Below are 72,089 nucleotides of genomic sequence, written 5' to 3'. Positions count from 1 at the left end.
TCATCTCCTCTCCAAATCAAAGGAATTGATATTTCTCTTGTTCTTCTAGAGATTCAAAGCAGAAATCAATAGAGTTAAGAAAGAATTCCTAGTTTTCTGTTAAAAATTCTAAGTTTATTTCAATTTCCAGTTATGCTACGTTCGGAACATAAATTTTATATATAAATTATGAAAGTCATATTTTATCACACAATTTATATTAACTTTAAAATTAAAATATCTCTTTTATAAATATCTCATGGTAATCTTTTTGCTGTATATATATTAGAATATTTTACATGTCTTTTCTTTATGTTGGCTGATTTCTAATCACAAAATGCCCTATTGAAAATAATGGACAAGACTGCAACGTAAACCTATAATTTGGGTTGGATGGTAGATCATTTCTAACGACAAAATGTCCTATTGAAAATAATGGACCCGATTGCGACGTAAACTTGCAATTTGGGCTGGATGGTAGAATTTGTTTATTATATGAGACTTAAGTCAACCATAAACTTTCCACACTTAGAGCGTATTGTTCGGGTTAGAACTTAAAAACCTTGGGAAAAGGGAGTAACGTAAACTAAGGATCAGAGAAAAAAACTAATCTTTTGAGAAAAATTGTGTGAAAGGGATTGAATTTGAATATGTACCGTCAAATAGGAACCAAAACAGTCAACACGCTTCATGCTTTTCCTTCTTATGAACACGGTGTTAAACCTGCCTATGGGTCGGTTGTCCTAATTTTCCCTCCTCGTATCATAATTTGTAAAGGAAGCTTCAAAATGTACAGTGGCGTCAAGCAACACATTCTGTTTTTGGAGCAACCAGATCAGAGAGATTGAGAGGACCTAGCAAATTCTTATGGCAGATTGCCTACATTGTTATGGAACGTCAACAAGTAGAACTTCAGTGTGATGTAGCAATCGCTGGCATAATTAATAGCTCCACCGTTGGAACTCCAATTGATTATTTATGTTGCATAATCTGTAATAAGCCCATTCTGGGTTTCTTTAGGCCTGAAACTAGTGGTTGTTCATTACTAGGTTGCATGATCCAAAATTCTATTTTGCAATAAATCAAGAACATGTATTTTTCAGTTCTTGCTCCTTATGGGCCAAAATGACAAATTTTTACTCATTTCCTACTCTGATTGGGAAAAAAAATAGAATTGCTCATACTATTGAGAAACCAATGGTCGAGCTTTTGACTCTAAAGTAGATGACTAGCCATAGCTTGCCTTAATTTCAAAATTGGCAAAACCTATTGCTAGTTATATAGTTATGTGCTTTACAGCGATATTGCAACAAATATGACTAGGACAAAAACAAAAATCATATACCCTTACCATCTCCCTATGTTAACATTTGTGAAAGAAACTAAAAATTGTGATTTTTCCCACAATTTTATCAAATTGGAAGTGAGAATTGATTAATCCCACATTAAAAAGAAAGATAATGGAGAGTTGTTGTTCAAATAGAAAATAAAAATACATTGATATCATGTCTACTCTTTGGTCTATAAATTGATGACGCTATGGCAAGAAATAGATAGAGACAGATGGTGATGGTAGTAAACTTAGAGAGAGTTGGATGGTAGGAGAGACAAAAGGAAGCACATTAGACGGATGCGGGGGAGACAAAATTGATAAAATTAGAGAGAGTTGGATGGCGACACCTTAATTTTATCTCAATAATTAAAATTAAAAAGAAAAATTTAAATTAATAAACTAATAATGAAAACTAAAACTAATCTATGCAAATTTATTTTATTAAATGTGAATGACTACCAGGCCTAAGATTATGATATCTCTCAATACTTCTTCTGATTATTGTCTCTCTCTCTTAACTCAGTTTAATGGATTAAGTTGCTAACCTAGAGTCTTAAATTATTTACAAGTCTCTGTCGAGTTTCTCATAAAAATACATTTTCCAATTAATTTACTATATATCTATGCAAATTATATTGAAGAAAGATTCATTAAGTTTGGTTTTTAATTTTGGCTACGTACGACTTATAAGTGCATGTCTACCCTATATGCAAATCTAACCACCTAATTAATTAAGTGTATTCGATCATACGATATTCTATTCAAGGTCTATCTAAATCTCCTTCGTCAAGGTTAAACTTAAGTTTTCAATTCAATCTAATTGGTGGCTAGTCAACTAGAAGCATTAAGAATAGAATAAAATAAACAACTTAAATCCATTAAACATAAGTAAAAGAGAGATAAATAATTCATACCATATATTGAGTTCAATCATAATCTTAGATTAAAAACTTAGTTCCCGATCAAGTTACACATTATCATTGAATAAAATTTAAACATTAAAAACAAAACCAAGAAAATAAGAAAATAAAAGAAAATATAGAAAAACTAAAGAATTGTATTCTTGATCTCCAAATCTCCTTGAATCCTGCAAATTCTTCTTAGCTTCAATGACTCTGTGGCTTAACTCTCAGATGTCAATCTGGTTTTTTTTTTTGTTCTCCTCCTCAAAAGTCTTCTGAGAGGTTATTTTTATAGGTTTTGATGTTAGGGCAAGTTTGGTGAAGAAAGAAGTCAATTTTAGCTGGGATTTCCTCATCAGACTATGTGAGTCGCAGCCTTGTCCAATTAATTAATAGAAATTGTAATTGCTCTAGGATTGCTGCAGTGTGTCAACTGCAACTAGATTTTCGACCATCTTACAAGCCAAACTGGGAAAAGTTGTAAACATGAAAGTTATATCTTTTTCTCTTATCTTTCCAATGGTCCAAGAATCGCTTAATTTGAATCTCTGCAGAAAAAGTTATGGTCAAAATACCAAAATATGTGCATTGAAAGTTTGAACCTTGAAATTGCTCTCCTTTTTCCATTAAAATTCTTCTTTCATCAAACACCTACAAAAGCACAAATAAATTAATAACAACGTATCTTAACTACATTAACACCAAATTAAACATAAAATTAACTAAGATTAGATTGACTTACCTAAAATAACTAATTTAAAAGAATTAAATAAAATCTATTAATTTTTATATATTACGATAAGAACCAAGCTAAATTACTATCAAAATTAAACTCAAATAACTCTATATCATAGAGTTATCACCTACAATAGTTGAAGACATCCCTTGGGAAAGGACTCATGTTTAAAAAACACAACCACTTGAATATTGCTAGTTATACAGATGCAGACTGGGTTAAGAGCATCACGGACAAGAAATCTTCATCAAGATACTTCGCATTTGTTGGGGGCAATTTAGTCACTTGGAGGAGCAAGAAGCAAAAGGTGGTTGCTTTATCTAGTGCAGAGGTCGAGTGTAGAGGTATGGCTAAGGGACTTTGTGAACTACTTTGGCTAAAAGAACTATTGTCAGAGATCAATCACTCATCAAACTCAGCAATGAACATGTTTTGTGACAACAAATCAGCAATAGAGATTGTTCAAAATCCAGTTCAACGTGATTGAACAAAGCACCTTAAAGTAGATTGACACTTTATCAATGAAAAACTTTAAGCAAAAATAATACGTTTCCCCTTTCTGAGGCTAGAAGAATAGTTGGCAAACATCCTCACAAAAGCAGTTCCAAGTAAAGTGTTCCATAACACACTTAACAAGTTGGGCATTAGAGACATCTATGCACCAACTTAAGGGGAGTATTGACTTGAGCTGTAAATAGATGATTTTATGGAGGAATTACTGGGATCATACAATCAATGATCATAGTCTAAAATCATGTTTATAGTCGTTGTTGATTTCCTTCTAAATATAGCCAGCTACTCATGCTATAAAGCAACTATCATGTAATTGTAGAAAATATTCAAGATCTAAGTAAAGAATTAAACTGCTTGATCAATTAATAAAGAACTACATAAAGGGCAATTTATAATAACTAACTAAACCTAAACCTACTTATTGTGCAAGTAAAGTAATTATAATAGCCAACTAAATCTAAACCTACTTGGTGTACAAGTAAAGAAAATAGTAAATAAAGAAGTATTCTAACCCTAGACTTCTTTGGAGTATAAGCAAAGTAAAAAGAAAATAAAAAAATATTCTCCTTAAAATATTCTTAAAAATTAATAATTACAACTCATATTGACACTCCCCCTCAAGTTGGAACATAGATATCAATCATGCCCAACTTGTCAATTATACCAAGGAACACTTTCCCTAAAACTACTTTCATGAGAATATTAGCTAATTGACCTTTAGACTGAACAAATGGTAATTGTATAATTTTTTGATCGAGGTTCTCCTTGATGAAATGTAGATCAATTTCAACATGCTTGGTGTGATCATGTTGTACAGAATTTTGTGCAATTTCAATGGCTGCCTTATTATCACAATAAAGATTCATAGGTTTTGCATATTCAATTCCCAACTCTTTTAGAATACTCCTAATCCACAATAATTCACATACACCATGAGCCATACCTCGAAATTCAGCTTTTGCACTTGATCTTGCCACAACCTTCTACTTTTTGCTTTTCCAAGTGACAAGATTATTTTCCATGAAAGTAAAATAATCAGATGTGGATATTTTGGATGTTTGATCACCTGCCTAGTCAGAATCTATAAATCCTTAAATGTCAGAGATACCATTTTTTAAGAACAACAAATCTTTGCTCGGAGCACTCTTCAAGTATCTTAAGATTCGATATATTGCATTCATATGTTCTTCACTTGTTGCGTGCATAAACTGACTTACGACACTTACAACATAAGCTATATCTTGTCTTCTATGACAAATAAATTAATCTTCCAACCAACCGCTGATAACGACCATTATCTGTTGGAACTTGATCTGAAAAAATTCCAAGCTTATGATTTATCTCTAAAGGCATGTCCGCTGGTTTGCAAGCAAGCATTTTGGTTTCGGTTAAGAGATCTAGCACATCTTTTTGTTGCGAAAGGAAAATCCCATGTTTCGATCTTGCAACCTCAATCCCTAAGAAATATTTAAGTTGCCTCAAATCCTTCATTTCAAATTTAATAGCCAAATATTCCTATAATGCTTTCATTTCATATGGGTCATCTCTGGTCAAGACCATATCATCGACATACACAATTAAAGTTGTTACCTTCCCCTCTTTGTGTTTTATAAACAAAGTATGGTCTGAGTTACTTTTCTTATAACCAAATGCTTTCATTATAGAAGAAAACCTCCTAAACCAAACTCTAGGAGTCTATTTCAGCCCATATAGTGACTTTTTCAATTTACAAACTTTCTTTCTACACAAAGAACTGTGTTTAATTCCTAGTGGTAACTCCATGTAGACTTCTTCCTCTAAGTCTCCATTGAGGAAATCATTTTTAACATCAAATTGTTGTAAAGGACAATCTCGATTTGTTACTATAGATATGAGAATGCGAATTGTTTTGATCTTGGTTACTAGTGCAAAAGTCTCTTGATAATCCACCCTACACCTTTGCGTATACCCCTTTGCAACTAACCTTGCTTTATATCTATCAATGCGACCATTTGCTTTGAGTTTCACTGTAAATACCCATCTATGTCGAATCGTCCTTTTTCCTTCGAGTAAGGGAACTAGTTCCCAAGTAGCATTCTTTTGCAAAGCCTCCATTTCTTCTTTCATCGCCTTGATCCATTTCAAATCTTTTAATGCATCCTACAAACTACTAGGAATAGATACAGTGGATAATTGATTAATAGTGAGTGCATATGATTCAGACAATCTATGGGAGGACACATAGTTGTTAATTGGGTATTTGATCTTGGTTTTGAGATCAAGTTCATATTGTTTCTTTGAGATGCCCTTATTCGATCTTTGTGAATATTTAGGAACTATCCTTTTTATAGGAACATGTGTTTCATAGGACTCATTTGATATGGGATTCGAGATTTCATAGGATTCATCAAATATGGGATTTGAGATTATCTTATCAGATATGGGATTTGGGATTACCTAAAGGAGAACATTCTGGGTTGATTCTTTAGTTAATGGTATAGGTGTAGGCATGGGCATTTTTGAAGACTCTGTAACGGAAGCACCTGATTTACTTGTAGGAAGAACTAACTCACTCTCAATTTCAGGAATACTATCACAACATTGTTGAACACTTTTCTTAAAACATTCAATCACTTTCTCTAATTCCATAAACTTCTTTCCTCTACCACCTCGTTGTAACACATTCTCTTCATTAGAGCTCTCCCCTTGAAGAGAATGTCTAAAGACCCCCCCCTGAATTATAAGGCTCTAATTTACGAAAAGAAACATCTAAAGTTATATGTAATTTACAAGTTTGAAGGTCATAACACCTATACCCTTTCTGAAAATTAGAATAACCAACAGAAACACATTGTTTTGCACATGGATCAAGTTTATGTCACAAGTTTTTAGGAATGTGAACATATGTAGTGCAACCAAAAACTTGTGGTTCAAGGTTAGGGAGATGAGGAACTAAAAGTAAAGATTGCATTTTTTGTTAGGGGGTTTGAAAGTCTATTACTCAAGAAGGTATTCGGTTAATAAGGTAGGTAATGGATTTTACAACTTCTCCCCAATAAAACCGAGGCATGTTCATGCCAAAGAGAGGGGCACGAACCACTTCCAATATTTGTCTATTCTTCCTCTCTACCAATTCATTTTGCTGCAGATTATATGTACAAAAAGTTTGATGACGAATCCCAGATGGCTCAAAAATTTGTTAAAAGATCTATCATACTCAATACCATTATCTGTTTGTAAAGCACGAATTTGCTTTCGGTACTGAGTGCCCACCATAGTATAAAATTTTTTAAATACTGTGCATACATCACTTTTATTTTGAAGTAGAGATACTCAAGTCATTCTAGTACATTCATCAATAAATGTAACAAAGTAATGAGCTTTACGGATAGAGGAAATTTTTGTAGGACCCCAAACATCAAAGTGAATAACCGCAAAAGGTTATGAACTTTTATTCAAACTTGATGGATCAGAAATACGATGGCTTTTAGCTAGTTTGCTAATATCACAATGAAAATCCAAATCATTCAGACTTGAAAATAGATGTGGTCATAACTTCCAAAGATAACCAAAAGAAAGATATCCCAATCTTCGGTGCCATAACCATATAGTCACTCAAGCCTTTTCTATGCTATTAGTTAGATTCGCCTTGCTAAATTTTGGTCTCCCACTTTCTCTTAACTCCAAATAGTAGAGTTTGCCCGCCTAACACCATAACCAAGAACCCTTCGAGTCAGAATGTCCTGAAAAATACATAATGAGGGCCAAAAGGTTATAGTGCAATCAAGAGCAAAGGTAATTTGGCTAACAGACAAAAGATTACATTCAGGGAATGGAACAATAAAAACTGTATCCAATGTAAGAGTATTGGATAATATGATAGATCCCATTCCAATGACAGGACATGCACTACCATTCAGGGGTAGAGCTAGAGCATTTTCAAAGGGGGGGCCAAACAGAAATGGACATTAAACAGTTAAAGAGAACTTTATATATAATTCAATTATCACTCATCTAAAAAATTAAATAATATTCAAAAGACATTGAACATGCAAAAAATGCACATAACAATAATGATGGCGTCATTTATATACATGATTGAATAAAACTATAAAAGGATTCTCTCTCACTCTTTGCACGCAAGAGTGGGAGAGAAAGCAATTTTTCAAACTCAAATGAATTACCTTTTTACTTATGTGCCCTAGCTCTCCTCTTATTTTTTATTTGCTTTTTAAATTGCTAATTAACATAGTGGGTTACTAGATTGAGCTATTGAGATATAATATGCTATTATAGACTATTAGGTTGGACTGTTAAGATATAATATGTTATGATAGGTTTAGATTTATATTAAAATTTAATAGGTTAGAATTAGTAGACTCACTTTTATTTTTTATTTTTTGTAAATTTGATAAGCTTAACATATTAGTTTAGAATTTATTTGTTGGGTTTAACTAGCAATATGCTAACTATAATGACTCTAATTTTATCAAACAGTTTGGGGAAAAAAATAATTATTAAATAAAAAATTATTTTGAAAGCAATTAAAAATAAATATAATAAATAAAATTGTATTGAAAGAAATACAATTTTTTCATTCCATCAATTTGTATGTATATCCTTGTTACTTAAAGTATGCAACATACTTGCTAGAATGCACTGATTATTCTGAATAAAAAATGATATATTGATGAAATTCTAAATAACAGTGCAACATATACTTGAGAATTACATAATAATTTATTTATTTTTAAAAATTAAAATCATAGAAAATAAAATCCACATAACAGAGAAAAGAAGAACATGACAAGTAGAAAATGGAATTCATATATAACATAACAAAAAAGAAAGAAAAACAATATGATTGATGATTCGTAAAAATTTGTATAAGAAAATCTGTAAAGATTTAAAACATATGAGTAAATAGAATAGAAACAAGTAACTGAATAATTATATATAATAATATAAAGTAAAAAAATAAAAAACTTTAAAATTGAGTCAAGCATATGAAATTATTTTGTTATTCTTTATTTGTATTAATTATTAAATAAAAAATTATTTTAGGAGGCCATTAGGAAAATTTATAAAAAAATGAAAAAATTTATATAACATGTAAAATAGTTTTACGATTTTGGTGGAGGGAAAGGGGGCATGGCCCCTTATCCCATAAGGAGGCTCTACCTCTACTACCATTAGCTGTGGAGATAACAGATTGAGAAAAAGGGAGGACTGATTGTAACTGACTAAATTCCTTAGTCATATGGTCAGATGCACCTATATCAATGATCGAAGTATTATTCTTAGAAGTTGCAGAGAATATAGATGCCTTACCACCCATACTTGAGTAGGTAATGTTTGCCGTAGGCTTCGATTGTTTTTCTTTCGTTTATGTCACCATGGCTTTCCTTGCAATATTCTTTCAAGGTTTCTTTGTGAAGTCCCACTGCTCAGGATAGCTAATGATTTCATAACATCGCTATTTCGAATGACCTATTTCACCATAATGAGTACATACCAGAATGTGAAATTTTTTGGTTGATTGATTGCTTCAATTCTTCGAGGAGCTAGACGATGGTCCTTGGCGAGTTCGGTTGGCTAGCATAGCTATGCTCTCAAGATTCAGATGAGAGCCTCCCATTGTCCATCTTTGTTGATATTCTCTCTTGACATATGCATACGTGCTTTCCAAATTAAGTTTTGGATCTTTTCGTAAGATTTCTCCATAGACCTGATCAAATTTTGCATCAAGTCCACTTAGAAAAATATGGACTCGAAGCCTAGCCATCACGGAATGCAATTGAAATACACTTCAATTGTTTCTTCCTGTGACATATTCCTGTGATCAATTTTCTGAAAATAGCCACAAGTTCATAATAGTATATTGATAATGGTCGACCATTTTGTTTGGTAGAGAAAGATCTTGGGTTCAATTCAAAAATACAAGTCTCATCTGATCCATCATAGAAGGTTTTTGATACAGCTTCCCATATCTCCTTGGCTATAGGAAGACGAATAAATCATTGCATCAGTGATGAACTCATTGAATCAAAAAGCTAGCTTTTCACTTGGTGATCTTCAGTAATCCATGTTCCAAGATTCGGATCTTCAAGTGTAGGTTTTTTTGCTTCTCCAGTGAGATTTTCAGCTTTGTTGCGAGTGCCAATGCGCGTCTCCATTAGTTGAAACCATAATGAGTAATTTGTCTCATCCAGTGTAATATCGGTAGGGCACACATAATTGTCTTGGTGGACAATAATTGGTAGTGTTAGGTTGCCGGGTACAGTTGGAACTATGGAATTGCTTGGTTCGATTGAAACAATGGAATTGGTTTCTATCATGTAGTTTTAGATGAATAGAAGAAAGACAAAAAAATGTGATGGTGATTTTTGAATACGAGATTCGCGCTAGAGAGTTCTTTTTGGATTAGAACTACTCGATATTATATAGAAAATATTCAAGATCTAAGCAAAGAATTAAACTGCTTGATCAAAAAAATAAAGAATTACATAAAGGCTATTTATAATAGCTAACTAAACCTAAACCTACTTGGTGTGCAAGTAAAGTAATTATAATAGCCAACTAAATCTAAACTTACTTGGTGTACAAGTAAAGAAAATAGTAAATAAGAAAGTATTTTAACCCTAGACTTCCTTGGAGTACAAGCAAAGTAAAAAGAAAATAAGGAAATATTTTCCCTAAAATATTCTTAAAAATTAATAATTTCAGCTCATGCTGACAGTAATCAAAATTATATGAAAAAAAGAGAGAAATATATCATTTTATCAATACTCAGAGGAGGGGCTTTTCTTGTCATTCTTGCCTGTGTAATTGTTCACCAAGGCCCATCTTGTAAGTCCAAAAATCCCTTTGTCTTTTCCTAGACTTCGGCCAATAAAATTGAATTCTTCCTCGTATCTTTGAAGTTGGCTGTAGCATCAAATAAATAAATAAATTGAGAACCCATGAAAATTGACTTTCATCTAACTGTGGAAGTCATTTGTCATGAGTTCCCAATTTGTACTAACTGTGAAGTCTAAATATGAAAGTTATTTTTCATGAGTTTATTTCCAATTTAAGTTTTCAAATGTATGTTTAGATAATTGCAGAACACAAATTTCAACTCGAGTGAATTTATAAACAATTTTTTTTCTTTCGGTATATAGCTTGATTCTCAAGTTGATATATGCTGAAAGAAAGTACAGACCTATCTATTATGTCTTTGATTTGGAAAATAGAAAGAGAACGATATGCATTAAATTTCTTCAAGAAAAGAGTACCAGAGTGATAACCCTTAACATCTATCCATGTTATTATTGTCAACAAAGTCATTAATTAGTCAAGCTGGAATAGTGTGGATTCTGAGAAATTAGAGGGTCTGTTGATAAATGTTAATAGCATTTCCTCAGTAGTCGTTTTCGCTGTATTACAATGGTTACATTTTTTCTTGTCAGTAATAGTTGATTTCTAAACACGAAATGTCTTATTGAAAACAATTGAATTGACAAGAGGGTAGCTTAACTTGTTTTCTAGGTGGTAGAATTTGAGGATATAAGTCATAAGTGCTCTATTGAAGACAATTAAATTGATAAGACTGCAGCTTGACTGGCTTTCTTGATGGTAGGATTTGATGATATAAGTCATAAGTCAATCAAAATACTTCCATTTTAAGTAGTCAATAATACTGGAAAATTTTCCTCTAAGTCTTACATGATTAATTATAGCGTACTGTTAGAGTTAGAAAAGTTTAGTGGTTTTATATTTCAGTGTGGAAAATAAGTAAACGACAATTAATAACCAAATCAGAATATTTTTTCCCCTTTTCTAATTAACTTTTAGTTGGAAATTGAGTAATGCAGTTTATTAATTTCTTGTTGAAAAGTGAGCACTAGATTTTGAAGGTGCTATTATGAATAAAGAAGTTAGAAATGGATTGTATTGTCTTATATAACAATTGAATCTCAAAATAAGTTTCACTGAGATGAGATGCTCAGTTTATCGAGATTGGAGGCAGATTTCAAGATTTGATCTCCGAATGAAGCATGTACCTGGATTTGATTAGCACAAAGAAAGTTTATATCGAAAGAATTTCTTGCAACTACTAAACTGAATGTATAATTGATTTCTTTTTTTCTTTTTTAGAAGCAGTAATTACAGATTATATTTCAAAAAGAGAAGGGATGGAAAATACCATGCAAACCGAGCCAAAAGAACCCACCACAATACAAAAAGAGCAACCTGCAGTGAGTGAACCAGAAAAAAAGGGCCAAGCCAAAAGCCTGTACATAAGCCTATGCAAGGTATCCTGTACAAAATAGTTCTGACAGATTATATCCTTATGATACAGGGAACCGACCTGAGGCCACCCAGAGAGCACAAGTGCTAGCAATGTAGAATAGATCTTAATCAACCATAATTTTGAAGTTTGGCCATACCAATTGACAAATTGAAGAATATTAACCTTAATGGAAATAGATTAATTTCAAGGGTCATTACCATGTAGGGCAAACGCAATGAGGTCGTCGTCGTGCCCCGGAGAAGTATACTTCAATTACTAAAATTATGATTGGTTGTTGCAAATAGTGTGCCTTGACTTTAAGAAGCAACAAATCAAATTAAACTAAGTGATGGATTCATGAGGGTAGAAGGACATGTGACGTGTTTCATTTTTGGGACATTTACACGAGGAAGTTCAAGGAAAGAGAGAAAGTTTCAAAACCCGGACCTCAAAATTTGTTTTAAAAAAGTGAACAATTAATATGAATCAAGCAAAGAGCATGCCTTTTTTTTCATAAGAATCAAGTTAAATGTATAACGTTTAATTGAAGTAAATTATTGTTGAAAATATGTATTTAATTTCTATTTGAGAGTGATTAGGATGAAGCAACTTCTTTCTTCTGGATAGGATTCCATCATTTCCAACTCTGATTGGAAAAAGAAAAACACAAGAGTAGTGGGACGATGCTACACAGAGATCATATACCCTTACTATCTTTCCACGTTAATTGTCAAAAAAGACATTAGTCAAGGTGGCAGGTGGCTTTGAGATAGATAAAATCTGTTTATAAATATATCTCATATCTTTTCAGTACTCTTTTGCTGTTTTAAAATGGTTTACATTTTCTACTTTTGTCAGTATTTGGTTGATTTCTAGCTGTGAAATGTCTTATTGAAAATAATGGAATTGACAAGAGTGCAACTTAAACTTGCTTTTTGAGCTAGATGGAATTGACATTTTTCTACAGGAAAAATGTTGCCTTCAAGTCGTAGCGTATTGTTCGGGTTAGAAAACATCATTGGTTTCCTAACTTCAGCATTAAAATGACAACTAATAATCGACTCAGAAAATTATTTATTCTAACTTTTAATTAAAAAATGAGTCAAATATTTCTACAGTATTGATCCTGAATTTTGTTCCGGTTTTTCCTAATTGAAAAGTAAGCATTGAACTAATTTTAAAGTTTCTTTTATGCAAAGAATTAAGATGTCAGAAACGGATTGTATTGTCTTACCACACTTAATTAACTCACTTTCCACAATGTTTAAATTTTGCTCAAAGATTTGATCCCTAAAGAAGCACTTATCTGGAATTTGTTGACAAAATGAGGCTTACCCAAAAGCATTGCTTCCAAGAACTCCATCTAGAAGTGATAATCATTCCGTGAATCTTGCACAAATTGAGTGGTCTTCAATTTTGGCCATGTCAATTGACAATTGGATTCCCCTTCTCTTGGGTCTTTTCTTTTCTTTTACTTTTTTTTTTAATGGTTAACTCCATATCTTAGACGTTCTACCATATTAACATTTGTGAAAGAAACTGAAAGATGTGATTTTTCCCACAATTTTATCAATTGGAAGTGATTAATCCCACACTAAATAATGGAGAGTTGTTGTCCAAATAGAAAATAAAAATGTATTTAGGGTGCATTTGTTTTGTGGTAAAATATTTGTCAAAATATGTTTTGAGGACTTATACTCATTTGAACGATTCAAAATTATTCTAAATGTAAAATATTTTATAGGTCAATTGAAAAAATACCCATTAATCACGGAAAAAATTTTCAACAGTTTGTCCAAACAATAAAAAATATTTTACACTGAATTTTTTTTTTCAAAGTGTTATTTTTCATTTACTAAGCAAACTCTAAGTTTTTGATTTAATGATAATCATATGTATAATCTTTTATTTTAAAATTTAAATTTAAATTTTTAGATAAAAAATAATAAAGAGTTATCAGTCGATTACATAACAAATAGATACATCATACATGGGAACTGCAAAGCGCATTACAAGAAAAACTATTAGCTTGAAAAATATCAACCTTAACGACAATCGAGTTCGTCAAGCATGATCGGTGGAAGTATTCTTACCGAGTCATAATTTAAGAGGACTTCATTTATAGCCAAAAAAGATAAGAAAAACTGGTAGCTTGAAATGACCATCGAGTTAAGGGTCACTGCAATAAGTTGGACCTGCATGGCTCGGTGGAAGTATTCTTACCAAGTCAGTGTTTGAGAAGACTTAATTAATTATAGCCACCGAAAAAGTCTTTGTTAGAAGTAATTATGGACCTTGAACATTGTTCTTTATGAAATCTCTCAAACATGCCAAGCGGTAAATCTTCTCCAACTGTGCAGGGGCGGTGGATGCATGTGGAAATAAGTCCCACGATAATTCTGGTCACCTTGTATATATTGAAAGGAAACATCATCTTTCTCATTTATAATTCAAAAGTTTTCCTTTCACAAGTTCCACTTCCACTTAACTTCATGGGAAACACTCGGTTCATTTTGGCTCTTATATTGGTGGTGCTGCTGCCTAATTTCGAGGTTTCATTCTCTATGAAATCAACAACCAACATCAAAACAGATCAGCTGGCTCTTCTTGCAATAAAAGCCCACGTCAACAGTGATCTGCTGGCTACCAACTGGTCAACTGCTACCTCTATTTGCAATTGGGTTGGTGTTACTTGCGGATCTCGACACCACAGAGTCATTGCTTTGGATCTATTTGGCATGAATCTCTCTGGCACCATACCGCCAGACATGGGAAATCTGTCTTTCGTTGCTTTCCTTGACATGGGAAACAACAGTTTTCATGGTTCGTTGCCTATCGAGTTGGCTAATTTGCGTCGGTTGAAATATTTAATTTTGTCTAACAATAATTTCAACGGGAGAATCCCATCCTGGTTTGGTTCCTTTTCTAAACTTCAAAACTTGAGTTTGAATGGTAATAACTTTGTGGGAGTTATTCCATCTTCTTTGTGCTTTTTGTCAAAACTAGAGATCTTGAGGTTGGATGATAACAATCTGCAAGGACATATGCCCATGGGAATCGGAAATCTCTCTAACTTGAGATTTTTATATTTACAGGGTAATCAACTTTCAGGCTCCATACCTTCCTCAGTCTTCAACATATCTTCATTGCTAGAGATTGTTCTCAGGAACAACCAACTTACTGGTTCCATACCTTCCATCTCACTCAACATGTCCTCCCTCCAAGTAATTGATTTTACATTTAATAACCTCACTGGTCATATCTCATCAAATACGTTTGATGGTTTACCTAAATTAAAAGGGCTCCACTTGAGTTTTAACCAACTTTCTGGTCCTATTTCAATGAGTATATTCAAGTGCCACGAGTTAGAATATTTATCCTTATCTCATAATCATTTGGAGGGAACTATACCGAAAGAAATAGGAAATTTGACTATGCTTAAGGGTCTGTATCTTGGACACAACAACCTCAAAGGTAAGGGAACTATAAATATTGGGATGCATTTTTAGCATATTTCTAATCCGTTCTTTCTCACGATAGCAAAGCTTTTTTCTTTTTTCTCTTTTTGGGCCTACAAGATTTTAGTTTTTTTTTTTGAGTTCTTTTTGCAATCTAATCATTCTTTTAATTCCTTATTACTTTTTCTATTAAATTCACTGCGATCATTTGAAGTTTATATATATTATTATCCTTATTCTTTTAGATGTAAAGTATAAGTTTTGATGTTCGTCAAGACTGGTTTTCCACTACCAATTTTGCTAGATTAAGAAACCACACATTAATGAACATCATACATTATTTTACAGTGAAACCAAAAAATGTATATTTCTTTATTGCAAGATACTAATTGCTCTATTTATATCGCATCAACTAATAATTGTGACAAATAGTTTATAGTTTACCTCTTTTTGGACTTATGATATATCTGGATTTTCCACATCAAGCTTTTCTATATTTTTCTGGTTTTTGGTAATAGTGTCACACTCTTTATTTAATCTCATTGTTTTTTATTTAAATTAATTTTTACCATTGATCTTCATCTTTTTTAATTCCTTTTCTTTCATAATCAAGAATTTTATTTCTATTACATTCATTAATCATTCAACCAAAAATTCAATTATATTTGAATTTTTTCAACTTTTTCTATCATACTTTCGTTATATTAAATATAAGTTGAAATAAAAAATAATAAATTAGCCACAACGTGCATGATTATATTGCTTTGTATTATCTAAATTCTAAACTTTCTTGGTAATTTTGATTGTTCCATTTGACAAACAAGTAGGCTTTATAAGCTGTTGCGAAATTTGAAAATAATTAAGAGATCAATTTCATTATGCAGGTGAAATTCCACAACAGATTGGTAATCTAACACTTTTGAAAGTGCTTACTTCTTCCTATAATAAATTGACAGGTAATAAGTTACATTTTTTCTTATATATGTTTAGTTTCTTTGTATAGCTGTAGATATTGTAAATACGTAAATAATATTATTTACAAATCCTAATTGTTTAGCTCTTTGTTATATATATCTATATTATAAATTATAAAAATAGGACTGTGTGTAAAACTTTTATGATTAATTTTGTTATTTACTTATGGATCATTGGAACAAATCCAAATGACTCTTTTTGATTTTGTGGCAGGTAAAATTCCACTTGAGATAGGCAACCTACCAACATTGGAAATTTTGAATTTGGGATCTAACAGCATCTCCGGACATATCCCTCCTCATATCTTTAATAGCTCAACTGTGACGGTCATTGCACTCGATTTCAATTATCTCTCAAATGGTCTTCCAGGGAGCACAGGACTATGGCTTCCAAAACTTGAATGGCTTCTACTTGGTATAAATGAGTTCAATGGAACAATACCTTCGTCCGTCTCCAATGCCTCTAAGCTAAAAATGTTTGACTTGTCACATAATTCATTTTCTGGATATATTCCCAATAACCTCGGAAATCTAAGAGATCTACAAGTGCTCAACTTACAGGATAATTATCTAGCTCACTCACCTTCATCCCCAGAATTGAGCTTTCTCTCTTCTTTAGCACATTGCAAAGATTTGAGAATGTTGAATTTTTATGATAATCCATTCATTGATGGTGAACTTCCTATCTCGATAGGAAATCTATCTATTTCTCTAGAAGAATTAGATGCTTCGCATTGCAACATTCGAGGCAACATTCCAAGAGAGATTGGCAACCTAATCAATTTGATCAGCTTGTATATAGCTAACAATTCACTGATTGGAACTATTCCCACCACAATCGAAAGATTAGAAAAGTTGCAAGGTCTTTCTCTTCAAGGCAATACGTTAGAAGGATCCATTCCGTTTGAGTTATGTCATCTGCAGAGTTTAGGTTACTTGTATCTCACAGGTAACAAATTGTCTGGACCAATACCAGAATGCTTAGGTGATCTCGTTTCTCTTAGGCATCTATATTTGGGCTCTAATGAGTTTACAAACTCAATACCCTCAACCTTCACAAGGCTTATAGATATCTTGCAACTAAATTTGTCTTCCAATTTTCTTAGCGGGGCTCTCCCAGTTGATATTGGAAAGTGGAAGGTTGTTATTAGTATTGATTTTTCCAAAAATCAATTATTAAGTGAAATTCCGAGTAGTATTGGTGATCTTGAAGACCTAACTTATCTCTCATTATCCGGGAACAGATTGTATGGGTCTATACCTGAGTTATTTGGTGGGCTGATAGGATTGGAATTCTTGGATCTATCAAGGAATAATTTCTATGGAATTATTCCAAAGTCCTTGCAAAAACTCTTGCATCTCAAGTATTTGAATGTCTCATACAATAGACTGCACGGAGAAATTCCTAACAGAGGACCCTTTGCCAACTACTCAATTCAATCATTTATAGGGAATGAAGCGTTGTGTGGTGCACCTCGATTGCAACTCCCACCATGCACAAGTAATTATGCTAAACATTCAAGGAAAGCTACTAAGCTTATAGAATTTATTCTATTGCCAGTTGGCTCAACACTATTAATTCTAGCCTTAATTGCCTTTTACTTCCAAAGCCGAAGAAAGCATTCAAAGCAGAAAATTGGTCGAGAAAATTCGATTGGTTTAGCAAATTGGAGAAGAATTTCATACCAAGAGCTTCATCAAGCCACAAATGGTTTTTGTGAAAGCAAATTACTTGGTGTGGGGAGTTTTGGCTTTGTATACCAAGGTACTTTTTCAGATGGACTGAACATTGCTATAAAAGTCTTTAATTTGGAGGTAGAAGGATCATTCAAGAGCTTTGACGTTGAGTGTGAGGTCTTGCGCAACATTCGCCACCGAAATTTAGTCAAAATCATCAGTAGTTGCTGCAATGTTGATTTTAAAGCCTTGGTGCTTGAGTTCATGCCTAACGGAAGCCTCGAGAAGTGGTTGTATTCTCATAACTATTTTCTTGATATGCTGCATAGGTTGAACATTATGATTGATGTGGCATCTGCATTAGAATACCTCCATCATGGTCAGATAATTCCTGTGGCCCATTGTGATTTAAAACCCAGCAATGTTCTATTAGATGAAGATATGGTTGCACATTTGGGCGATTTTGGCATTGCAAAGCTATTAGGTGAAGAGGATTCAACGGTACAAACCATAACACTAGCAACAATTGGGTATATGGCACCAGGTAATGCTTAAACTTTAGACTTTTTTTAATCCATTATGATAATTTATGTAAAATCATTGCATACTTTGATGATTGCTTTATGACTTGCATGTAGAATATGGAACACAAGGAATTGTTTCTATAAAAGGTGACGTGTATAGTTTTGGTATTCTTGTAATTGAAACCTTAACAAGAAAAAAGCCTACAGATGAAATGTTTATTGGAGAAATGAGCTTAAAACATTGGGTGAATGAGTCCATACCATCTGCATTAACTCAAGTTGTCGATGCCAATTTGCTAATCGGTAAAAGGGAGCGAGAACATTTTGCAATAAAGGATTGTGCATCGTCTGTTTTGCAATTGGCATTAGAATGCTTAGAAGAGTTGCCAGAAGAGAGGATTGACATGAAAAACGTTGTTGCAAAGCTGAAGAAGATCAAGATCAAGTTTTTGAAAGATTCAAACAGACAAGCTTGATGAAAATACCATCATGTTGCTGACGTTTCCATTTGACTCCTTTGAATTCCAAATCAAGAAAATAAGTGAGCGCAAGTTCAATGGTGTCAATGTCAAGGTGCCTTTATTTTACCCAGTAAATGGTTGTTTCCTGTTTCTTTATTTTGGAGGCAAGTGTTATGGTTGTTTTTGGATGTTGTCTTTAATTGTTGAATTTTTAAAATTGTTTTTAATTTTATGTTATGGTATGATAACCAAGCCCAAATAAATTTTATTCCTCGATTATATAGATCTATTTTTTGCATGAATAACTTTTAGCTTAATTATTAATTTATTTTATTTTATAATATATATTAAAAGTTATTTGATGTAATTATAATTTTTACATGTAAATGCAATGTAACGACCCCTCCTCAATCGCTATCGGTGTCCGAGACCTCCGGGAGATCCCGCCAAGTCCCAAACAAGCCTGAAAGAAATTTCTCCATAACTTATTGTACACCTTTACTAATCCATATTAATATTTGAACCATATATATTTTTATAACTTAAAATTTCACAAGAAGCATAGCCATTAAATTTTGACTTTAAGTCATGATATCACAATTAAATACATTGAGTTCAAGAATATAAAATTTATGTTTTTATCAAAACTAATATTTGTTTACATAGTAAAACCAAAGTACTACAACTCAATCTCTAACAGCGGAGCGACTCGGGATAAAAAGCTATGAGATGCCTTTACCTATTTGCGATGAGCCGAACGCGCTGATGATTATTCGTTAGGTCGATCCTTGTCTGCAAAAGAGGAAAAAAAGGGGTGTGAGTCTCACAGACTCAGTGATCATCTGCTTCGTGAGTAGGGCGTAGATGGGAAACAAGCAAATAGCAGATCAGTTGAATATAAAAATGCAGGATTACAAAAATAATTTATTTCAAACGGGAATTTGTGCCTTATACGAAAAACCGAGGATTTCTTACGCATTGTAAACACTTCAATTGGTAAATCAACCGAGATAGATAAAAACTTTTGCTACAAAACATATCAATAACCTTATTCAAGTCAATCATTTGAAATATTGAATTAAAACAATTTTACATGAAGAAAATTTCGTTGTCAAGATCAATTGACATTTTACTCAAATCAAATCAGTACATTCGACAAGCTCCCATGAAATCGAATGTCAATCAAACTCATACGTAAATCACAACTCACCTCGCACTTGAGGAGTTAAAATTTATTTCACTGTAAAAATAAGGGGAGCTGCAGAAAAATCGTTAAATTTCGTTTTCACCATGCAAAGAAATATGAGTTTGAAAACCCAGAGATGCCATTCTCGAGTAGGGAATGAAAATAAACCCGTGGTCCCGCTACCACGTAATAACATCCGAGAGCATCGCTTCCATCGGATTCCCATGTGCCATGGCAGTTTCACGATGTTGGCCGACATCGGAGAATCAAGCGGTCGCAACCGCGTAATCATCTAGTGGCATAGCCACACATACGTATATCAGAGGTCGTGGTCCTCGCCACGCCTTATCGCCTGTCGACGACCCAAAGGTTCTCTAGCTAGAGCTCACTCATGCACAAAGGTCACACTTAACCGAAGTGACAGCCGACCTACTCTTGAATCTCTCAATTTAAAAAAAAATCATTTTAGAATAACTTCATGTCCTTGAAATCTCGTCTCAAAATTATTTCCAAAGTATTCAACATAGGATATGATAAAATCTATCATTTTCTCAAAATATATTAATGCATGAATTTCAAAATAATAATTTGTATGGTGAATAAGCAATATAACCATGAATACAAACTGCACAAATATAAGACACAGATTTTGATGTAAAACAGTATAAAGGACTTGTTTCCCATTTTTCTAAACACTTTACATATAATTTATACATAAATATATTCAAAACAATTTCTAAACGTAATTTGTAACCACAATTTCCTAAGATTGCTACCAGCACATGCTATCCACAATTTTCGCGTTTAAAATAAGTCATACATATAAGTATATATTTACGAAAATTTTAAAATTGACACCCCCTACTCACCTAACAATAGCGGGATGTTACGTCGCTATTAATTCAAAGACGTATCGAGCTACTTCTTCTTACCAGTAGTTCGTTATTTCCTTCAGCCTTTCACCACAGTGCACCACCTATTTATTTCTCCTAAATATTGAAACCCACTTAATTAATATATCTTATTTTATTCTAACATCATTATTATATATATTTTTATTACTTTCTTACCTTTCTTTCCCGTTTCTTCCTCTTTCTTCTACTCGTTTTTCTCTTTCTTTCTTCTCCCTCTTTTCATGCACCAACCGGCTGCACTTTCTTCCTCTCTTTCTCTCACCGCCGATAGCACCCTAATACTCAGCTTTCTCTCTTTTCTTTCCTCAAAATTCAGCAGCAACTTAGCTTTCTTTTCCCTTAAAATTTGTAGCAAAACTCTCCTCTTTTGACTCCTCTAAGTGGCAGCACAAAATCTCTCTTTCCCAACTCTCTCTTTCTCTCTTTTTCCTTCCTCTTTTCTTTCTCTGCTTCTCTCGTCTTTTAGCCGACCTTCTCTCCCTTTTTATTTCTCTCTATATGCTGCTGATTAGGAAGGAAAAAAAAGAAATGACTTTCACGTGGAAGGGAGAAAAGAACGAACATGACAACTTTTTGTCTTTATCTCCCTCTCATTCATTCAATCTTTCTTTTCTCTTTTTACTCCTTGCCGGCCCCTACCATCTTTCATCATAAAAAGAGATAGTTTTTATTATTTTATTATTACTTTGACTTCTTAATAAGTCACATGGCAGCTGACATCCATTCTTATCTTCTCTCTTTTCATCGTTGTTTCTTCTTTTAATTATTCTATTCTTTCTTTCCTCTTTGAAATGGCCGGCCCCCACTCTTTTATATCTTCCACAACTTGATCAATCAGTTCACACTAATAAATTTGCTTGCCTTTCCTTTTTACTTAGTTGACCGGCCTTTTCAACATTTGTCTTCATCGTCACTTTAATTTCACTCCCAACCCCTTTTTTTTCCTCAGATGGCCGGCCCCTACTAACCCAATTCATTACTTAAAAATATATTCTTACTATTGTTATATTTTTTTTATCTCATAATTTAATTATTTTATTTCCTCAAAATAATAAAGTTTACATATAAACTCTCCCCCACTTAAATTAGACATGTACCCATCTTTCAGACTAATTCTCGTAATTGATAATATTTTATTTTAAAATATTTTATTCGTCTGTGATCACTCTTCGACTCCTAAATTTACATCAATTATCCCTTCATCTTATTGATAGGTCTTATTGACGATTAAACGAGAATACGGAATGTTACATGCAATCTCATGAAAAACCACTTATAAAGATATAAGATTTAGTTTATATTGCTTATATTTCTTATAAGAAATATACAAACTTTCTATACAGAACCAAAAACACCCCGAATCTAGGGGACAGAACCTGACATGAAACATTTGGTATATAAAAAACCTTTAAAGACAATCAACTTAGTTGAGAAATCGAAATGATAAGCGTTGATGCAGATAAGGAAAGCACCATATAACCCTCGTGTGCTGTTCTTACTCATTTCTCGGGAAATGAACTCCGATCGCCTTGCTTGCCTTCCTCACCTGTCCACCCGACTTCTGCCCTCAATAGCTTGTCGCACGAGATGGAACAAAACTAGCAAAAATAGGCCATCAAACAAACAGACTGCATTAAGCTCTTGACGGCCTTTAAGAAGGAGAACATCAAACAAACAGGCCATCAAACAGGCCTTGCAGACCCTCAATCCCTTTCATAATCAGCAACAATACCCTTCTCCACCCCCTCATTCGACCTTCAAGGAAAAACCCACCCCACCACCCTCCTTGACAACCCATCCCCCTTCCTCCGGAATGAAGGGGCATCCACACAAACACCAATGAACTAAACCCAAAAAGACCCCCATGACACCACCTCCGAACCCAACCACAACCCTTGTCCTCACCAACTCCTCTTCCAAAAATATAGGATCCTAAACTACAAGTGAAGAACATCAGAACCAGAGAACCACAGCAAAACAGAACACAGCCCCAAAGGAGCACCAAAAGAGGAACCTGCAACTCACCTTAGAGGAAAGGTGGCACAAGCCAAAAAGAAACAATGTGACAATGCCTCACAAAAATAAATCCAATCATTCATTGGCATTTCTTTTTTTTTTTTTTTACTTTCTCTTATTTTTCCCTTTTTTTTCAATTTTTTCTCTTCTCTCTTTTTATTTTTCTACCTTTCTCTTTTTTTCCCTTCTTTTTCTTTCTTTTTATTTTTTTATATAAAAACAGTCACAACACTTTAACATGAAGAGGGAGCACTTCCAAGCCTAACTATCCTTTAATGGGATGTTAAAAACAGCAATGGTAAAATTTTTAACACTAGTTGTTAACGTCACTTTAAAAATAAAAAGAAAAAAAATCTCATGCTAGGTTTTTTTCCTGTTTGCTGCCAACTTCGCTTTTACCTTGTTTTGGCTGTCTACTCCTCTTTTACTTCACTTTCACCTTTGCTTTGCTATTCATTTTCTATTCGATAGTAATCTTTCTTCTATTGTAGGTTTTTCTTTTTTAATTATCAAGGTTTTCGACATTTTTTCTTTGGGGGTTTGTTCTATTAATTTTTAAGTCTTATTTTGGGATTTTTCATAAAGAAGTTTAATCTTCGATTTTTTATAGTGTCGTGAAGCCAAGAGTGACGCTGTTTTGGAGGACGATTATGACCTACATGGAAGACAGTTTCCAGTAACAAAGGTAACCAATTGACTATGAATTTTCATGGCTTAACTTACAAGACAAAGTTTAGATATGGAAATTTTATGTTGATTTTTGATGTGTTGATTGCTATTTATTTGGAAGGACAAACCAATTGATTATGTGTCGCCTTTTAGTCTGTTTTTCTTCTCTGTTTGAGAAATTTAAGAATGAATAAAAATTGAATATTGGATTTGAAACAGAACCCAATCAAACTACCTAGTGGCTATTACTAGAATTACCTTAAAATGATTGTTCCAAATTTTATTTATTGTTCTTTATGCTTGAACATCCGGCTGAAGAAGAAAAATTGGGATAAACACTACTAGTTTCTGTTTTAACTCTGGAACTTTGAACATCTTGGCTTTTTGTTTAAGTCGTTATTCTAGAAAAAGTTCAGGCTTTAAAAAATGGGGTTCTGAATTTAACATTCCCTAAGCAAAACCTCTTGTTTGTTTAGTTGTTTCTTAGCATATTACTGAAAAAATATTCCATGATATTCCTACTGCTGAAAATTCAATTCTTGGTCCTCTTGGGTAGTCTTTAAACTGTTATGTTAATGAATGTTGAAAAGCTTACCAGAGAAAATGTTGCCAAATCTCCAAGCATTAATTCTAAACTTTCCTACCAAAGTTACTATGATATTATCTTATTAGGTAGTTAACTGTCTTATTTTTATGGTTGCAGAAATATAGGTTTTACCTGAAAAGAATCAACTATGTGGCAAACCAACAAGCGAATATGACGGCAGGATCCAAAAGCAGATTTACAATGCTAAGAATGCAGTGCCCCTTACCTTTCAAATGTTATGTGATGTTCAATAAACTCTTCAATCCCCATCAATCAAGTAGCTATTTTAGTTTTTGATTTTCTATATAGTTTTTTTTTTCATTATTAACTTGCAAGGACATGCTCAAAGATCATCAAGTTCTGCAGCTAAAAGCCAACCATCCCAAAAAACCCCCATTTCATGTAGCCCCCAAAAAATGTTGACAGAAAACTCACCTCAATTAGTAAATAAGAAAAAAAAAGAAGCAAACACTTTTTTTTATCATGCATTATCATCTGGATCTAGATGAAGACACTAGAAAGAACAGCAAGTTCGGCATTCCAACTTTCCAACCCAATGGAAGTAAAAGACTCCAAATTTATTCTTGATATCAAATAAAACAATGTTTGGCATAATTCAAACCATATAGAACTTAACAAATATGAAAACCAAAGTTTTATCTCAAAAGCAAAATAAATCACTTTTATCTTTCGCAAGTAAATTACAATAATATTTAAAACATGTTGGTGCAGTCATATCTTTCATCTATCTTTCTCGTCTCCTTCCGAAGTTTCTCTTTGCGAAATAGGGACTTGTGGTATTTGAGCTTATACATATACAAGTAAAAAATTAATTAAGTATTATAAACAAAATAAAAAAATAAATTTGTTTATTAAATATAAAAGGAATTACTTGTAGTAAATCCACCATGCTTGTGATAGTAGATTGATGGATGTCAACATGAGTTTGTTGTCAAATATTCAAATATGTAAGTGATACATAAAATATAAAATTTAATTTTACTATTATAATATTTTAATTACCTGGACAAATTGCAATGGTTGAGTACATTGATTGAATCCACTTGTAGCACTATGGTACAAAGTATGAGCAATTTGACTTGAATCTTATGAAATTATTAGAATAGATACATGATTATGTAGATTAAAAGGAAATTATAATTATAAAATTAAATCAAAACATAATATAAAACGATATCAAGAAATTATTACCCTTACCTCTTGAACTAGTGGAGTCTCTACTAATTTATCAATTTGACGTCTTTTCTTTCTTTTAGCTTTTTCCAAAGCATTTTTTAGTCGACGAGATGATCTATCTCCTTTATTTTAAGGTTTACATTTGATTCCCTTGATTTTTTGGCTTTCTTTCTCATTACGCCCACTTTCATCAAATGGACAAACCTATTTTCCATCATCGGAGCTTCAAGACTCTTCAATTGATAACTGCTTAAAAGCTTTCTCAACTTTGCTCAATGTCTTTCCTCCATCACTCATAGCCATATTAAATGATTGCTCACTCACTGCAGCTCTTGTTGCTAAATTAGAATACCATCGAAGCAAATCTTTGTAACGAGTACTTACATCTACTTTAGGATCATTTAATTTAGTGGATGTAGAAGAATTTACCACAACTCCAATCTTTGCTTCCTTGGTCCATCTTTTTAATATATATTGATCTGGAACTCGTTTAAAATTTTGAAAAGAAAGCACCTTCAAAGCATGAGCACATAAAATACTAACAAATTCAAAGTTCTTACAACTACAGTTGACTGTCGAATTTGATGAATCAAATGTAACTGTATGATGACGAGGTTTTCTTAGAGGAATGACTTTGTAACTAGTAATACTGCCAACGATTTCAGTTGTGTACAATTCACAATACCAAGTAAGCCAAAGTTTATTAGAAAACATTTTAAAAACTGTGAAAGTATACACATCTGCTGCATGCTTCAATATCTCCACTGGAACTGGCAAAGATGGCTTGCTCTGGCTGTCTTTGTAGTTTGCTTTCAACTCCTCATAGCGTCTATCAACTAGTAATCTCTGAAAGTACTAAAAAAAACGTAATAAATCATAGTTATAACTAATGTAATTTTTTATTTAGTTATTCATACTGTCACTTCTTTGAGTAGTGGACATGTCTGCACAAAAAGTTTGTCGTCCATAAACCAAAGCCCATTTCTCCTTCAATTCAAATTGTCTATGTAGACAACTATTATCTTCTAAATTGTATTTTGCAAGCATATGATCCCATGCATTTAGAAAATCTTCCTCTTTATCATGATCATAAACACAACTACTAAAATCTTTAGCAAAACTACTAAATCTCTCAAATGTATCACTAAAATATTTCGCTGCATTTTGATACATACGCCATACACATAAACGATGATAAATTTCAGGCCATTGTGAAGCAAGTGCTTTCGTCATTGCAGCATCTTGATTTGTAAGGATCGTCATTGGTTTTTTCCCTGACATTGCTTTCAAAAATGAATCAAATAACCACATAAAAGTATCACATGTTTCATCATATAACAATGCTACACCAAATATAACACTTTGCTTATGATGATTAACACCAACAAATAATGCAAAAGGTCTACCCTCTTTATTTTTTCTATATGTTGTATCAAAACATACCACATCTCCAAAATATTCATAATCTAATTTCATCCTACCATCTATCCAGAAAATATTTGTGATGAGATCATCAAGATCAACTTGGATAGCATAAGGAAAATTAGGGTCATCATGTTGCATATTTTGTAGATACTCTAAGACACCACTAGTATCTCCAACTTTCATTACTTCTGTTCTCTTAGAGTGTAAGTAATTATTGTAGTCCTCAGGAATAAAACCAATATTCCCGAGTCCACCAACTTTTCTTGCCAAAACCGAACATTCTCCTTTGGTGCTATTCTAGAGCAATCAGCAATTTCAAGTTCAACAGCTTGAGGGAGATTAATTGCCCATTGAGATCTTAAAAACATACACTTACGCGGAGAAGCTAATGCATGTATATGTTCTGCAATAAATTTAGTAACACGTAATTTATCGTCATATCGTGAAACTTTTATACAGTTAAGCACCCGGACGATGACTTTTGACATTATCATCTCTTTTATCATTTCTTCAAGTTCCTTGGCAAGAACAAAAAAAAAAACCCTATCTACCCAATTACCATACTTATCCTTATGTGCTTTATTTCTTCAAATAAATCCAACTTCTTTGGCATATATGTTGTAAAAATCATAAATATCTTGTTCTGTTTCAAATTCCATTCCAACTTTTGGAATAATTTCTTCCTACATATTTGCATGAGCTGAAATCATAATATTAGTATTAGAATCAATCATGTTTGAACACTTATCTTGCTTAAGATTCTACTCCTCCATTGGTTCAATCGATGGGAGAATATCATCCTTAGTAAATTCCAATCTTCGGCACAATTGATCTTTATTAATTGTATTTGTAGTTTCTTTATCCATACCCTAAGAACTAAAAAATAAACAAATTTAGTTATCTTTTAAATTAATACAAGAATCATACCTTCTTTTTCTACTATTTCATTCTATATGCTCAAAAATTTATTAATTAAATATAATTAATGATAAAAATACATCAAATTTGAATTAAACAATACACATACACATATATATAAATATATAAAGTTTGAAAAATATAAAAAATAAAAAACCTAAATTAAAAGGTTAATGAAAAGAGAACCACCTACGATTAAATTTGATATGAATATTTTCATGAAAGAACCAAATACATAATGGAACATGAATAATTATGAATAAGACATTAAACAAAAATTGAATGCCTTTCAAAAGAAATATATGAAAAACGTTATTTGCAAGCACAAAATTCAATAAAACATCATGTAATGAATCAATAAATATAAAATTGAAACCTAAAGAATTAACAAAAAAAACTTACAAAAAGTATTGATAAAAGGTGAAAGTGAAGTAAAAGAGGAGTAGGCAGCCAAAACAAAGTAAAAGCAAAGTCGGCAGCAAACACGTAAAAAACCTAGCATGAGATTTTTTTTTCTTTTTATTTTTAAAGTGACGTTAACAGCCGGCTTTAAAAATTTTAGCACTGCCGTTTTTAACATCCCATTAAAAGATAGGACAGATGGCAGAAATATAGAGAGAAGGCACAGATGGGGGCACAAAAGAAGGGCAGAGGATTTGCTTCTGAAACCGAACAAAACCCATCGTCATTTTCTTAACATTGAACCGCCTAACAAGACCCTTGTAAAGAAATGCTTAAAGTAGAGACGTTCCAACTTAACCCACCCCTACCAACAAAAGAACTAAGCACATATCCTCAAGTCTGCCTCCCAACCCTCCACCAGAAAGAAAACGAAATATCCACCTAATCTTTCCCCTAAACCAAATCACCCATAAGATAGGCAAAACCAGAATCCAAATTACCAGAGATGTCTCTTTTCTCATAATTTTAACATTATTTTGCATAACCTAACGAAATTAGAAAATCTTCTCCTAAATTGAGTCTTTGGTTTTACCTGAACTTTTCCTTAACTTGACTATCTCGCTGAAGCATCTTGGTCTTTCTATTTGTCAATTGCAACCAAATTTTCCAAATGAAGTTTTCCATCTTCCACATCTTAAAATAATGGATCAAAGAACCCTCGCATGTTATCTTCCTAAATCAAATTGGAGTAATCCCCTTAAGATGTTGGATCTTTCATGGACCAGTGTTTCAAAGGAGTCACCTGACTCAATTTTTTGGAAAGACTTGACCATCATGATTGATATTTCATGGGGTCAATCCCTTCAACTCTTGGAAATCTCACAAAAATCACCTTCTTAGATTTCTCATTTAACCATTTTGAAAGGCAAACTCCAGATGCTTTTGGGAACCTTAACAATTTAAGTACCTTGGATTTTTCTTATAACAATTTTGGTGGTTTCTTTCCATCATCAACAGTTAACCTCACAAGACGTAATGGCCTTCTTTCACAATCTCCTTGAGGGTACCCTTCCCAAAAACTTTAGTGGACTTTTCAATCTACAAAGACTTTGCTTATATAAAAACTTGCTCAATGGCAGAGTACCAGGTTGGTTGTTTAGTCTACTAGCTCTGTAGATTTTGAGCATCAACTCTAACAAATTTAACTGCCTCCTTGATCCAATTCAGGAGCTTAATCGAATCCAAGATGTTGATTTGTCAAAGAATGAAATACATCCAAGTTCTTTCTTCAATCCTATTAACCGTACTGATTTTAATCCTTCACCAAATAACTTGAGTGGTAATGCCAGGTCATGCATGCTTTTGAAGCTTAAAAATCCAGAGAGGCTTGATCTTTCAAATAATAGTTTACTATCATTGAGTTGCTATAGCAATGATGTCAGTTTTACCCTTCCCCAAGCTAACGACTTTATTTTTCTCTTCTAGAAACATACAACAATTCCCAAGTTTCTTATAAGCATTGAAGAAGTTAAACTTTTAGATCTTTCTAACAACAAAATTTAAGGTGGCGAAGCAAAGGGATGGGAGAAATTGAGCTAGTTGAACCTTTCTCACAACTCATTTACTAATGCAGAGCAAGTTCTTGGGAAGAATCTTGATACTCTTGACCTTCGTTCGAATAAACTTCAAGGACCACTTCTAGCTCCACCATGGAAAATGAAACATTTCTTAGTTTCAGAAAATGAATTGTTTGGAGAAATCTTTTCTAAGATTTGCAATTTGTGTTCACTTCGCATACTTGACTTGTTTAAGAACAAGTTGAGTGGTTATATTCCAGAATGTCTCGGTAATTTTAACTTCTATCTCTCGATCAAAGATTTGAGGATGAATTACTTTTATGGCAAAATCCTAAAAACATGTATACTCTTAAGGTGGTTGGCTGAAAAGTCTTAACCTTAATGACAACTAACTTGAAGGATCCATTCCACAATCTTTGGTGAATTGCAATAACTTGGAATTTTTAGATTTAGGCAACAACTTAAATGACACCTTTCTTTATCGGTTAGGTATGCATCCAAATCTACAAATTCTTGTCCTTCAACCTAATAGATTCCATGATTACATACAGAATTTCAGCGGTACATCTTCTTTTCAGCAGTTTGCAAATCATTGATCTTTCACAAATTGAGTTGAATGGTCACATGCCACCTAAACTCCTTGAAAATTTGAATGCTATGAGAGGTATCCTTGAAGACGAAGCCTGTCCAACATACATGGAAGAAACTTATTATCAAAAGTTTGAAATTGTAACAATGAAAGGACTGGAGATAAAGCTTGTGAGAATATTAACCATTTTCACAGCCATTGATTTTTCAAGCAATCGTTTCAATGGATGTATTACTGAAGTACTTGGAGAACTCAACTCCCTAAAAGTCTTTAACTTCTTTCACTTTTTTTTCTCAACCAATTTAGGATTTCATTGATTAAGATATGGTATGCATCAAGATTGGTCATTGATCCATCAACCATCCATGCTGATGGTTGTACAAATGTTTTAACATGATTACATCCTGCAAAATAACATATTACAAAGGTTCTCTCACTTTTTTTCTTCATCAAAATCATATTTTTCACTTGATAAGTGCATTAACGGGAATACGTGTAAAGGCAATTTGTTTCACAACTAAAAGCCAATTCACGTTGTACCAAAAAAGAAAGATGAATTCATGTGTGGTCATTGCCAGTGAGTTAACAAAGGGAAATAATATAAGGAGTTCTTTTCAAAAATAGGCCCCATGTATAAGGTGTTTTTGAAAATAGACCTTTTTATAATTTTAAATGCTTTTAATCAAGAGAAATAAAATTAGGATAAAATTGCCCTTAATGAAATAGACCCATATGTTTAGGTTCGTGCATCAACCCAACCCATATGTTTGAGTCAAGTATGTTTACAAGCATTGTAACTCCTCAATAACTCATCAGTTCTCATTAACATACCATACATCTCCCTATAAAGCATTCTCATGAAAGCATTCCTTGTCAAGTCAACTATTGAGCATTTAGAGTAACGATAAAAGCATTTTGGAGTGATTTTTCCTATAAAGGTAGTTCACATTTTCAGTAGTGAGAGGAAGTTCACATTCTGTGGAGAAAAGTAGGCATATATTTTTATTTTTAACCATGTGGATAAAGGTTTAGGACTATTCTTATTCTTCATGTTCTTTAGAGGAAAATTAGAGAGAAAAGCTCTCTAAAGGAGAATGTATTAGCTTGGGGGGGGGGGGGGGGGGGGGGAGGGGAAGGAGGGGGGAGAAGCCCTTAATGAATTGTGAAGGCTTTATATATAGTACTAAAAGTTGTGGTTACAAGAAAAAGTTTTAATGTACACAATGAATGACTTTATTAAAAAGAGCTTTAATGTTGTGTAACTGTTACTAAGAGTTAATGTCAAGTAATGGTTAGAAACCTATTATGTGATCACTGAAGCAATTAGATGTAATAAGAAACAAGGTAATAGAAAAGAAGTATACATGAAAAGGTATAAGAGAAGAAGCTGTACGTGAACAAATACAATAGAAGAAGCTGTACGTGAATAGGTATAAGAAAAGAAAATGTATGTGAACAGGTATATGAGAACAAAGTAGGAGGTTGAAACACTTATACTTCAGGAAAAGGTTAAGAGGAAGACCTCTTAACTATCTCCATATCTGAGCCACCAAGCCAAACTGTTGTAGCCCAAATTTTCGAGCCATGACCGGCGCATGGACCCAATGGGCATAGCCCATTAAGCCCAAGCAAGCCTATTTATGTGACTCCATTCATCGATTTCATCACTCGTTCTTACAATCGTATTTCATAATTCTTATCAACAAGTATTTCAATACTTTTCCATCGAAACCATATGTTCACATTTATGATTCAAAATAATGTCATTCGTGCCATCTCATAGTGGCAACATTAATCAACATAAACATCTATTGCTTAGGATATATATATCTTAACAATTTACATCAAGGTACATATGTTCAACGAAAAGGACTTTAGACTTCCAGTGGAGTGACCATAATGAAGGTGCAGCTACTGAGATGCCATAGTACCTACTAAGAAGACGAGCATATGTGTGTGACTCAAACTAGGTTCCAACTGCCTCCAAATTTGAAAACATGAATTTTAAAAATGTGAGTATAAAACTCAGTGAGTGAACATAAGAAGGGAACAAGCAATCAATAGGAAGAATTTGGAAATCATGATGCACTTGTTTTGAAAACAATGCAATTTGGTTTAATTTCTTTCTTAAACCCCCTTGTTTTGGACATTGATCAGTGGACTCTTAGTATTGCAAAGACCCATGCTCAATCATGAAGATAAGGGAGTGAAGGAAATTATATCAGAACCTGAGCAAGGTAGCAACATGACAGCACGTTTCTCGTTGCAGCAAAAGGCATTCTTGATTTGCATATGGTTCGGTTTTTCAAGTATATCTTCCACTACATGGGTCCAATTGACATGCTTATTAGGTCATTAGAAAGCTAAGAGGCAGGGCTACGACTTTACTGTTTACGACTTTACCCAGTTCTGATCGAAAAGTGGTCAAAATCGCTGTAAAAGTGACGACACTGTACCACGACCAAGAGTTTCTGGCGACAGGGAGAATCCATTTCGCTACAGCCAAATTCCTTGTTGCAATGAACACCAATTTGACAATACTTAGCAACTTTCAAAGTTCAACATGCAAGATTCACATATGCAAAACCATATACCATACTCATGAACTTTGATTTCATAAACATAGATGTATATATATAAATGCATAGATAACACCAATATCAGCATAATCACACCTGGCTCATGTACATCCCCCCACATGGATCATGTACATCCCCCCACATCGTGCACATGGGCACTATCATCATCCATCTCCCACACCACCATCATCACCGGCATGTGCATCTCCCCACATCGTACACACACACAGTTATAATCATCATACACAATATCAACTATCATGCACAACATATATATATATATATATATATATATCATCATAATGAAATGGTGCATGAATCAATAATAACCACATATCACAACATAAAACTATTTAGCAAAAGCTTGTTCCCAAAGCACTTGTTTTAAGATAAAGTTGTATAAAATCATTCAAATGCTTTGTACAAAACAGTCACATTCCCAAAATGATTTTGAAATGCAGTTCACTCACCTGACAAAACTAGCACCAACAAGGTCCTAATCCAAGTAGTCCCAAAATACCATTAAAACCTATATTTATTAATAAACCATAACAACCTCAATTAAGTTGTAAATTAAATCTAATAATTCTAATGAATTTATAATAGGCAATCTACCCTCTAACCTAACGTTTAACCTAAGTTTCTAGTCTAATTCACAAACCCATTTGGCCAACTACTCCAATTTAAATTTCGTTACCTGGATGAGCTTGGAGGCATGAAGATCAACCAAAAACCTAATCTTTCCAAGAAAAATAATTTGAAGAAATTAGAGAATAAATCTGAAAATATAACCATAAATTCAAAAATTCCAAAAGTTGGAAATATATATACCTTTCAACCTTGAAAATGAAGATTTGAAGCCAAAAATCCTAGTGTTGTTGAAAGTGAAGTAGAAATTGGAAAATATAAGAAACAAGGAGAGATTTTTCTCTCTCTCTCTCCTAGGGTTTAGATGTGCTAGAAATTGGGGTTAGCAGCTGCAAATTCAGTGCCCAAGAAGTTAGGAGAAGGAAAGATTAGCAAAAGAAAAGAAATAAAAAGAAAACAAGGAAAAATCACATGAAAAATTTGATTTTCATGAAGGTGGAATGAAAAATGGCATTGGATGGGTGAGGAAGAAGAAAAAGTTGCTGGAAGCTTGAAGAATCTGCTGGAAATTTGAAGAAGTTGCTAGAAACTTGGATATTTATGTCTTATATTTATCCATTTTCTCATGTAATTACCAAAATGCCCTTAACAAGGTCATTTTGTCTTCTTCCTATCCTTTGTGCAATCTTTTCACTCTTTTGACAATGAGACAAAATCCATAATAGTCTAGAAATACTCAAGTTCATGAACACATAAAAATTTAGACCCGAGATGTAAAATGACCATTTTGCCCCTATCGTGAAAATTATCATTATTTTTAATTTCCTCATTTATTTACCATCATAAACATCATTTATTCATTCCTTAGGCCTATTTAGACCTTAATAGCATAAAAAATCCACTCGTATGAGCCTACCAAGAGAAATTACGAAATTACCCCTGGTCCGCATTATTGCGTCTACTTCTAGTTGCGTGTTTATAGAGGTCGAGATTTCACAGGTTCACTTCTGAATTACCCTTTTAACTCAATAATCAACCTTAATTAGCATTCGTAAACTTTATTAGCCACCATATCAAAATACAAGGTATTACACAAACACTCTGGAACATACCAAAATGAAAGTAACTCATAAATCCTACCACTTATTTCGGGTTGCTGTCACTGTCATCCATGTGAAATGATTATTCTATGCGAATTAGTTGTTCTACTTGTATTAGTTGTTCCATATGGAGTAGTGCTTCACTTATTCTAGTTGTTCTACATGAAATAGTGCTTCACTTGTTTTAGTTGTTCTGTGTGAAGTAGCACTTCACTTGTTTTTGTTGTTTTGCATAAAATAGTGTTTCATTTGTAATGGTTGTTCCCATTATCTCTGTATAATATTTACTGTAAAATAATTCTTTAGAGAATATGTATTAACCAAAATCAAGTATCTACAATGTGTGTAATGTTTAATTAAAATAATTTTTTTTAAGGATAAGGTTGACAAAGATTTTCTTTTGTTTTCTAGAATTTAGATGAAGTGGATGACTAAGACTTGCTTTGGTTTTTTGGGAATTTTGGATGAAGTGCTGGTTGACCAAGACCATTTTTTTGGAATTTTAGAATTTTGGATGAAGTGTTCGACAAGTCTAAATTAAGTCATTGCTCAAAGACTTGAGTTCACGATGCTTGACTAGTTGGCAGTTTTCCATTATATGGTTTTGGACTTATACTAGTATTCCATTCTATAGTATGGGGAGCTCATTGTAGGGGTTGAGCCACCAATATCTGTTTGAAGTGGTGGAATCTTTTGTTAATTGTACTGTTATCTTCTTCCATAGCTTGAGTTTTTAAGACTTATTATGTCATGCAGACTATGTTGAGTTAATAAATCCTCTTTAAAAATGAAATTTATATTATACATAAAAAATGCTATGTTTTATATTATACAAATAATGTATATTCTTGAAGAAATTTCGATGAAATTTATACTTGAGCATTTGTTTCCTAATATCTTAGTTTTATGAATTATTGAATAGTAAGGTAAAATTATAAAAAAAAATCCATTAAATATTTGTTACGGTACATTAATATTTTTGAAGAAGTTTTAATTTGATTGACCAAACATATGAAAAAAAATTAATTCATAATTTCGTCTAAAACACCAAATGAAGTTTCCACTTAAACCAAAAATTTTAAAATTTTGACAACCAAACATATTGTTTTTGCGTTTGCAGTAGAAAATCACTTCTATAAGCTAAGTCAAATACTCACTTAGGAATTTTTTTTAAAATTATAGAGATATTTTATTAATGAAGGAAATATGTAAAATCCTGATTTCAAAATGTTATACCTTTGTAGTACATAATATCCCAAAATCAAGATCAGTAATGTTGCCACCTATAAGCAAGCTTAAGAAAGATCAGAAAACCCACCTTCTATACAAACCATCTGTACACAATATTTGATTTTAAGTAGGAGTTCTCCCTATATAACTATGTACTATATGTATAAAAAAAATTATATTGATATTGTAATAAATTCTATAAATAAAAATACTTTTTTTGGGCCTTTAGATATGTCAATTAAAATGAATAAGGAATGATAACATTGCTCTTTAAGAATTCTCTCCAATATGCTAAGTGGTAAATTTTCTCGCACTATGAAGTCTAAATATGAAAGTCTTTTTTCATGAATTTAATTCCAATTTAAGTTTTTAAATGCATGTTTAGATAATTGCAGAACATAAATTTCAACTCGAGTGGATTTATAAACAATTAATTCTTTTTCTTTCGGTATATAGCTTGATTGTCAAGCTGATTAGTGGTGAAAGCATAAGTACATGCATTAAATATAGAAAAAGAATGACATGCATTAAATTTCTTCAGGAAAAGAGTACCCGAGTGATGGGACGATATTGTTACATAAAGATCATGAGTGATAACCCTTTACATCTTTCCATGTTAATTATTGTCAAAAAGGGCATTAATTAGTCAAGTTGGAATGATGTGGATTCTGACAAATTAGAGTGTCTGTTAATAAATATTAATGGCATTCCTCAGTAGTAATTTTTGCTGTATTATAATGGTTACATTTTTCTTGTCAATATCGGTTGATTTCTAAACACCAAGAAATGTCTTATTGAAAACAATTGAATTGACAAGAGGTAGCTTAACTTGCTTTCTAGGTGGTAGAATTTTAAGATATAAGTCATAAGTGCCCTATTGAAGACAATTCAATTGATAAGACCACAGCTTGACTGGCTTTCCAGATGGTAGAATTGGATGAAATATGTCAAGATCCGGTACTCTCTTCGAGCCCGTGACAATCACCGCGGTGTCTCGATACACATTCATTTCTCGAAATGTCAACCGAAACCTCGCAAGGCTCTTGCATCAATTTTTACATCTTCCCTATGAGCAATAGTTACTAAATATCATGTTTTAAGGGAATATAAACTATTTTTTAATCAAAACAAACAAAAAGTAATTTTTGCCACACAAGGGTATTTTGGTCATTTTTATCCAAAAATTTTGAAACCTGGTAAAAATACAGCATACGATCAAAAAATATACATTTCTTATCTAAAAATAACTTTAGTAATCTAAATCATCCATTTAAAATGAGATTATGGCTAATCAAACTAAATAAAAATATTAAATAAAATATTTCATTTTCTTATAAAACAATATTTATAGAATCCTGCATAAATAATTTTTGTAGCGTAAGAGTAAAATAAATTCATATATATAATAGCACACTAAACCAGGTATTCAAAATATATTCTACAATGACATGTGAGCCCCGATCTAACTGAAAATATGCAAGACTGTAGACCTTCGGTTTCCAAGGATGCAGATCCTAAAGTAGTCATCGACAAAATCAACTGTCTACAAACTGTCCTGAACTTGAAATGGGTGAAAATAAGGGGTGAGTTTTTATAATCCTAGTGAGTAAGCAAAATTCATCTATAACATCTACAGCCGAGTAAATGGAGACAATTAAATCATCCCATCATAATATAATTCATAACATTCAAAACTCATTTCAATTCATATAAAACAATTACATTTCATCAAAATAATCAGCAAGGCTTATGATTCTCTTAAAAACTTGGCTTATGCCAAAACTCATACTCGGGGACACTTTGGCCCAAGCATCCAACCGAGTCCGCCAAGGTTGTTAAAACGATGTATACACATAAAACATGTTTTTACGTTTAAAAACGTAGACGTTCCTTGGTGTTGGCTGAGTTTCACCCTCACGTGGTGGTTCAGCGTGAAGTGAACTCTAAACATACCTAAGGAGATACCCTCCACGCCTCTCATACTAAGGTAAAATATAACGGGGTTTATCGTGCCCCTCTAATAGGCTGGTCGATGAAAACCCGCCCACTACAATAAGCTAATCAATTATCCCATCAAATCAATAAAAAATTTTGACAATCTGACATGGCTAATATGATATTACCCAGCCTGTGTCACGGCAAAACAAAACAGTTTATATATTCCACACAAAACACAAATCTAGCCATTCATGCCATCACATTGTCATAAACCACCAATTCAAACCATATATCAAAACACGAGTATATAGTCTCCACTTACTCAATTTCCAAAACCATCATTGAATTGCAAAACAATTTATAAATCTCATTCATTTAACCATCACTTAACTTATAAAACATAAAAATCTACGGTTTAAGTTCATTATTCTTTAAAATCATAAAAACGAGTATAAACTACTTTAGATAGTTAAGATGAACATTTGATTACTCACAATAGCGAGAGTTTGGAGTATTCCTATTCTTGGTCCTCGGGTACGATATCTTTACCCTTATTAGAGGGCTCACCACCTATACATAATACACGACACGTAATTCAATATATTTACGCCAAACTGTTATAAAACTATTTCAAGCTCTATATGAATGCATAAAATTGAATGAGAATTGTTTGAATAATCACTTAAAGACGGTGTTTTATGTGGGTTCTATTATGATCGGACTAAATTTGTATTCGACCTAACTCAAACTATACATTGTAGAATTAACCAAAACATCCGATTCAACTTTAAATATACTCATTTCACTTCCAATAATCTAATACACCAAAGCATTACAATGAATTTGATTTTTGACTAACTTCACCATTTTTTGAAATTCATTCCGATTCCGTACTAACATACCAATCAATGTCTACACAGTCTCGTAAATCCATATATATCATTAGGAATCAAATCCAAGTCCATTTTCTAAAGGAACTATACTTTTCAATAATCGGTTTCGATATCTAACATCATAATTCATCAATTCCTAGCTAAATAACATGAATTACAACCAAATCCATCATCAACATGTCCTATAGAAAATTCAACCAAAGGAGGGTGGTTGAAGAACATGTGATTTTCTTGCTTGTTTTTCCTTCCAAACATCACAAAATGACTAAAAACACTAGGATATTATGAAATTTAGCAAAATTCATCACCAAAACTTCTCTCTCTAGATTTGGCCAACAAAGGTTCCCTCTTGAAAACTTGAATTTCAGCCATGGAGAATGAAAAAGAATACATGGGAAAGGTAGATCACAAGCTAAAATTAAAAATTCTTACCTTTACTTGCTTGATTCCTTGAAATTCAACAATTTCTCTTGAATTTTTCCTTCCTAGTGTTTGTTCTTCTCTTTTTCTCTTTGTTCCCTTGCTTGGCCGGCCATAAGAGTGTGAATGTGAGGGTTTTAAGTGAATTTATACAGGTAATTAAAATAATATTAAAGCTTGACATGTGTCACTATGTGATTGGTCCATGGTTAAAAACTTAACAATTAAGCATTTGCACACCACCACATGTAATTTCTTAATTATCCAAAGTATAAAATGATAATAGGTGAAATTCATAGGCTTGACAAGTGTTATGCTCGAAATTGAAAATTTTCACTTCTAAAATTCAAATCATGCTCCATTTAGTCAAACATGGTCAAAAATTTCATCCAACATTCCAATTTTGCCCTCGGATGGTAAAATGACTATTTTGCCCCTTCGTTATGAAAATTCCTAATTTGACTCCAAGTTAATCCTGGAACTCCAAATCATCATATGAAAACATTCTAAGATTCAATAACTCTCAAATAGATCCTAAAATCTCTATTCAAACTAGTTCGAGGTTTTAATCGACTTAATTGTACCACTAGGTACAATACCGATTTTTAACAATTCTCCGAGGCATCCAAGTATGTAGACATGCTATCAAGTACATGAATGACATGGCAAGTATATTATAGAGTTGGGCTTGATAGCACTACTCCCCTTAAAATAAAATTTTGACCTCAAAATTTCACTTACCGGACTCGGAGAAAAGATGTGGGTATTGGCTTCTCATCTAGTGCTCAACTTTCCACGTCATCTCCTCCATCCGAGCATTTTTCCACAACACCTTAACCATTGGGATGCTCTTACTTTTCAACACTCAATCCTTTCGATCTAGAATACGTACAGGCTGTACCTCGAACTTCAAATCTTCTTGCAACTCTATCGGAGGTGTCTCAAGGATATGAGAGGGATTAGGTACATACTTCTTCAACATTGAGATATGGAAGACATTATGAATTTGATCCAACTCTGGGGGTAACTCTAGTCTATAAGCCACTAGCCCAATCCTTTCAATAATACGGAAGGGTCCAATGTATCTCGGATTGAGCTTTCCTCGCTTTGCGAATCAGATCACACTTTTCATTATCCAACAAGATACCACAATTTACTATAATAATATAATCAAATAAGACTTAATACCTTAAAGTATTCAAATTATTACCTTTCCAAGGAGAGACCTTAAGAAAGACTCTATCATCAACTTCAAATTCTAAATTTTTTCTCTATCTATTCGAATAACTTTTCTGCCTGGCTTGAGCTATCTTTAATCGCTCTCGGATAACCTTGATATTGTCATTAGTCAGATTAATTAGTTCTACATTAAACAATTTCCTCTCACCCACCTCATCCTAGCAGAGTGGAGTTCGACACTTTCTCCCATACAGAGCCTCGTATGGTGCCATCCCAATACTAGACTAAAAACTATTGTTATATGCGAACTCCACCAACGGCAAGTGTCTGTCCCAACTCCCAGTAAAGTCAATGACACAAGCCTGTAGCATATCCTCTAAAGCCTGAATGGTCCTTTCAGACTGACCATCTGTCTGTGGATGAAAGGTAGTACTAAACCTCAAATTAGTTCCAAGAGCTTCTTGAAATTTTGACCAAAATCGAGAAGTGAACCAGGGGTCTCGATCTGACACGACAGAAACTAGGACTCCATGTAATCTCACTATCTCATCTATATAAAGTTTAGCTAGTTTCTCAATGGAATGCATGCTATGGATAGCTAAGAAATGAGCAGACTTAGTCAATCTATCCACACTCACCTAATAGCATCCTTCCCACTCTAGGTCCGGGTAAACCCAATACAAAGTCCATAGTTACGTGCTCTCACTTCCATTCAGGGATAGGTAAAGGCTGAAAAGTACCTGATGGTTTCTGATCTACCGCCTTGATCTGTTGGCATGTGAGACATTTCGCCACAAACTCTGCTATGACTCGTTTCATACCCGGCCACCAATAACTTTCCTTGATAGTTCTGTACATTTTGGTGCTTCCAAGATGTAAAGCATAGGTAGAAGAATGAGCTTCCCCCAAAATAGCTCGTCTCAACTGGTCATCTTTAGGGACATAAACCCGGTTCCCAAGCATTAAGATACCGTCATCACTAAGTCTGAACTCATTAGTTTCTCCATCTCGCAACTTTTGAACTTCCCGTTTCAACTCGTCATCAAACTTCTGCAATTCTTTGATTTGATTCAATAATGAGGGTCTCACAACAAAGCTAGCAAGTAGGGTTCCATCGTCGCCATTACTCAACTAGATCCCTAGAGGTTTCATCTCAAGTAGTATCACAAAATAAGAATTCGGAAGTAATGCTAATGAAGATGAGGATTTACGACTCAAGACATCTACTATAACATTTGCCTTCCCCGGATGATAATCAATTACTAAGTGGTAATCCTTAATCAACTCTAACCATCGTCTTTGTCTCAAGTTGAGTTCTTTTTGGGTGAGCAAGTATTTCAAGCTTTTGTGGTCAGTAAAAATCTAACAATGCTCACCTTATAAGTAATGCCTCCAGATTTTCAATGCAAAGACTATTGCTGCCAACTCCAAATCATGGGTAGGGTAATTCGTCTCTGCTTTTTCAGTTACCGAGAAACATAAGCTTCTACTTTCTCATCTTGCATTAACACGTACCCTAATCCCAATTTAGAGGCATCACTGTACACCACAAATTCTTTCCCACTAATAGAAAGTGTCAAAACGGGAGCGGAGGTCAACCGATTCTTTAGCTCCTGAAACCGACTCTCGCAAACATCATCCCACTCAAACTTGATTCCTTTATGAGTCAAACGAGTCAGAGGAGAAGCTATCAATGAGAACCCTTGAACGAACCTCCTGTAATAACCGACTAAACCAAGGAAACTTCGAATCTCTGTCACCGTTTTCGATTGCTCCCATTGTAAGATCGCCTCAATCTTCTTGGGATCGACATAAATTCCAACTTCAAACACAACATGTCCTAAGAAAACTACTTCCTTCAACCAGAATTTACATTTGGAGAACTTGACATAGAGTTGTCTCTCGCCCAAGGTTTGCAGCACAATGCGCAAATGAGTATCATGTTTATCATCATCCTTCGAATACACCAGGATGTCATCTATGAACACTATCACAAACTTATCTAAGTACGAGTGGAACACTCTATTCATGAGGTCCATGAAAGCTATCGGGGCATTAGTCAGACCAAAAGGCATAACCAGGAACTCATAATGCTCATAACGAGTCCTGAAAGCAATCTTGGGTACATCCTGCTCCTTGATCTTCAACTGATGATACCCAGATCTCAGATCAATCTTAGAAAATACCATAGCATCTTGTAGTTGATCAAAAATATCATCAATCCGTAGTAAAGGGTATTTATTCTTGATGGTCACTCGGTTCAGTTAACGGTAGTTGATACATAGCCGAAGAGTGTCATCCTTCTTTTTTACAAATAAGACTGGTGCACTCTAAGGAGAAGTACTAGGGCGAAGTACTAGGGCGAATAAAACTCTTATCTTCTAATTCTTGCGGCTGGACTTTCAACTCCTTTAACTCTGTCAGACCCATCCGATACGGAGGAATGGAAATAGGTGCGGTACTTGAAAGTAAATCAATAGAGAACTTCAACTCTCGATCAGGAGGTAGTCCCGGTAATTTATCCGAAAATACATCAGAGAACTCATCTACTATTGGGACATCCTCTAACTTAGGTTCCCCCTTTGAGGTATCAATCACATGTGCTAGATAAGCTGGATACCCTTTTTGCACTAGTTTTAAAGCTTTGATAGCCGAGATTACACAGGATGGTAATACTCGACGTTCCCCCGTAAATACAATCTCTACTCCCTCAGAATTTTGAAGTACAACATCCTTCCTAAAACAATCCACTTTCGCCCAATGTGTAGTCAACCAATCCATACCCAATATCAAATCAAAATCCCTGATTTCTAAGGGAATTAAATTAGCCTTGAATTCTTCCTTACCAACCCTTATTCCACAATCTCTATAACAAGTGTTTTTAACCAACTGCTCTCCTAGAAGGGTATGAACTACAATTTCCTCCTCTAAAGGTAACAGATTCTTATCAGAAAATGATGCAAATTTCGTGCTCACATAAGATCTATCTGAACCAGAATCAATTAAGACATAAACATCTTTATCAAATAAAAACATGGTACCTGTCACTGCACTGGGTCGAACCCGTGCCTCTTCCTCTGTCACAACAAAAACTCTCATCGGAGTATGAGTCTCTAGTCTATAGGGTGGACGAGCCGGGGTATTACTCTCCACACGGACCGCATCGCTACACCCTGTCTTAGCTGTGACCCAGAAAAATCTCTCTTCTGAATATCTATGCGAGCTTGGGGAGATGAAACAACTGCAGTAGCTCGTTCTAACTGCCGAAAAGCACTCCTCATGTGACCCTGCTGACCATACTGAAAACACCGTATGGGCTTCCTACACTACCCGGTATGAAATCTTTCACAATTTTGGCATCTGTCAAAACTCCCAAAACTCTTCCCAAGAGAACTCATCATTGATCTACTGAGTCTAGAAGACTTTTGCTGCGACTGTTGAGATGGGGGTTGGGTAAATGCTACTGAAGTAGTGGTAGCGCTCCCTGAAGTAGATAAATCCATGCCCTTTTTCAGTGGTTGACTAGAAGATGTATTCAGATTCCTCTTCTTAGCAAACTTGGCTCGAATCCTCCTATTCTCAATTGAGAACTTCTCAGCCCGTAGAGCCATCTGCACAACCTCTTTATACAACTCCTTACCCGTTACTGTCATAAGGTTTCTGATTTCATTCCGGAGCCCTTCCTTAAAGTAATTAGCCTGATCTTACTCAGTCTTCACCAAATCGGGCACATAAGACATTAGCTCGTTAAAACGAGCCTCATATTCCTCTATTGTCAAATTTCCCTGTTTTAGACTTAAGAATTCCCTCTTCTTCTCCTTTTAATGAAAATGAGTATAATACTGGCCGTCGAACTCTCGCAAAAAATTTGACTAGGTCAAAGGAGTAGTAGAACGAGATTTCACCAAGTTCCACGAAGTACGAGCCCTCTTCTCAAGCAGTTTAGTGGCCACCATCAGTTTCATATCATCTTCTAGTTTCATATCATTAAGTGTTTCCGATACCTAAATGATCCAGTCCTTAGTTGCGGTTGCGTCCAGATCACCAGTAAAAGAAATGCAACCGAGTTGCCTAACCTCTTTAAGTTTCTTAGAAATGGAGACATCAGGTACTTGTGGTGGAACAGGAGGTGGTGGTGGTGGTGGCACTGGAGGTGCGGTTGGAAGAACAGCAAAAGGAGCTTGACCAGCCTGAGCCTGGCCAGTAATAGTAGTGAGAAAAGCTCTCAATGCCTGAACTGCCTCAGGAGACATGGAAGGAACACCAGGAATATTAGTAGATGGTGGAGGAGGTGGAGGAGTCTTAGTATGTTCAGCAGCAGGTGCTGCACGAAAGGTAGACGTAATCGATTCCCCTTCTACAAGATCTGGCTGACGATGTTGAGAATGGCCTCTTCCCCTCCCGACTGATCTAGAGAGAAGTGGGTGCCCACGTCGAGGAGGCATAATGATATATAAGAAGAGACAGAACGAATTTAGACAACTTTACGTTCTCTATGAAATTGTATGCATTCAACTCAGTCTAATCTAACTTGAGGCCACATTGACACTGTAGTTTTTGAAATAACTCTAAAACCAAAAGCTCTGATACCAATCGAAATGTCATAACCCGGTACTCCCTTCGAGCCCGTGATAACCGTCGCGATATCTCGATAGAGATTCATTACCCGGATGTCAACCGAAACCTTGCAAGGCTCTTGCAACAATTTTTACGTCTCCCCTGTGAGCAATAGTTACTAAATAGCATGTTTTAAGGGAATATAAACTATTTTTAAATCAAAACAAATAAAAAGTAATTTCTACCACACAAGGGTATTTTGGTCATTTTTACCCAAAAATTTTGAAACCTAGTAAAAATACAGCATACAATTGAAAAATATACATTTCCTATCTAAAAATAAGTTTAGTAATCTAAATCATCCATTTTAAAATGAGATTATGGCTAATCAAACTAAATAAAAATATTAAGTAAAAGATTTCATTTTCTTATAAAACAATATTTATAGAATCCTGCATAAATAATTTTTGTAGCGTAAATGCAAAATAAATTCATATATATAATAACACACTAAACTAGGTATCCAAAAATATTCTACAATGACATGTGGGCCCCGATATAACCGAAAATATTCAACACTGTAGACCTTCAATTTCTAAGGATGCAGATCTTAAAGCAATCCTCGACAAAATCGACTGTCTACAGACTATCCTAAGCTTGAAATGGGTGAAAAGAAAGAGTGAGTTTTTATAAACCCAGTGATTAAGCAAAATTCATCTATAACATCTAAAGCTGAGTAAATGGAGACAATTAAATCATCTCATCATAATATAATTCATAACATTCAAAACTCATTTCAATTCATATAAAACAATTACATTTCATCAAAATAATCAGCAAGGCTTATGATTCTCTTAAAAACTTGGCTTATGCCAAAACTCATACTCGGGGGCACCTTGGCCCGAGCATCCAACCGAGTCCGTCAAGGTTGTTAAAATGATGTATACACATAAAACATGTTTTTACGTTTTAAAATGTAGTCGTTCCTTGGCGTTAGTTGAGTTTCACCCTCACGTGATGGTTCAGCGTGAAGTGAACTCTAAACATACCTTAGGAGATACCCTTTGCGCCTCTCATACTAAGGTAAAATATAATGGGGTTTACCGTGCCTCTCTAATAGGCTGGTCCACAGAAACCTACCCATTGCAGTAAGCTAATCAATTATCCCACCAAATCAATAAAAATTTCGGTAATATAATATGGCTAATATGATATTACCCAGCTTATGTCACGGCAAAACAAAACAGTTTATATATTCCACACAAAACACAAATCTAGCCATTCATGCCATCACATTGTCATAAGCCACCAATTCAAACCATATATCAAAACACGAGTATATAGTTTCCACTTACTCAATTTCCAAAACCATCATTGAATTGCAAAACAATTTATAGATCTCATTCATTTAACCATCACTTAACTTATAAAACATAAAAATTTACGGTTTAAGTTCATTATTCTTTAAAATCATAAAAACAAGTATAAACTACTTTAGATAGTTAAGATGAACATTTGATTACTCACAATAGCGGGAGTTTGGAGTACTCCTATTCTTGGTCCTCGGGTACGATATCTTTACCCTTATTAGAGGGCTCACCACTTATACATAATACACGACACGTAATTCAATATATTTGTACCAAATTGTTATAAAACTAGTTCAGGCTCTATATGAATGCATGAAATTGAATGAGAATTGTCCAAATAATCACTTAAAGACGGTGTTCTACGTGGGTTCAATTATGATCGGACTGAATTTGTATTCGACCTAACTCGAACTATACATTGTTGAATTAACCAAAACATCCGATTCAACTTCAAATATATTCATTTCATTTCCAATAATCTAAGACACCAAAGCATTACAATGAATTTGATTTTTGACTAACTTCACCATTTTCTGAAATTCATTCTGATTTTGTACTAACATACCAATCAATGTCTACACAGTCTCGTAAATCCATATATATCATTAGGAATCAAATCCAAGTCCATTTTCTAAAGGAACTATACTTTTCAATAACCGGTTTCGATATCCAACATCATAATTCATCAATTCATAGCTAAATAACGTGAATTACAACCAAATCCATCATCAACATGCCCTATAGAAAATTCGGCCAAATGAGGGTGGTTGAAGAACATGTGATTTTCTTGTTTTTCCTTCCAAACATCACAAAATGACTAAAAACACTAGGATATTATGAAATCTAGCAAAATTCATCACCAAAACTTTTCTCTCTAGATTTGGGCAGCAAAGGTTCCCTCTTGAAAACTTGAATTTCAGCCATGGAGAATGAAAAAGAATGCATGGGAAAGGTAGATCATAAGCTAAAATTAAAAAATCTTACCTTACTTTCTTGATTCCTTGAAATCCAACAATTTCTCTTGAATTTTTCCTTCCTAGGGTTTGTTCTTCTCTTTGTCTCTTTGTTCCCTTGCTTGGGCGGCCATAAGAGTGTGAATGTGAGGTTTTTAAGTGAGTTTATATAGGCAATTAAAATAATATTAAAGCTTGACATGTGTCACCATGTGATTGGTCCATGGTTAAAAACTTAACAATTAAGCATTTGCTCAGGACCACATGTAATTTCTTAATTATCCAAAGTATAAAATGATAATAGGTGAAATTCATGGGCTTGACAAGTGTTATGGTGGTGTAAAATTCCAAAAATTCCAATTACGTCCCCATAGGCACATAAAATGACTATTTTGCCCTTATGCTCGAAATGGAAAATTTTCACTTCTAAAATTCAAATCATGCTCCATTTAGTCAAACTTGGTCAAAAATTTCGTCCAACATTCCAATTTTGCCCTCGGGTGGCAAAATGACCATTTTGCCCCTTCATTATGAAAATTCCTAATTTGACTCCAAGTTAATCCTCGAACTCCGAATCATCAAATTAAAACATTCTAAGGTTCAATAACTCTCAAATACATCCTAAAATCTATATTCAAACTAGTTCGAGATTTTAATCGACTTAATTGTACCACTAGGTACAATACCGACTTTTAACGATTCTCCGAGGCATCCAAGTATTCAGACATGCTATCAAGTACATGAATGATATGGCAAGTATATTATAGAGCTAGGCTTGGCAATATAAGTCATAAGTCAATCAAAATATTTCCATGTTAAGTTGTCAATAATATTGGAAAATTTTCCTCTATGTTCTACATGATTATAATGTGTTGTTAAGAGTTAGAAAAGTTTAGTGGTTTTATATTTCAGTGTAGAAAATGGGTAAACGACAATCAATAATCAAAAGATTTTTTCCCCCTTTTCTAATAAACTTTTAATTGGATATTAAGTAATGCAGTTTATTAATTTCTTGTGGAAAAATGAGCACAATTCTTCTTCTCATCCTTAAAGGGTTTTGCATCTAGTTAAGGTATAATTAGATTTCCTACCATTTCTTTGATTTATTACTTGGTCAACAGACAACAGGACAAGAATTTATTCATTGACGGAGAGAAATACAATATTGGGAGATAATATTAGACTAGATCTTGTCTCAATTTTATTTTATGGATATAATCTTAAAACTTCTAGGTCTAAGATTCGAGTTCCATTATGTATGGGTTTTGTCCAACTAATTTTATTTTACTTTGTTTGTTGGCTATTTAGTACTTTTTTATTAGATTTGATTATAATTATTATAATTTCTATTTATACATATAATTTTTTTAAAATTAAAATTTAATATTAACAACCTCAAATATGAGTAAACCAGCACAAACTAACAAATGTACAAAATTTATAATAAAGAGGTGAACTAGCCTTGATCCTTAAATGGTGTATCTGTCACAATAGAGCCCAAAGATAATGAAATTTTCGTTTTCAAAGAAGACTTTTTTTAATGAAACTTGTCCAATCTAAAAACGATAAGAATAAAATTTAGAGGAATTAAGTAAATAGAAAAGCATAACAAGTTACATGGTTCGGCCTTTTACCTACCTCACAGAATTAATGGTTATTCTACTATTAAGAAATTAAAGTCAATAAAATCTCTCTTAATGGTTTTCAAAACCAACCTAAAGACCCTTTGTATACCTTCTCTTAATAGCCTCCCCAGAATACTCACCAGATATACCTTGTCACGGTCCGCAGATCTGTGACTAGTCTAACCTGTATAAATTGTCGAGCTAGTCCACATGAAAGGGTCCATCAGCTTTCGCCTTGGCAGCCAAGCAAAGTATTCTAAGGCAGCTAGAATACTTTCCAAAAATAAAGTTTTCCTTGTTGATTACTTGCTCATCAAATAGGCATAGTTTTAGGACTTTACTTTTCTTATACCCCAAGGAAGTCTGGTTTATATACTTCCATATTTACTTTTACTTGCACACCAAGTTTTGGTCAAGTAGGCTATTATAAATAGCAATCTTAGGAGTCATTATAAGGTAATCAAATCAAGTTTGCCGAATCAAGCATTCTAGCAATTTACTTTGTGCTTAGATCTTAGGTACTTTATTTTTCTCTCATTTGAGTAATAATACTTATTTATTCTCCCCAATTTCTTTCTTCATATTTATTTACTTTACGTTTTCACTCCAATATTCAATAAACATCGTTAAGGCTTGCTTAGTCCTACGAGTACAAGACTACAGCACCGCACGAAACTTGGCTAAAGTTCAAAGCTTGTGACAGTTGGTATCAGAGCAATGCTTTTCAAAGCTAGGTATCACACGGTTTGAAGACTAAAAGAGAAAATGACATCAACTGGTGACCAAACCACATCCCGCTTGAATGCCTTGGTTCTAGATAGTGTGAGCATTGCAAACAAGGAAACTGCACACACACATGTTGTAGAGTGTTACGAGTCTGAAGACATCTTACAAGCACTAGATAATTGATAATTCTATTTTATAGAATTATTTTAGTCCAATTTTGTTATGAAATATTAGCTAGTTCCTCAATTTTCAATTATAATTTACTTATTTTTAGTTGTTTTTATAATTAGGTTACTTTTAAGATAGTTTTTTTAATTTTATGTTATTCCTTTTCATTTGGTTATTATTTATTAGTTTTTTTTAATTTTTGTAAGATTAAAAGTGATTAGGTTTAATTTTGGACAGTGAGATGTTGAAAGACTCAAAATCTGCTTGCATATGATTCAGTATTTTGGCCATATCTCGAGGTACAGAACTCAAAATTATGTTATTCTTAGACCATTGCAAAGATAAGAGACAGATCTACAACTTTTATGAATATCACTTTGCCTAGTTCTGCCTTGAAGATAGAGAAAATCGCGTCGAAATATGGCTGAACGTACTGTGCCGAGAATAGAAATTTGTAAAGACTGATAATTGATTTTTGAGCCTCTTATTACACTTTTAAGCCCAATTAAACCCTAGGTCAACTTAAGGAACTTTAGGTTAAGTCTATTAGTATAAATAGGATATGTTTAACAACAATGGAGACAACCTTTGAAGATTCAAGAAGGTAGAAGTTGAGGCTGAAACTTGGAGATTAAGGGAGCAACTTTTGTTTTGTTTTCTTCCTTGGCTTTTATTGTTCTTGTTACTTGCAATGGTTAAATTTATTATAATGTTATTTGTTTTCGCAATTTATGAGTAGTTAATTTTCTTTTTCTAGGATTACAATTGAACTCACATGTAATCTAAGTTTTTAATCTCTTTCTTACTTATTTTTAATGGGATTTGAATTGTTTATTCCAATTTGTTCTTAATGCTTTTAATTGCTTGGCCACCAATTAAATTGATCTGGGAACCTAAACAAACTTGGGAAAGGGAGTTTAGAGTATACTAAAATTGGGATAGCATATGATCATATTAATTTATTTGCACATAGGATAGGGATACACCTATAGGCCATATGTAGCCAGATTAGAGCCTGAACTTAAAGAGTCTATTTTAATTTCAATTCACATAGAGATATAGTGTTTTGGTTAAAATAGATATTTTTATAAGATGAGTCGAGAGACCTTTATAAATAATTTAGGACTCTAGGTTAGCAATTCACCCCATTGAAATCAGTTAAGGAAGAAAGGCAAGATTTAGATGAAATGTGAGGGATATTGTAATCCTAGGCTTGTTTGATTTGATATTTTCTTAAGTTATTATTATTTTGATTTTCCTTGTTGGTTTAAACTTTAGTTAATTAGTTTAGTTGATCATTAAATTTTGAGTGTTTGGATAAGATTAAATTGTTCTAATTTTAGTACTTAGTGAAGTTTTAGATCAATTCTCTATGGGATCGATACTCTGCTTGCTAATATACTATCTATTCGATATGTACATTTGCATAGTAGGATTTTAACTGACAATAACCGCGTATCTTGCCGTGAGGTATGGAGCAACTTCAAACAGGTTGAAGACAGCGTCAAATAGCTAGGGTTCAATAGTGATAAGCTTCACAAAAGATGGCATAACATGGTGGATTTGTTAATTCACCACAATGTAGGGCTAAATGAATTGATGGCAGACAAATATTGGGAAGACGTGTTGCATGACTTCCTTACGGGGCAAAAGAGATTTGATTCATTGAGTTCTGACACTACTTACACGTCCAACTCAAATTTTATGTGTGTCACAAATAGTGACATTGCATACATAGGAGCCATGTACTTGCATAACATTGGCCAACCGCGAGCCAGAAATCCACATGGCAGAACACATCTTAACTTGGAAGTGTTCTCGAGACACTTGGAGAAAAACTACCTCAAACACACGTACAACGCTTGTGGGGAGCCTAATGAAGACTTATTGTGGTAAGAGACCACAAGGCAATGAGGGCATTGCCTAAATCAAACACATGACTTTCACAATGAAGGCGTTGCGTAAACCCAAAAAAGCACATAACTTCATCGAACATTTTAATTCTCACAACTCTAAGAACTATGACTTTCACAGTTGAATTATCACCTAAAGTTAAATTCCCAACCAATATTTCGTGAAGCAAATCAAGATAATCCTTTTGAAAACATATGTGATTCCAAGGATAACATAATGATCCTTAATGGTAACAAAAATACACTCACCTTTGTTCTCGTTACTTCCATCTACTTTTGTAAGATAATCCCTTCAAATATGTCCATATCTTGAACAATGTCAAATCTAAACTTGCCACCCTTAGATCTCTTACAGTTGATTTGCTCTTCCAAATCTCAACACCATTGTCAAGTCAACTGACTCTCTGCCCGCTCCTTACTTTTCTTTCAAACTTCATAGCATATTAACGTTGCTTGTACTTGCTTTAACATTATTGTATTTTCCCCACAAATTAAAGATTTTACAAATACCTCATAGGAATTCGGAAATGCTGTGAGAAACAACAATGCCTTCTCTTTTTCCTTCACTTTCACATCAACTTTCTTCAAATGATCATTGATTTCGTCAAACTTGTTCATATGCTTCATAAGGTCTCCATTCTCCTTTATCTTCAAGTGATATAACTTTCACCTAAGTTGCAACTTGTTAGAAAGACCTTTCACCAAATAAATCCCCAATAAACTTTCCCTCAACTCTGAAACGAATTCCTCATCAATAACATGGTTAAATATGTTATCCTTGATACAAAGTTAAATAATGCTTACACACCCTTCCTCTAACTTGCCCTTTCAACATCCTTCATGCCATTTAGTTGCCCTTTTTTCTTCTTATTAGCTTTCATAGCTCGAAAATGATTAGAGTTTTGACATGACAAAAAAGATCAAAATTTCTTGTCTAAGTGGTCTTTGAATGATTTTGATGTGTTTTTATGTTTCCTTACTTGATTGACATTTGAACTTGTATTTGAAGTTGCTTTGTGAAAGGAAGAATCTTTTATGCACTTTGAATCTCAGTTCAAGCAAAAGGAATCAATTGCTAAAAAGGGAAACATCGATTCTTGCAAGATTGAATACATAGACAAGTTTCTGTAAGCTAAATAATTGATTCCAATAGTGAAGAAGTCGATTCTTGCAAGTCTAGGTGTACAAAGAATCAATTCATGGAAAGGCAGATGTTGGTTCTTAAAGCTAAAAGAACTGATATCTGGAGAGGAAAGAATCGATTCTCAGATAAGAAGAACTAATATCTCAAGAATGAAGAATCTTTTTGAAAGTAGAAAGCTCTAGAACAAAGAAAAATTGACACCTCAAGAATGAAGAGTCGATTCTCAAACTTTAAAAGTAGCCGTTAGATATGAAAAAGACAAGAACAATGGCTAGTTTCTTCACCAAATCATCCTCAATGGCTCCAAAGCTTCTCAAACTATAAAAAGGATTTCTCCAACACATTTTGGATGAGAGAAAAGCTAAGAAAAGATCATTTGATCAAGAATTGAATGAGATGAAGAAAAAGAGAAAAAAGAGAGAAATACCAAGCCAGAGCAAGTTATTCATATTCTTCCAAAAAGCTTGTGACCTATCTTGTGCTTCAAATTCTTTGTGCTTTCACTCACATGTTTTGTAATCATTCTTTAGCTTTACCAAACTCTTCCTCCATGTACTTAATAAGCCAAACCCACCTTTTAGAGGTATCATTTGTTTTGAACTTGTAAAAGAAAAAGGTTATGCCTAAGCCTTGAAAAGGCAAAAGGTTACTCCTAATCCTTGAAAAGGCAAAGAGTTATGCTTGCTCTTGTGAAAAGGCATTGTAAGGGTTATGCTTGAGCCCATGAAAGGGCACTATTGTAAAGATTATGCTTGAGCCTTGAAAAAGTATATTTCATAGTGGATTTCAAACTCTTCGGTTGGCCAAGAAAGAGGATGTAGGCATTTATGGAGATCGTCAAATCCCTATAAATGATTTGTGTCTTTTCTTTCTTCTCCTTACTCTTAAACTTGTGCATTTTCACTTTACTCTTCACTGCGTCTTACTTGTGCATTTTACTTGGTTGTGAAGAGATTTGAAGATCTGTTCTTGAACTTGCTTTTTCTTAAACTCAATCTTCAAATAATTTTTGACTCACTTTGAAATACTTATGCTTTTGACTTTGGTTTGAAGAGTTTTGAAAATCCACACTTACCTTGCTTTATTCTTTGATTTACTCTGCAAGTTACCTTACACTTTTGATTTATACATTTCACTTTGAAAAGTTTTTGGAATCAGTTTTCACTTATTTGCTCATTTGATTTCCAAATTGTTTTTTACATATTTTAAAGTGAGAGCAAGTTTTGAGAATTTCCCTTCTTCACAAGCTTATACATTTTACTTTTCAGAAATTTTTTGAAACTCACAGCTCACTCTCTCTTCACTTTTATACTTGTATGTTTTCACTTTATTGTGAAGAGATTTGAATTATTGTTTTTAAATTTGTTTTTCAATTCACTTTTCAAGGATTTGAATATTCGTTTTTGAACTTATTCCTTTACTCACACCTCAAATCCTTTTTGATATGTTTGCATATTTTATTTTGAAGAGTTTTTGAAAATTTGTTTTTAACTTGTTTGTTCATTTCTTTTGACTTATTTCAAAGAGAAAACAAATTTAAAAAACTTGTCTTCAAGCTTCAAAGTTTGATTTGTTAGAAAGAATTTCTTTTGAAAATCTAATTCACCCCCCCTCTTGGATATTTTTCTTATCATTATTGAGCTAACACATTCCTAACACTTCCCTAGCAAGGGGCACTTCAAATCTTTCTACATAAGGAGATTTTCATCTTTCTATATCACTGCATGAAACTAGCTTTCCCATCAAACTTTGCAATTGAGAAATTCGTACAACTAGTAACTTTTGACATCCTTATTTAATTTTGATTTACCAAACCTGAAGTTTTGATTCTAGTTTTTTTATGAAAATTAACCCAAAAACGATAAAGATAATGTCAAAGAAATCAAGGAGAAAGAAAAATACAAAAATTTACATGGTTCAACCTCTTACCTAGGTTCATGGAGTGAACAATTCTTCTACTATTAATTAAAGTACAATAAATATATATAATTATAATAATCTGAAAAGTGAGCTAAATATATATTCCTTATATTTCTAAAAAAATTTATATTTTTGGGTTCAATTTAGTCCCTAAATAAATAATTTTTATTCAATTTAGTCCCTGTACCATACTTCTTTCTTCAATTTAGTTCCTCTCTTTTTTTTTGGCAAGATATTTTTTTTCTTATCTGCCACATGGCATTGTAATTTTTAGTCGATTTGGGTGACATAATTATTCTCAAAATTAAGGAACTAAATTGTTGCGATTTTGAGTAGAATGACTAAATTGAAGAAAATGCAAGAGTACAAAGACTGCTGGGATATTTTGACAATTTTTTTTATAATCTTGATGAAGAAGCCACATGCAATAGCTCTTTAATTAAAAGTGTTTGACCTTCAAGGTCATCGCTGTTCGCTATGAATAAGTTGATAAGCAGGCAGGCTGTTCAAGTATTTTCAAGTGCTTTGATTTCGTTGCGCCGGGATTCTTGGCATTGTGTAGCAGAAAGATCATAGCTTTTGAAATTTCGGATGAATTGCTGGGAGCTTTCGTTCCGATTGTTGCCTATTGGATTTATTCAGGGACATGCATGGCCTTGGGGTATTTCGAGAATCACAGACTGCATTCCAAGAAAGACGAGGAGGAGAAGAATTTGGTGTCCAAAGAGGCTGTTATAAAAAATGTTCTTTTTCTTCAAACCATTCAGGCCATGGTGGCCATCGTTTTATATACGGTGACAGGGAATGATGCTGGGGCTTCTCCTAAAGGCCAGACATTGACCTCCTTTCTTGTTATCGCAAGACAGTTTGTAATAGCAATGTTGATATCAGATACTTGGCAATATTTCATGCACAGATATTTCCACCACAACAAGTTTTTGTACGGACACATCCATTCCCAGCGTCACAGACTTGTGGTTCCCTACGCATTCGGAGCATTCTACAACCATCCCCTGGAGTCTCTCACCTTCGACATAATTGGTGGGGCCTTGTCCTACATCCTCTCCGGCATGTCCCCTCGAACGTCGATATTTTTCTTCTCTTTCGCCACCATCAAATCGGTCGATGACCATTGCGGGCTATGGCTTCCAGCTGGAAACCTCTTCCACATCTTCTTCAGCAACAATTCTGCCTACCACGATGTCCACCATCATTTTCATGGTGGCAAATACAACTTCTCCCAACCGTTCTTCACCATGTGGGATAGAATTTTGGGAACATATGTGTCTTATTCAACTGAGAAGAGAGCCCAAAGAGGCTCTCAAGCTAGGCCTAACAGGAGGTGATCAAATCAAATGCAATTTGAGTAAAACGGTTTGGTTTGATTGGTTCATCAATCTAAAAAATATAATCCAATCAATTTATTTAGTCGATTTTTTTATCTTAAAATATTTAGATCGAATGGACTAAAAAATTGAACTTTATTATTTTATATATATTATATTTATATAATATATATTTCTTATTTACTACTTATTAAGTTATTGTCAGAGTTAATTTTATTATCTTTGTTTCATTGAATCTTAGATATTAGAACTTAGAGGTTAGAAGTTTTGAATGTTAATTAGATGACTTATGTGAAATGACAAAAGTTGTCTTGACTCTTGTGGTTGTGGACATTAACTTTAAGGATGTTGATGTTGTTAATGTTAAAATGTTATGATTTACATGAGTGAAAGGATAAAAGTTATATTTTTTATATATATTTAGATTATTTATATAATTTATAATTATGGATGAAATTTATAAATTTCAATGTTATAATTTACAAATGACAAAAGTGGTAAAATCATTGTTGAAAACTTACATATTTAATTTCTATTTGAGAGTGATTAGGATGAGGCAACAACTTTCTTCTGGATAGGATTTCATCATTTTCTACTCTAATTGGAAAAAAAAAAAAAAAAAAGAGTTGCTCATAATATTGAGAAACCAATGGTCGATGTTTTGACTCTGAAGTAGATGACTAGGCATAGCTTGCCTAATTGCAGAATTTGCAAAACCTATTCGTAGTCATATAATTAGGTGCTTTACATAAATTTGACTTGGACAAAACAAATAAATTTACACTCTTGCCTTGAAAAGGTGCATTAACATCTTTCCATGTTAATTGTCAGAAAAGACATTAGTCAAGGTGTCATGTGGCTTTGTGATAGATAAAATCTATTGATAAATATTTCTCATGTCGCCTCAGTAGTCTTTTGCCGTTTTAAAATGGTTTACATTTTTTTTTCCTTTTCTCAATATTTGGTTGATTTCTAGCCACGAAATGTCCTATTGAAAATAGGAATGTCTTATTGAAAATAATTGAATCGACGAGAGTGCAATTTAAACTTGCTTTTTGAGCTAAATGGTAGAATGTGATCACATAAGTCTTAAATCAATCACAATCTTTCCAAGATATAAGTTGTCAATACTTGGAAAGTGTTGTCTTCAAGTCATATATGTAGTTACAATTATAACGTGTTGTAAAATCATATATGTAGTTGCAATGTTGATTTTAAAGCCTTGGTACTTGAGTTCATGCCTAATGGAAGTCTCAAGTAGTGGTTGTATTCTCATAACTATTTTCTTGATATTTTGCATAGGTTGAACGTTATGATTGATGTGGCCTCTGCATTAGAATACCTAAATCATGGTCAAACAATTCCTGTGGCTCATTGTGATTTAAAACCCAGCAATGTTCCAGTAGATGAAGATATGGTTGCACATTGGGGTGATTTTGGCATTACAAAGTTGTTAGGTGAGGAGGATTCAACTGTACAAACCATAACGCTAGCTACAATTGGGTATTGGCAGCACCAGGTAATGCTTAAACTTTAGACTTTTTTTTTATTCGTTATGATAATTCATGCAAAATCATTGCATGCTTTGACGATAGTTTTAATGACTTACATGTAGGATATGGAACACAAGGAGTTGTTTTAGTAAAAAGTGATGTGTACAGTTTTGGTATTCTTCTAATTGAAACCTTAATAAGAAAGAAACACATGAATGAAATGTTTGTTGGAATAATAAGCTTAAACGTTGGGTGACAAAGTCATTACCATCTGCATTAACTAAAGTTATAGATGGCAATTTGCTAATCAATAGCAAGGAGCGAGAACATTTTGCAATAAAGGATTGTGCATTTTCTATTTTACAATTGGCGTTAGAATGTTGAAGAAAGGATTGACGTGAAAAATGTTGTTGCCAAGTTGAAGAAGATCAAAATCAAGTTTTTGGCGTTTCCATTCGACTCCTTTGAATCCCGAATCAAGAAAATGAAGTTTGAGTGCAGGTTCAACTGTATCAACGTCAAGGTGCTTTTATTTTACCTAGCAGTCCATTATTTCTAGTTTTCTTTGTTTTGGAGGCAAGTGTCTTTCCTGATTTTTTCTTTTCTTTGTTAGCTGGTTGTTCTAGGATGTTCATGTCTGTTTTTTTTCTAAAAGCATTATGTATTCAAACTGAGGGACTTGTACAGACAGTTTGAAGCAGTGAACAAAAGTGCCTCAAACCAAGAACAAAAACAGGGGGGCCATCAACTTCGCCCACCTCAGGAAGCCTATCCTAACATATTTGCTACTCAAAAACCATATAGCAAAAGTGAAAGAGAGACCCATATAGATTACACACAAAAGCCCAACTTACGTGGTGGAGGTTGCGGACAAGATTGAGGCCTCCACATAAAAATCTCTTCAAGATTTTATCTATAGAAGCTCTAATAGAGGCAAGCATCTGAAAAAGAGACACGTAGAAAATAGGCATAATGTTAAGCACTGACCGTAGAAGTGTGATTCTACCTCTCATGGATAAGGTTTTAGCTTTCCATGTAGCAACCTTGCCTTCAATCTTTTGGATGACCGGCTGCCATATGCCTATTGTGCTTGTGACTGCTACCAAGGTACGTATAGGGAAGACTTCCCACTTTTCATTTGCATATGTTCATGTCTTTAATTTATTAAATTTTCAAAATTGTCTTTAGTTTTATGTTATGGTATGATAACTAAGCCCAAATAAATTTTATTATTGTATTATATAAATCTATTTTATGGGTCAACAATTTTTAGTTTATTTATAAATGTTTTGTTTTATAGTATATATTTAAAGATATTTGATGTAATTATAATTTTTACTTGTAAATATAATCTCATTAAAAATCACTTATAGAGATATAAAATTTAGTTTATATTGCTTATATTTCTTATGGGAAAAAAGAAAAATAAAAATTAGAAACAGGTTCAAATACAACTTTTAAAGGTGTTCAAAGATTAAGTTACTTGTCTAGATTCATGGATTTTGACTCGATTCGGGTTGGGCTTAGGCATGAATTTTTTAAGTATGAGCTCGATTAAGTTATAATATTATATTATTTTTAAAGTTAAAATTAATTTTAAAATATTAATATATTAATATAAAATACTATTTTATTGTTTTAATAATAAAATAACTAACAAATAAATAGGGAGGCCGGAATCGAAGTTGGCTTTTAAAAGAGAAAGCCCAATAGGACCAGCCTGCTTCAAGATTCAAATCTTAGTTAACAATTGTATAGTTGTACTCGTACTATATAAACCAAAAATTTCTCACTAATTAAGGTTAAGAATCAATGTTTTGCCTATGCTCTTTGGAAGCGGTCTATGCCGCCTGGCATCTAAACCTCCCCTGCTTTTCACAAATTTTCCTTTTATCCTGCTAGTGCTTCTCTGGCCATTTAAATATTGACTTAACAATTTCATTTAAGGAAGCCTTTGACTAAACATTGTGTATATGACAAATGGAATAAATATAATGATATATGTATGAATGTGATTATTGAGTTCCAACCAGGTCAGGCAATTTAGCAGATCAAACAGTTCAGCAGGCCAAATAAACAAGTGTCATTTAATTTTAACTCTTAAATTTTATTATGTATATTTAAATTTAAATTTAAATTATATTAGATTATATTAAGATTATGATTTAATTTGAATATTATCCATCTAAATTAATTATCTATTGATAGGACTGGAATCAAACTTAGGCTTTAAAAGAGGATGCCCAATGAGACCAGCCGGATTCAAGATCCAAATCTTGGTGCACCTTTGCATAGTTGCAATCTTAATCATGGAATTGGGAAGTTAGTAGTGATCTTAATCAGCCAGAATATTACACTAATTTCGGGGTCTTCAAGTTTGGGCTTCGCAATTGACAACTAGGATGTCTCATATGGACCATGTTATTCAAGTATCATTTGTCAATTAATATGGAAAAGCAATTGAAAGTCGGGGAATGTCCTACATATTCAAATTGGAAGTGTGAATCCCACTTTAAAAAAGAAAGATAGTCAACTGAGTAATAATGGCTAGATGGGAATTGGAAAGCACGTTACAAGAAAAACTAGCAGCTTGTCTATTTGAAGGGACACATGGCCAACTGCAATAACTTTGCCGTGCACGACTCGCTACAATTTTTCTTTACCAAGTATAGATTAGGCGATTGAGATGACGGTGACTTAATTAACTCTTCTGATCAATGATGGACCTTCACTGAATGCAGAAGGGTAAATGAGAGGGATGTGTCTACAATTTCACCAACAACTACAATTTCACTGAGTACAAAGAAATTAGTTGAGAATCTTGGATGTACAATTTCACATTTATAAATGCTATTCCCTTCTCGTATCATAATTTGTAAAGGAAGCTTCAACATGTACAGTGGTGTCAAGCGACACATTCTCTTTTTGGAGCAACCAGATCAGAGAGACTGAGAGGACCTGGGTAATTCTTATGGAAGATTGCCTACATTGTCATGGAACGTCAACAAGTAAAACTTCAGTGCGATGTAGCAATCTTTACCCTTACCATGTTTCCATGTTAATTGTCAAAAAAGAAATTAGTCAAGGTGGCAGGTGGCTTTGTGATAGGTAACATCTGTTGATAAATATATCTCATGTCTCTTTAGTAATCTTTTGCTGTTTAAAATGGTTTACATTTTCTACTTTTGTCAGTATTTGGTTGATTTCTAGCTATGAAATGTCTTATTGAAAATAATGGAATTGACAAGAGTGCAACTTAAACTTGCTTTTCGAGCTAGATGGTAGAATATTGTGATCATATAAGTCTTCAGTCAACCACAACCTTTCTAAGTTGCAAGTTGTAAATACAAGAAAAATGTCGCCTTCAAGTCGTAGCGTATTGTTTGGGTTAGAAAACATCATTGGTTTCCTAATTTCAGCATTAAAATGACAACCAATAATCGACTCAGAAAATTATTTATTCTAACTTCAAATATTTCTACAGTATTGATCGTGAATCTTATTCCGGTTTTTCCTAATTGAAAAGTGAGCATTGAACTAATTTTAAAGTTTCTTTTATGTAAAGAATTAAGATGTCAGAAACGAATTGTATTGTCTTACCACATTTCATTAACTCACTTTCCTAAATGTTTAAATTTTGCTCAAAGATTTGATCCCTAAAGAAGCACTTATTTGGATTTAGTTGACAAGATGAGGCTTACCCAAAAGCATTGCTTCCAAGAACTCCATCTAGAAGTGATAATCATTCCGTGAATCTTGCACTAATTGAGTGGTCTTCAATTTTGGCCATGTCAATTGACAATTGGATGCCCCTTCTCTTGGGTCTTTTCTTTTCTTTTTTTTTTTTAATGTTTAACTCCATATGTTAGACATTCGATCAAATTAACATTTGTGAAAGAAACTGAAAGATGTGATTTTTCCCACATTTTTATCAAATTGGAAGTGATTAATCCCACATTAAATACTGGAGAGTTGTTGTTCAAATAGAAAATAAAAATGTATCTAGGGTGCATTTGTTTCGAGGTAAAACATTAGTCAAAAAATGTTTTGAGGACTTATACTCATTTGAAAGATTAAAAATTTATTGTAAATGTAAAATATTTTATAGGTCAATCAGAAAAATACCCGTTGATCATGTGAAAAATTTTCAACAATTTGTCCAACCAATAAAAAATATCTTACACTGAATTTTTTTTTCAAAGTGTTATTTTTCATTTACTAAACAAACTCTAAGTTTTCAATTCAATGATAAACATATATATAATCTTTTATTTTAAAAATTAAATTTAAATTTTTAGATAAAAAATAATAAAGAGTTATCAGTCGATTACATAACAATTATAGATACATCATACATGGGAACTTAAGGATTGGAACAGGCGGGTCTAATGAAAATACAATCATGTTGCTGGCATTTCCATTTGACTCCTTTGAATCCCAAATCAAGGCAATGATGTTTGAGAGCAGGTCCAACTGTATCAATGTCAAGGTGCTTTTTTTTTACCTAGCAATCCATTATTTCTAGTTCTCTTTGTTTTGGAGGCAAAGTGTCTGTCTTGATTTTTTCTGTTCTTTGTTAGTTGGTTGTTCCAGAATGTTCATGTCTTTAATTTATTAAATTTTCAAAATTGTCTTTAGTTTTATGTTATGCTATGATAACTAAGCCCAAATAAATTTTATTGCTGTGTTATATAGATCTATTTTATGGGTCAAAAACTTTTAGTTTATTTATAAATGTTTGATTTTATAGTGTATATTTAAAGATATTTGATGTAATTATAATTTTGACTTGTAAATATAATCTCATTAAAAATCACTTACAGAGATATAAAATTTAGTTTATATTGTTTATATTTCTTATAGGAAAAAAGAAAAATAAAAGTTAGAAGCATGTACAAATACAACCTTTAGAGGTGTTTAAAGATTAAGTTACTTTGTCTAGATTCATGGACTTTGACCCGATTCGGGTTAGGCTTAGGCATGAATTTTTAAAGTATGAGCTCGATTAAGTTATACTATTATATTATTTTAAAATTAAAAAAATAAAATATTCATATATGAATATAAAATACTATTTTATTATTTTAATAATAAAATAATTAACAAATAAATAGGGAGGTCGGAATCGAAGTTGGCTTTTGAGAAGGCCCAATAAGTTATAGTAATCTCTCTCTTTCTCTCTTCTTCTCTCCAATTCCTCTCTATACATATTTGTTTGTCCATTCTCCAACCTAACAAAACCATCTGACATTGCAGTTTCCAGCCTTCCTTACGTGAAAAGATTAAGTTACAAGATAATATTCATTTGCAAGTAGTTCATAATGTAATATGAGTAATGATGACTAGATGGGAATTGGAAAGCACGTTACAAGAAAAGCTAGCAGCTTGTCTATTGGAAGGGACACACGGCCAACTAAATAACTTCGCCGTGCGCAACTTGCTACAATTATTCTTTACCAAGTATAGATTAGGCGACTGAGATGACGATGACTTAATTAAGTCTTCTGATCAATGATGGACCTTCACTGAATGCAGGAGGGTAAATGAGAGGGATGTGTCTACAATTTCACCAACAACTACAATTTCACTGAGTACAAAGAAATTAGTTGAGAATCTTGGATGTACAATTTCACATTTATAAATGCTATTATGTGGAATTAGTATTCTAATTGTTCTTGTACTCTGATTTAATATTTGTTTAAGTTTATAGACTACAACTTTTACCAAAAAGCATTTCTATACTCAAAACTATCTTATCTAAATTGATACTCCAATTAGTTTTATTCGTAATATTATATGTTTACCTCTTTAGATATTAACTTATGTATATCGATATAAAAATAAGCAATACGACTGGGATTTGTTTTATGTATATAGGAATTCAGTTTATGGTTTTCATGGTGGTGCTCTGTTTCATGAATGGGTAATGGTGTTCTGCTCTGTTGCATTAGCAATTCAATTGAATGTTATGATTGGTACTTGTTCTGATAATCTTTTATTGTTTGCTTCTGGTGGTGTATCTCAGTTGCTGTAATATGTTTGTTGTTGGACTGTTTGCTTCTTATGTATCTCAATCTTGTCTTCTCCAAATCAAAAGAATTGATATTTCTATTGTTTTTCTAGAGATTCAAAGCAGAATTCAATAGAGTTGAGAAAGAATTCCTAGTTTTCTATTAAAAATTCTAAGTTTATTTCAATTTCCAGTTATGCTATGTTCGGAACATAAATTTTACATATAAATTATGAAAGTCATGTTATATCACACAATTTATATTAACTTTAAAATCAAAATATCTCTTTTATAAATATGTCATAGTAATCTTTTTGCTGTAAATATATTAGAATATTTTACATGTATTTTCTTTATATTGGTTGATTTCTAATCACAAAATGCCCTATTGAAAACAATGGACAAGACTGCGAGGGCAACTTATAATTTGGGCTGGATGGTAGATCATTCCTAACGACAAAATGTCCTATTGAAAACAATGGACCAGATTGCGACGTAAACTTGCAATTTGGGCTGGATTGCAGAATTTGTTTATTATATGAGACTTATGTCAACCATAGACTTTCTACACTTAGAGTGTATTGTTCGGGTTAGAGCTTGAAAACCTTGAGAAAAGGGAGCAACGTGAGCTAAGGATCAGAGAAAAAAACTAATCTTTTGAGAAAAATTGTGTGAAAGGGATTGAATTTGAATATGTACCATCAAATAGGAACCAAAACAGTCAACGCGCTTCATGCTTGTCCTTTCTATGAACACGGTGTCTATGGGTCGGTTGCCCTAATTTTCCCTTCTCGTATCATAATTTGTAAAGGAAGCTTCAAAATGTACAGTGGTGTCCAGTAACACATTCTGTTTATGGAGCAACCGAATCAGAGAGATTGAGGGGACCTAGCAAATTCTTATGGAAGATTGCCTACATTGTTATGGAACGTCAAAATGTAATACTTCAGTGTGATGTAGCAATCTTGACCCTTACCATGTTTCCATGTTAATTGTCAAAAAAGAAATTAGTCAAGGTGGCAGGTGGCTTTGTGATAGGTAACATCTGTTGATAAATATATCTCATGTCTCTTCAGTAGTCTTTTGCTGTTTTAAAATGGTCTACATTTTCTACTTTTGTCAGTGTTTGGTTGATTTCTATCTATGAAATGTCTTGTTGAAAATAATTGAATTGACAAGAGTGCAACTTAAACTTGGATTTTGAGCTAGATGGTAGAATATTGTGATCATATAAGTCATCAGTCAACCGCAATCTTTCTAAGTTACAAGTTCTAAATACAAGAAAAAGTTGCCTTCAAGTCATACGTAGCTACAATTATAGTGTATTGTTTGGGTTAGAAAACTTCATTGGTTTTCTACTTTGAGTATTAACATAACAACTTCATTCATTTTGTTGACAAAATGAGGCTTACCCAAAAGCATTGCATCCAAGAACTCCATCTAGAATTGATAATCATTCAGAGAATCTTGCACTAATTGAGTGGTCTTCAATTTTTGCCATGTCAATTGACAATTGGATGCCCCTTATCTTGAGTCTTTTAATATTTTTTTGTTTTAATGGTTATATCCATATCTTAGACATTCCACTATATTATCATTTGTCAAAGAAACTGAAAGTTGTGATTTTCCCACAATTTTATAAAATGGAAGTGGAAATTTAACTCCATATTAAAACAAAAGATTATAGAGAGTCATTGCTCAAACAGAAAATAAAAATGCATTTATGGTTCAATTGTTTTGACATAAAATAATTTTTTGTAAAACGTTTTTAAGACTTATACTTGTTTGAAAGATTAAAATTTTATTTCATATGTAAAGCATTTTATAAGTCAATATGAAATTAAACACCGACGAATGTGTAAGACATTTTCCATAAAATAAAAAAAATAAAAATTCTTATTACTAAGGGACCTTAGACATTTTCCATAGAACCAAAAAATAAAAACTCTTATTATGAAGGGACCTAAGACATTTTCCATAAAAAACAAGAAAGTCTTATTTACTAAGCCTAAGAGTATAGGTTTGATGAATATTAATATTTAACTTACAATATTAAAAAATAAAAAAATTAATATTTAACGTAAAATATTAATATTTAATTATTCAGTACCATTAAAATTTTAAAAAAATTAATGAAATCATTTAACACATTAAAATTTTTATTTATAAATTAGATAAATCTTACTAATAATTATAATAAAAAAATATTTCAATGATTTGCCATTTAGATTGTCATTTGATGAATACAAATTTATAAACATAAGGTTTAGATGTCTTACACAATCGATGAATATTGATATTTTTATGTTATGGTTTCTCTTGATTTGCTGCCGAGAAAACGTTGCTGTTACAAAGATTGAAATAGATTGCTAGCAGGTTGTGAGTTGGCTAAATGGAAAGCGATTTCAAAAAATACCAAATGGCACCATCAATCCCTTTTAACACCAAATAACTCCACCAATGATGTGGAAAATATTTTTTATAAGATGATTCAAATAAAAGTAACAACTTTCAAAAAAAAATATTTTCAGCAATTTATTCAAACAATAGAAAATATTAAACTATTGCTATAAAATATTTTACACCAAAATTTTTTTTCCAAAAAGTCATTTTTTGGTTACAAAATAAATCGTAAGTATTTGCTTCAATGATATATATATATAACTTTTTTTGCATTAGAGCATTTAACTCATAATTAGTTGGTGCATGATCTCCGACTTAACAAATAATGTTCGCATATTTTTTTTAATTATAAAAAATATATTTAATTTTTACACTAAGAAAATAAAATTTTAATTTTCAGATAAGAAAAAAGGATAATGAAGAGTTGTCAGTGGAATAAATAATAAGTAGATACATGGGAACTGCAAAGCACGTTGCAAGAAAACTAGTAGCTTGAAAAATATCAACCTTGATGACAAGCAAGTTGGTCATGCATGACGGGTGGAAGCATTCTTACCAACTCATAGGACTTAATTTATAGCCACAAAAAAAAAAAAAAAACTGGTGGCTTAAAAAATATTAACTTTAGTGACTATCGAGTTAAGGGTCATAGTTATGACCCTATAGGGTCACTGCAAGGAGTTGGATGTGCAAGTCAACGTTTGAGAAGACTTAATAAATTATGGCCACCAAAAAAGTCTTTGTTAGAATTGATGGAGCTTGACAGAAAGTGATTTGTCTATAATTCACATTTTCATATGCTATTGTGTGGAGCTAATATCTTCATGGGTTTATCTGTTTCGATGTTCGTTTTTGCAGTTAGAATAAATTTTTTAAAAAAAATTTACACATTTCTTTAATTGTAGTTGTTTATTTTAGTATTTGAACATATACCTCGATAATAAGTATTTAGAATTTTAGTTTGAAATCTCAGATTTCAATCATGGTCCGAGAAGAGGAAGAGATTCATGGGATATGGAAGAGAGTTACTTCAACTTATATAATTGTGTATCACGTGTATACAAAAATAAAAGTACTTTTCTTGGGCTTTAGATATGTTTATTAAACTGAATCAGAAACGATAACATTACTCTTTAAGAATCTCTCCGTGGTAAATTTTCTCTCACCGTGGAAGGGCATGGAAGCGTGTGAAAATTTGTCCCATCACAATTTCTGCATTTTCTATATATTGAAATAGAAACATCATCTTTCCCATTTATAATTTAAAATTTTTCCTTTTGCAAGTTCCGCTTCAACATTAACTTCATGGGAAACACTCGGTTCATTTTGGCTCTTATGGTGGTGGTGTTGCTGCCTAATTTTGGGGTTTCATTCTCTCTGAAATCAACAACAACGGGCATCAGCACAGACCGGTTGGCTCTTCTTGCACTAAAAGCCCGTGTCAACAATGATCTCCTGACAACCAACTGGTCTACTGCTATCTCTATTTGCAATTGGGTTGGCGTCACTTGCGGATCTCGACACCACAGAGTCATTGCTTTGGATCTATTTGGCATGAATCTCTCTGGCATCATACCACCAGAGATGGGGAATCTGTCTTTCGTTGCTTCTCTTAACATTGGAAACAACAGTTTTCATGGCTCGTTGCCTATCGAGTTGGCTAATCTACACCACCTGAAATTTCTAATTTTGCATTCCAACAATTTCAATGGGAAAATCCCATCCTGGTTTGATGCCTTCCCTAAACTTCAAAACTTGAGTTTGTCCCGTAATAACTTCGTGGGAGTTATCCCTTCTTCTTTGTGCTCTTTGTTAAAACTAGAGGTCTTGAACTTGTCTAACAACTATCTGCAAGGACATATCCCTGTGGAAATCAGAAACCTTTCTAGCTTGAGAGTTTTAGATTTGGGCAAAAATAACCTTTCAGGTTCCATACCTTCCTTAGTCTTCAATATATCTTCATTGCTAGAAATTTATTTCGACTACAACCAGCTAATTGGTTCCATGCCTTCCATCCCGCTCGACATGTCTTTCTTGCAAGTAATCAATTTAAGACGTAATAATCTGAATGGTCATATACCATCAGATATGTTCGATCGTCTACCTAAATTAAAAAAACTTTATTTGAGTTATAATAACTTTTCTGGTCCACTTCCAATGAGTTTATTCAAATGCAAAGAGTTGGAAGAATTATATTTACCTTATAATCATTTGGAGGGAGCTATACCACAAGAAATAGGAAATTTGACTATGCTTAAGCTTCTGTTTCTCGGAATCAACGACCTCAAAGGTAAAATTAAAATAGATATTGAGATGCATTTTTGACATATTTTTAGTCTTTTCTTTCTCACTATTACAAAGCGTTTTTCTTTTTTTCTCTTTTTTAGCCTACAATATTTACTTTTCTTTTTATATTAAGGTTTTTTTAAACAATGTCACATTTTTTGCAATCTTGTAATTGTTTTAAGGCATAATGCTCAAATAAGCCTCTAGATTATTCAAGAATATTCAAATAAACTTTTATTCTTTTATGGCATTTAATCAAGCCTTTGTATTTTTATTTTGGGTCATATAGGCCTTTATGACTAATGATTAACTAATTGTCATTAGTAAAAATGCCACTTGTCATTTTATATCCATATGACACTGATATGAAATTGATGTAAAGAGTAAAAATGCCATATGATCATGTTATCATGTCAAATTAGCATATCATATTCTCATTAATTATGATATACCAGCATACTACATCATAATCAATTATAACATTTTAGTATACTACATCAGGGTCACGCGATATAGAATAACAAATGACATTTTGATTGAGTTAATAATTAGTCATAAGGACTTATTTGACTCAAAATAAAAAGTTTATTTGGCTCAAAATAAAAGTAAAAAGGCTTGATTGAATGCAATAAAAATAAAAAGACTTATTTAAATTTTTAGTTTAAGGGCTTTTTTGTATATTATACCTTGTTTTAGTTCCTTCTTACTTCTTCTATTAAATTCACTACCATCACTTATTAGATTATGTATATTTTATCTTTTTTTATGTAAAGTACAAGAATTGATGTTCGTGATGACCGGTTTTCCACTACCAATTTCGCTAGATTAGGAAACCACACTTTATTGAACAACAAAACAATGTAAATTTTCTTATTGAAAAATACTAGTAGTTGCTTCACTGTTACTGGATCAGCTGGCAGCCCCCCTTGGCTTATGAAACTTCTCAAGAATGCTGTCTGCTCCACTCAGAAAAGGGAGGTAAATATCATTATGGCCCCTACCAAAACCATTCACCAGTTTCTCTCTTCCTCCTCCATCTCTCTCTCTCTCTCTCTCCCTCCTCTTCTCCTCCCCTTCTTTCTCCGAGTGGTCATCGCCCCTTCCCCCCTATTCCTCTGCCCTTTCCTTCTCCGCAGGTCGTCCCTCCCTTTCTTTCACAGTCCTGCCTCTCATTTCTCTTGGGTACACAAATGGACAAAATTAGATGAAACTGTCCTTAGAATTTGAAATTTCCTTATGGATCCTTTTGAACTAAAAAATAAATATAATTAGATTAGCTATTTTTGTCTTAATTCCTTATTCTTTTTTCTATTATATTCGGTATCACTTTTAGCTGATAAATTTTATCAAATATTTTTCTTTCAACTTTTTCTAAAATATTTACACTATATTTTAAAATTTGAAAAGGAAAATAATAAATTAGCCGCAAAGTGCAAGATTATATTGCTTTGTATTATCTAAATTCTAAACTTCGTTTGATAATTTTGATTGTTTCATTTGACAAACAAAAGGGCCTCGTGAGTTGTTGCTAAATTTCAAAATATTTAAGGGATCAATTTCATTATGCAGGTGAAATACCACGACAGATTGGTAACCTAACACTGTTGGAATCGCTCACTATTACTTATAATAAATTGACAGGTAATAAGTTACATTTTTTTTATTATGTTTAGTTTATGTATAGCTGCAAATGTTGTAAATATTTGAATAGCATTATTACAAATCCTAATTTTTTGGCTCTTTATTATATACATCTATAATATAAAATATAAAAATAGGAATGTGCGTAAAATTTTTAGGATTAATTTTGTTATTTACTTCTAGATCACTACAACAAATTCAAATGACTCTTCTGATTTTGTGGCAGGTAAAATACCACTTGAGATAGGCAACCTACCAAAACTGGAAATTTTGAATTTGGAATCTAATAGTATCTCCGGACATATCCCTCCTCATATCTTTAATAGCTCAACTCTGTGGGCCATTGCACTCGATGTAAACCATCTCTCAGGTTCTCTTCCATGGAGCATAGGACTTTGGCTTCCAAAACTTGAATTTCTTCTACTTGGTTCAAATGAGTTAAACGGAACAATACCTACCTCCATCTCTAATGCCTCTAAGCTAACAGAGCTTGACTTGTCATCTAATTCATTTTCTGGATATATTCCCATTGACCTCGGAAACCTAAGAGATCTACAAACTCTCAACCTACAGAATAATAGTTTAGTTCTTACACCTTCATTTCCAAAAATGAGCTTTCTCTCATCTTTAGCATATTGCAAAAACTTGACGTTCTTGAGATTTGATGCGAATCCATTGGTCGATGGTGAACTTCCTAAGTCTATACGAAATCTCTCTACTTCCCTACGAATATTCAGTGCTTCGCACTGCAACATTGGAGGCAACATTCCTGGAGAGATAGGCAACCTAAGCAACTTGATCAGCTTGAACATAAATAACAATGAACTGATTGGATCTATTCCGACCACAATCGGAAGATTAGAAAAGTTGCAAGGTCTTGACCTTGCAGACAATAAGTTAGAAGGATCCCTTTCATCTGACTTATGCCGTTTACAGAGTTTGGGTTTCTTGTATCTCACAGGTAACAAATTGGGTGGACCATTACCAGCATGCTTGGGTGATATTATTTCTCTTAGAGAGCTATTTGTTGACTCCAACAAGTTGATTGGCTCAATTCCCTCAACCTTCACAAGGCTTATAGATATCTTGCAACTAAACTTGTCTTCCAATTTTCTTAACGGGGCTCTGCCAGTTGACATTGGAAAGTGGAAAGTTGTTACAATTATTGATTTTTCAGAAAATCAATTATCAAGTGAAATTCCGAGTAGCATTGGTGATCTTAAAGACCTAACTTATCTTTCCTTATCTAGTAATAGATTGTATGGGTCTATACCTGATTTATTTGGTGAGCTGATAGGATTGGAATTCTTGGATCTATCAAGGAATAATTTTTCTGGAATTATTCCAAAGTCCTTGCAAAAACTCTTGCATCTCAAGTATTTGAATGTCTCATTCAATAGATTGCACGGAGAAATTCCTAACGGAGGACCCTTTGCCAACTTCTCAATTCAATCATTGATGGGGAATGATGCACTATGTGGTTCACCTCGACTGCAACTCCCACCATGCACAAGTAATTCTGCTAAACATTCGAGGAAAGCTACTAAGCTTATAGAATTTATTCTATTGCCTGTTGGCTCGATGCTATTAATTCTAGCATTAATTGTCTTTTTCTTCCAAAGTCGAAGAAAGCATTCAAAGCAAAAAATTGATCAAGAAAATTCCATTGGTTTAGCAAAGTGGAGAAGAATTTCATACCAAGAGCTTCATCAAGCTACAAATGGTTTTTGTGAAAGCAAACTACTTGGCGCAGGGAGTTTTGGCTTGGTATACCAAGGTGCTCTTTCAGATGGATTGAACATTGCCATTAAAGTCTTTAATTTGGAGGTAGAAGGATCATTTAAGAGCTTTGACATTGAGTGTGAGGTCTTGCGCAACATTCGCCACCGAAATTTGGTCAAAATCATCAGTATTTGCTGCAATGTTGATTTTAAAGCCTTGGTACTTGAGTTCATACCTAATGGAAGCCTTGAGAAGTGGTTGTATTCTCATAACTACTTTCTTGATATCTTGCATAGGTTGAACATTATGATTGATGTAGCCTCCGCATTAGAATACCTCCATCATGGTCAGACAATTCCTGTGGCCCATTGTGATTTAAAACCCAACAATGTTCTATTGGATGAAGACATGGTTGCACATTTGGGTGATTTTGGCATTGCAAAGCTGTTAGGTGAAGAGGATTCAACCTTACAAACCATAACACTAGCAACAATTGGGTATATGGCACCAGGTAATGCTTAAACTTTAGACTTTTTATTTATCCATTATGATAATTCATGTAAAATCATTGCATATTTTGAGGATTGTTTTAATC

General features: G+C 33.2%; 4 protein-coding genes, 1 long non-coding RNA gene and 3 pseudogenes across 8 annotated transcripts in view; 4 read left to right on the top strand and 4 right to left on the bottom strand.

Moving 5' to 3' along the window:
- Window positions 1-7,147: 7,147 nt before the first annotated feature.
- Window positions 7,148-9,780, bottom strand: LOC148761593 (uncharacterized; annotated as a pseudogene).
- A 4,200-nt stretch (window positions 9,781-13,980) lies between these two features.
- Window positions 13,981-19,096, top strand: LOC148761592 (uncharacterized). Its single transcript, XM_088807818.1, has 4 exons — window positions 13,981-15,191; window positions 16,060-16,131; window positions 16,364-18,370; window positions 18,465-19,096. Exons 1-4 carry the CDS (start codon window positions 14,045-14,047, stop codon window positions 18,824-18,826), a joined length of 3,588 nt encoding a protein of 1,195 aa, XP_088663944.1. The 5' UTR covers window positions 13,981-14,044; the 3' UTR covers window positions 18,827-19,096.
- Window positions 19,097-19,343: 247 nt separating this feature from the next.
- Window positions 19,344-20,988, bottom strand: LOC148761591 (uncharacterized). The gene is made up of 2 exons (XR_016027323.1): window positions 20,867-20,988; window positions 19,344-19,603 (listed from the first exon to the last, which is right to left on the bottom strand). It is a non-coding gene; the product is annotated as an uncharacterized LOC148761591 (long non-coding RNA).
- A 4,616-nt stretch (window positions 20,989-25,604) lies between these two features.
- LOC148761590 (protein FAR1-RELATED SEQUENCE 5-like) lies at window positions 25,605-26,987 on the bottom strand. Its single transcript, XM_088808656.1, has 2 exons — window positions 26,297-26,987; window positions 25,605-26,215 (listed from the first exon to the last, which is right to left on the bottom strand). The coding sequence occupies exons 1-2, from the start codon at window positions 26,985-26,987 to the stop codon at window positions 25,605-25,607; spliced, it is 1,302 nt and encodes a 433-aa protein (XP_088664782.1).
- Window positions 26,988-41,683: 14,696 nt separating this feature from the next.
- Window positions 41,684-43,870, bottom strand: LOC148761589 (uncharacterized). Its single transcript, XM_088808654.1, has 6 exons — window positions 43,597-43,870; window positions 43,259-43,504; window positions 42,915-43,204; window positions 42,575-42,797; window positions 42,048-42,261; window positions 41,684-41,933 (listed from the first exon to the last, which is right to left on the bottom strand). The coding sequence occupies exons 1-6, from the start codon at window positions 43,868-43,870 to the stop codon at window positions 41,684-41,686; spliced, it is 1,497 nt and encodes a 498-aa protein (XP_088664780.1).
- A 5,617-nt stretch (window positions 43,871-49,487) lies between these two features.
- LOC148761588 (sphinganine C4-monooxygenase 1 pseudogene) lies at window positions 49,488-55,939 on the top strand (annotated as a pseudogene).
- Window positions 55,940-56,235: 296 nt separating this feature from the next.
- On the top strand, window positions 56,236-63,244 carry LOC148761587 (putative LRR receptor-like serine/threonine-protein kinase At3g47570; annotated as a pseudogene).
- A 3,704-nt stretch (window positions 63,245-66,948) lies between these two features.
- The window catches only part of LOC108662800 (uncharacterized), an 8,163-nt gene continuing 3,022 nt past the window's right edge, over window positions 66,949-72,089 (top strand). For 2 of the 4 annotated variants that reach the window (XR_016027588.1, XM_088808511.1), the window contains exons 1-3: window positions 66,950-68,135; window positions 69,701-69,772; window positions 69,999-72,005. Coding sequence is in view for 2 of the 4 variants with exons in the window: in XM_088808511.1 (XP_088664637.1) it covers window positions 67,151-68,135; window positions 69,701-69,772; window positions 69,999-72,005 (3,064 nt within the window). In the remaining 2 variants the exon portion in view is untranslated. Of the gene's footprint in view, window positions 68,136-69,700; window positions 69,773-69,998; window positions 72,006-72,089 lie in introns of all 4 variants that reach the window. The other 2 variants (XR_016027587.1, XM_088808512.1) reach the window with 2 other exon arrangements.

Source organism: Theobroma cacao, chromosome 7, assembly GCF_053813885.1.
Source record: "Theobroma cacao isolate CCN51 chromosome 7, ASM5381388v1, whole genome shotgun sequence".
NCBI lineage: Eukaryota > Viridiplantae > Streptophyta > Magnoliopsida > Malvales > Malvaceae > Theobroma > Theobroma cacao.
This window is presented reverse-complemented; position numbering and strand designations above follow the sequence as displayed.

Bases quoted from the DNA above. Each gene is read 5' to 3' on its own strand.
- LOC148761590 (XM_088808656.1), bottom strand. From the start codon at position 26,987: ATGAAAGTTGGAGATACTAGTGGTGTCTTAGAGTATCTACAAAATATG. The intron at 26,216-26,296 runs GTATGAATAACT...AGAGATTACTAG, and splicing joins CACTACTCAAAGAAGTGACA to TTGATAGACGCTATGAGGAG.
- LOC148761592 (XM_088807818.1), top strand. From the start codon at position 14,045: ATGCCAAGCGGTAAATCTTCTCCAACTGTGCAGGGGCGGTGGATGCAT. The intron at 16,132-16,363 runs GTAATAAGTTAC...ATTTTGTGGCAG, and splicing joins TTCCTATAATAAATTGACAG to GTAAAATTCCACTTGAGATA. The intron at 18,371-18,464 runs GTAATGCTTAAA...ACTTGCATGTAG, and splicing joins AATTGGGTATATGGCACCAG to AATATGGAACACAAGGAATT.
- LOC148761589 (XM_088808654.1), bottom strand. From the start codon at position 43,870: ATGACAGTAACGGGTAAGGAGTTGTATAAAGAGGTTGTGCAGATGGCT. The intron at 42,798-42,914 runs GTATTTACGGGG...GATACCTCAAAG, and splicing joins ATTCTGAGGGAGTAGAGATT to GGGGAACCTAAGTTAGAGGA. The intron at 42,262-42,574 runs GTACTTCGCCCT...ATGCCCCGATAG, and splicing joins TAAGAGTTTTATTCGCCCTA to CTTTCATGGACCTCATGAAT.